Source organism: Ylistrum balloti, unplaced genomic scaffold (genome assembly GCF_031769215.1).
Source record: "Ylistrum balloti isolate Yb309-2 unplaced genomic scaffold, AGI_CSIRO_Ybal_v1 Utg371340, whole genome shotgun sequence".
Taxonomy (NCBI): domain Eukaryota; kingdom Metazoa; phylum Mollusca; class Bivalvia; order Pectinida; family Pectinidae; genus Ylistrum; species Ylistrum balloti.
In genome coordinates, this window is record NW_026782712.1 from 1,892 (window position 1) to 73,980 (window position 72,089).

General features: G+C 34.3%; 2 protein-coding genes and 1 long non-coding RNA gene across 4 annotated transcripts; all 3 read right to left on the bottom strand.

Annotated features, from left to right (window-relative positions):
• Positions 1–18,307: 18,307 nt before the first annotated feature.
• On the bottom strand, positions 18,308–22,760 carry LOC132562103 (uncharacterized). Its single transcript, XM_060226831.1, has 4 exons — positions 22,526–22,760; positions 21,213–21,368; positions 20,537–20,646; positions 18,308–18,349 (listed from the first exon to the last, which is right to left on the bottom strand). The coding sequence occupies exons 1-4, from the start codon at positions 22,758–22,760 to the stop codon at positions 18,308–18,310; spliced, it is 543 nt and encodes a 180-aa protein (XP_060082814.1).
• Positions 22,761–24,879: 2,119 nt separating this feature from the next.
• On the bottom strand, positions 24,880–32,919 carry LOC132562104 (E3 ubiquitin-protein ligase XIAP-like). The gene is made up of 11 exons (XM_060226832.1): positions 32,769–32,919; positions 30,498–30,546; positions 29,009–30,186; positions 28,581–28,747; positions 27,908–28,037; positions 27,374–27,534; positions 26,833–26,887; positions 26,276–26,416; positions 25,909–25,995; positions 25,310–25,342; positions 24,880–25,076 (listed from the first exon to the last, which is right to left on the bottom strand). Exons 1-11 carry the CDS (start codon positions 32,917–32,919, stop codon positions 24,880–24,882), a joined length of 2,349 nt encoding a protein of 782 aa, XP_060082815.1.
• Positions 32,920–61,665: 28,746 nt separating this feature from the next.
• On the bottom strand, positions 61,666–69,688 carry LOC132562105 (uncharacterized). Of its 2 annotated transcripts, none has more exons than XR_009554741.1 (4): positions 69,629–69,688; positions 66,401–66,556; positions 62,398–62,461; positions 61,666–61,852 (listed from the first exon to the last, which is right to left on the bottom strand). It is a non-coding gene; the product is annotated as an uncharacterized LOC132562105 (long non-coding RNA). The 2 variants fall into 2 exon arrangements; XR_009554740.1 differs by having other exon boundaries at positions 69,605–69,682.
• Positions 69,689–72,089: the final 2,401 nt, after the last annotated feature.

Consider the following 72,089-nt stretch of genomic DNA (forward strand, 5'->3'; position numbering starts at 1 on the left):
CACTTTTTTATCAATATCTGTATTTGAATTTATCTGAATTGAAGGTTATTGACCAACGACAGATTTTGCAATGTGAATATTTTTTTATGTTTTACTGAGACTTAAAACAGAAGACAATACTACCATATCGCCTGAATTCAAGCTGATTTAGCCGAGTTGCTTTTTCACTCTGAGGGAGGAGAATAAAATGAAAGCTGCTATGGTATGATATATATTATACGACAAGACATATGTACTCTTCTATCATTCGTATAACTAGAAATAACAGAATATATTATTTTAATTGAAGTTAGTTTTAATCTAACAGAAACAACGCTTTTGTGACGATTCTTGATATGAGGATGGAGGTTCTAGCCGATGATGATGGACGGGAACCAATAATGGTAACTACTCCTGGATCTGATGTCTGCATCAGAGCAAAACCTTAATATCTGTATAAGCCTCAAAACGTTCATGTAAAACCAAGACAGCTTCGGAAATGTCGGATTTTACGAACAGCGTTTTCCTGCTACACATGACATTTCCAATGATTTGTCTCAGAAATTGTATTCAGTTCAAGTCATTAGACAAAAAAAAAAAAAAAAAACGGGAGACCTTATGCAAAATTTACTGGCATTCTTCAAATATGGAGCCCACATGTACTTGTTGGGGTTTTCCTCAAACAAAGTCCACAAACCCTTTCAAAGAAACCACAAAAAGATGACGGAAGATCGAGGAATTTTTTCTCGAGGGTAAAGCGACAGCACAAACTTCATGCTTCTGAAAAAAATTCCCCAACTGAATTTGGTAACGTCAATATTTCGGTACTTATTGAACTTATGTGTTTGTGCTTAACAGACTTGGGCAGTCGTTGACTTTTTCCGCCGACGCCAAGAAGCAGCCATACTCATTTTACTCTGCCACCTACTGAGACAGCACAGTTTAATTCAACAGGTAATGCTCTATTGAATTTAGTGATGCTACTTTTGTCATTTCTCCATGTAAGGAATGACAATAGCCTCTTTCTAGTCATTGCTCGAGCAGGTTTTTACCTTTTCAGTGGAAGCGTGATCTGCCGAGAGTGTTTCTGTCTATGGAGCATTGCTAAATTTGAAGAGGGAAAGCAAACAGAATTTGATAGGCATCACGAAATTGGATGTATTTATCACCATTACCGACAGGAAGACTGCGAACTTCCACAACGGAAAACACGACACAAAATGGACGAAACACAGAGGAATGTCCCACTACTTCAGTACTATCAGACGACCAATACTCCATGGAAAATACAGACGGCATAGACAGACGTATTGAAACAGACATTCAAAGCGCTAATCAAGGAACAAAATATTTTTCCAGTAAAGTGACCGAATCGGTTGATACTAACACCCTTGATGAATTGATTGTAAGAACCGAGTGCAGTTCGGAGGGATACTGTGATACACTGTCACAACGTATGCAGCAAACGTCTCCTTCCATTCGCAAATTAGTAACAATTGAAAAACATAAGTTACAAATACCAGATCCACTTCTATCCGAAAAGACTTCGAAAGTGTTACGTCCCAGGGAGCCAAACGAACCATTAAGTGCTGATTTCAAAAATATGGGGAACCGGAATGACTACTTCAATACATTGAACTTTAAAATGCATCACCTCAAAGCTCTCGTAGCGAATAGATTTGTTCTTGACGGTATGTATTTGTTACTATGATTCGGCTGTTAATAAGTGCTTGTTAGATATAAAGCGATCCCATGACGGTAGTTAATTGGCGATAAACATTTATTGGTGAAATATTGAAGCAATCCAATGACTAATGACCAGCTCATTAACGAAGGCAATAGCATTCCCGGTAGGCTTGAAGTGATCTTTGATATTATCACACATATCTGTCTTACTGTGATCTTGACAGGATTCAGTAACATAAATTAGGTATCATAAAATCACACTTCAGTTACTGTAAACGATTCCGTGTATTCAAATTCGAAATAAACTTAAATTCCACTTTCTTGTCCTTGTTAAGAAGTGACCTATTATTGTTAGGACAAATATTAAGCGAAATATGCAATTGCTTACCTAGCAAAATCAACATGTATTTGTTTTTAAGTTACGTCCTTTTGACGTTACGGTAATATATGATTAACAAACATTCAGTTTAGTATTAAAACAAAATACACCCTCTGAATTATGTGTTTAATTTTTCCTTTCTTCAAAGCTGTGTCCTATAAACTGTTGGGAATTCGTGGGAGATCATATATCATTTACTGCTAGTGTTATTTATAAAACAGTAAAGGAACGTTACTGGCAGGTGATATAAAATTACAATCAATATAATTCTAGTAATTACTGCGAGTAACAGAATCTAACCAGTAGGTGATACATGCAAACGATTATAGAGCAAAGACTTAAATGTTATAGAAATATGTTTTGTTTAAAATAATATTATTAAGACATTTTTTTATATCTAGCTTTGCAATTGCTCTCCTTTTAATCCTTATATATAGAACCATTGGCCGGTAAGAAGTGTGTAGCATATCACAAAAATCATTGCTCTTATGAAAATGTGAACCAACTTAAATGGAACGATGTAGAATTACTTTGGTCAGAAATATTATTTGATACACTAACATTTCTTCTTGGTTGTTTATATAAACCGGGTATTAATGTGGAATACTATAATAAATTAGATAATGCTTTATGAGAGCTACTGATACATCAATGGATGTTAATATTTACAGCTGATATTTATATTGACATGTTAAATATATCATATCTTTATGAAATATAGTTTATCTTGTCTGATAAATGAACCTGCCAGAGTAACAGCTGACAGTGCCACTTCTTTAAATGTTAACTTCACTAATAAGAGAAACATAATTAGAAACATTGTTACAGTAAAACTTTGATGTGTCGAAGTTCAAGGGACCGTCGAGAAAACTTCGATACATCGGGACTTCGACTCATGAATGGTGACCGTCCAACCACAAAAAAATACACCTGTAAAAGATGTATATTGTGTCCGTTTGTGTTATATGCAGAGTCCTTTATCAATATCTCGTGTTGATCGCTTGCATAATCTATCAAATGTCTGTTCGAACGCAACTTTGTCACAGAATATCGGAGGAAGGAAAAGAATTCATATGAATTTTAACATGTTTATTATAAGGACAAGAGACATCAAATAACAACGAATAACAATGCAACATAACATTTTCATCGAGTCATTCATACACAAGGCAGCATGGTTGTATCGGAGATGAGAGTTCGGTTCACTTCCGGTATGTGTATCTTACTGACTTCGAAAAGGACGGAACAACATCCATACGTAAGACAAACAAACAATCAGGCCATAATCACACCACTTAACGGTTAATGACTTGAGAATACAGCTTGTGTAGACAATCAGACATGGTCAGTGATTATTGTCACTTTGTGTCTTAGCCTTGGCCTGGCCATTGTTCACGCTTCCGCCGAGGTGTGAAAACTGCCATGGGACATTCGGGTTTTCTCGTACAGGTGAATGTTTTGACTTCGATTCATTTGTTGTGATTTCTAATGGTTTCTTAACCATGGGACCGGAAAAAAAGTTCGAAACAGCGAGAACTTCGATTCATAAAAGCTCGAGTCATAAATGTGAAATTAGTAGTATTATATAGGGGAAAAAATTGTGACTTGGCAAAAAATTCGAAACATCGAGAAATTCGAAGCATCGAAGTTCGACTCATCGAAGTTTTACTGTATATCACAACAATTCTGTATTGACATCCCATCAGTCCTTGCCCTTATTTTTTCACATATTTAAACAAATTGGCTTTAAAACAATTATGAGATATATTTATACTGAAAGTATGAAAAATGTTGATGAGTTAAGCTTATCCATTATTTAGGACGTTGACGTATCTAATGCTTCTATAGTTGATTGCTTACAGGAATAGGTAAAAGTATCAAAGTACCAAAAGTACATCCAAATGATAAGCCTTGGGGATAACTCCGTTAGACTGAAAATGAGACTGCGAAACAGAATACAAAAAAAAAAAAAAAAAGAATATGATAAATAAAAATCCTTAAAGCAGATACATAACCTTTGTTCTTAAATAGGAAAGTATTAACCAGATCCCCGAAGAAAAAAAACTGATTGTGAAAAAAACATGAAAAGTATTTGGAAATCGTGAAATCTATTTCAAACGTGTCTAACAAAACCTCCTCTAAAACCTTACTAGAATTTGATAGCCAAGTCATTCACCATCCTATAATCAAGCAGAAAATCACACTCATAGTTGATCTTCAGAAACGGTTCTATACCAAACAGTTGGAAACAAGCAACAAATAAAACATTTTACAAAAGAAATGTTTTCGAATCAAATTATGGTGTTTAAAATTATAAACCAGTCTCAATGAATTCTCAAGTATTCTATCATAACTAAGCATAAGTATGGTTTTATGCTAAATGATTCTATGGCTAACAGTAATTGTTTATGTATATAGAAATTGTCAGCTACGTGGATCATGAAAAGGAACTAATGTTCATTGTTGTAATATTAATAAAGTATTAAATCGTGTATGGCAATACAAAAACCCAATATAATATTGACGAAATTTGCTTGTTCGATCTCAAAATCACATTTTAGCTGATTGTGAAGCAGGTGCTTGTTCTTTTGAATTTTCAAACTAATCTTATTTGGTATGTTTTATGTGTTATTTTTTATATGTGAGGGTGTGTGTGTCAGTGTCATTTTTAAATTATCTTGTTTTTCTACTCTAGCAGATAAAACATATAGGTTATTCAAACCTTTCGATTTTACCACCTTTCTCAATAATCTCGTGGATGGAGATATTGAAATATGAAACCCAGGATGGAATAAGACCATAAATCGAACTCAATGACATTCATGAAACCACCATCAGTGTTTTATATCATAATCATCTAATTTTCCCCGATAAGGATTTTGATACATTTCCATGTGCTTCAGTAACAAAATGTTTGTTTGCATCTTTTGTTTTAGACTTCGATATCAGGTGTTTTTGTTGCAACATCACATACAATCAATCATCAGTGGAGACTCCATCGCTAGTACATACTCGGAAATACCCTGCATTTAAACACTATCAATCTCAGAATCCAGATAGTGATAAGAAGGCGTTTCACTTGTCAAATAATAACAATTAGATAAACCAAAATATCAATTCGTACCGCTTTCATTGTCATCTTTTCTAGTTGTATTGGCTTTATCTAATGTTGTTTGATCAATGACTATTATAGTAAGGCTGTTCCAACTAACGCGGAAATATAGGCCGATAAACACTCGATGCTTCAAAATAGTAGCAGACGCGCAGACGATGGCTCCTTGCTCTAATCAGACGAATGTTGATCTATTGACGTACTATGGCAGACCGTTTTAACATTTAAATATTTCCTCTTAAGGGAATATTTTTACCGTTTCAGTAAAATAATTCAATTCAATTCATTCAAGTTACGTGAAACTAAGCATAATGCAAATGAATGTTTACTTCCCTCAAAGTAAAAATTATTTTACCTACGTGAAAAACAATTATGCGTTATAGCATTCAAAACACATGTTTCAAACAAACCACCAAATTGATTTATATCTTACTTATGTATGGCTAAGGTAACCATAATTGGTGGTTGACTTCGCCCATTGAATCCGCTATCACTTGAAATTAAGCTCTGATGAGAAATTTATGTAAAATTTTCATGAATATCTATATTTTTATATCCATTGATTGCAGATTATAAGAATGATTTTAGATAAATAGTACAATGTCTAAATCAAATAAATTTATTCAAGATATAGGTTGATGCAAAATTGGATTTGACATCATAGAGAAATCAATGCCGATGACCAAGATACAGGTACTTATTTATGTTTCTTTACTCGCCATGAAAATCGTGCAGCTATTATTTACATGCACGTTTTCTGTAACTTTACAAAACATTGCTTAAGTTAGCAAAACAAGAAAAAAATAATCGATGTATGATTTAGGAAAATTTCTACAAGTACCATTATTTAAACAGGTATTTTTATTATTTACAGCCAATGTAGACCAATTGCCTTGGTACAGCTAGAGCAGGCGGACTGTAAATTATGTAAATGTATTCCCACATTTACTGCATTTTGTACAGTTATATGCCTTTTTCACTAAAGCCTACATATTTATAAACGTAATTTATATTGTAACTGACGCTGGCATATATGTTTTTTTACTGTATTTGGTAATGTTCAAAAACAGTTGTATTTCAGTATGTGCATTTATGCGTGAGAGTAACTTTCTAATCAACTTAAATGAATAACTTAAGTAAATAATTTGACCAGTTGCAAAATTATATTATCAGACCTTATGAAGGATTCAGAGTACAAATTGTTCACCACACACTGCCATGATGTTTTTTTTTTATGTCGAAGGATAAGTTAAATACATGACCAGTGTCATGAAGTCTTTTGGCTGGCGACAGTAAGACAAAAATGGCTCACAAAAGACTTGCCACTTATTTCTTTCTTTGTCGTCGCCGATACAGCTTCTATGATAAGACAATGACCATGCATTCTCTTTGTATGAGAGGGATGTCCATTAATCAAAGACCTCTTAACTTTTCAGAATAAATACACAAAATGAAACATGTTGTAACTTTTTTATTATGCAGAAATTTTATAATCAGAGTGCTTATGTTTTCATTGACAATTGTTAATAGCCTTTAATGATATTAAGTCCGATGTATCAGTTATTTCATATCATTTCCTTCTTGTCAACATGACCTTTTTTTCTTTTTGCGGTTTGAAGCTAAACGTATTTGTTTTAGTTTGCCTGTTGATTCCCTTGTTCTTATCTGATAATGTGATATTACTTGTTTATATTGCCGGTGTCATCGGTGAATGATAAGAAGCTTACTCTTCTGGAACACCTCGTCTTATTCTTCTTGAATGTTTTCAGAAGTCTCCATGTAAGTCCTTCTTTTGTTCATCTTTTTCCTTGTTTTCTTGAACTTGAATTAGGATTATGTTGGTATATCTTTCCTTTTCAATAAACCTGATCACTCCTTACACAACACGTGTTGCGCCTTGCTTTTGTTGCGATGGTAACGGTATAAATCTCGCAATTGTCCATATCAGTTTCCATTGATTTATAATTATGTTTCTTTATTGCGAATATCTAGATGTGTAAATTGGTTATTCACAATACTACGTCAATATATATATATATATATATTTTAAAATTTTGAATCAAAACTGTCAACTATCGCTCACGAAGAATTACATATTTGTAGTTTGTATCTAGTGTCGATTCGAATTCCAATCACTTTAAATCTAGCAAAACAAATAATATGACTGGTACACTTTGAAATGACTCATATTCCGAAAACAAATGTCTGTTTATTTTATGATAACAGGGATAACATGTCGGGTACGTTAATCTCTCGAATCAGAAAGAAATTAACAGGGCCTCCTTTTTAATGTCAAGAAATCTATACCACTACGAATTTTCAATGAATAGCGGAGTCCGGTAGCTGTTCACTGTGAATTAGACAATTAAAATGGTAACTTGAATGTTTTTTTTTTTTTTTTTTTGTGAGAGTTTGAGTGAGGAGTGAAAACGGATACATTTTCATGCAGACTTCGCTAACCTTACCAAACCAACTTCTTTATCTCAGTGTTTTATCAGGGCCAGTCCTTCATACTCTGGTTTCCGTTTATTTCCTTTGTGACGGAATGAGATACTAAACTTTAATTAAGTATACAGATGCACAGTAGGATCCCTTTCTAGTTTTATCAAGCTTTGAGCATTCTTTGAAATAATATATTAAACCTAAAAAATTAAAAGTGGAAAATCTTTTTTTTTTACATCATTTGAAATTTATGAAAACGAAATTCCAGAATCCTGACTGGCGATGAAGTATTCAAAACACACTCGATATCTTAGCTTTTGGGACATTTTTGTTATAAATTGATTTATCTGTTTTCTTCGATAATGTTTTAGTCTTTATCTGTTATTTGATATTCTCGATTATTAGACCGTTGATGCTAATATTTTGTTGTCAAACGGATTAAACATGATCCATTAAGTCAGATGTATTGACATATGAAGTGTTCCAAAACTTTACATTTACCTCATTGCTGTTTTTATGGAAACGATTTTTCCACTTGACAGATTATCATCTTAATATAAATTTGTTTTTGCGTTTTGCAATGATAAATAAAATTGTTTGTTTCGTTTTTTTCCTTTCTGTATGTACATCAGTGAAAGGCGGATATGATTTATTTAATACGAGTTTATGATAAAGTAAACAAATCCTATGCTACATAATTTGATATCATTCAGTCGCAAAGGATTTACAACACGTCAGAATGAAAACCATCAACAAATTCTCATATCCAGTTTTGTGGACTACACGTAGTGAATTGCACATATTGTGGCGAAAATATGCCTTACCGTTATGATGCATGTGTCATATATGTAAATTCTCCGTACGTGTGCTGTTATTGTTGATGTCCGCCAGACGCTTCATTATCAATGTTATGTAAGCGTTTCTGTAATTAGCTTTTGTGATCACCTCTAGGGGTCGTTGTTTCCCTTTAAAGTATAAAAAAGCGGTCGGCAAACACTGGGAGGATCATTACTCTTCACTATTGGTAGGTATTGGCATAGAGAGACAGAAGTGGCAGAGCAATCCTTGCCTTGATCTATGTCATTACGACTAGTTACAGAGCTCGGGGTACACGCTCACGACACATGTCGCGAGTAGTACTGTTAGTAGTACCTGTGTTAGGTTTATCTTTCTCAGTATATTGTTGGTGGTCACGACACGGTAGTCGTGGACTGCGTAGTTGTTACAGTTCACAGTGACAGCGTGTTATTAACAGCAGGTAGCTGTGCTGTGTACAGTATTGGCGGTAAATGTCCTAACTTGATATAGGTCTCATCAGTCTCGTTTGTGCTTTTGTGTGCGTGTGTAAGGTAACTCCGCACTTAGTTTCTATATACTCTTTATGGTTGTCATTGTCATTGTTTCAGAGAGATACTCTGTTGTACTGTATATAGTTGATGTAGGCTTATATTTTGCGGTAGTATTTCTAGGGAGTAATACTTACTACTTTTTTGTATATATTGGCTATTGTAGTATAGCCGGATACTAGCTACCATAAAATCCATACATGTACCCAAGTTAAACTTGGTGACGGACACCACACCCCCGTTCGGCACGTTACAATATATCCGCCTAACGTATTGACATGCGTTTAGTCAGAGTTCAAAACGTAATACCAGAACAAAATTGAAGACAGAAAATGGTGTCACGTGTATTTGTAAATTTTGAGTGTTTATAATAGTGTTTATATTCAAGAACTCCAGGTTAGGTTCCATGCCGAAGGTAATATCTGATTAGAGTAGATGACAACAAGATTCGATCAAATCCAAAAGTCAACCGAGGGTAGCTAATCTTTACAGAGACAATGACACGCTTGCTGCTAATGTGTTTTTAAAAACAAACATATAGCCCTGTCTCATCGTTATTGTTACAGTTATTGGTCACCTAAACATTTCGCACGATCATGTGACATGTATCATGCTCTGTCCATCAAGATTTTAGAAAAAGAAAGTCATCTCTGTATTAACCTAGATTGATGTAATTAATGAATATTTATATACTAGTGGCAAGCTGAAAGTCAAAAAGCAAGATTCACTTGGTATACAAGGAGATGTATGTAGGAAGTGGGATTTGAAATATATTATATTGTTTATGGAATTATATAGGCTATATATTGACACTACTGCTTCACATAGGTAGAAAGACTTCAACTTCTCGGTTTATTTTTAAATTACATAAACTTATCTGTAAGTCAATTATACCGTGAGTCCTATCGTGACCTCTTAGTGGCAAGCAGAGATAAAGCATGTGACGAAAATTTATCTGAATGAATCACGTTACGATAGACAAAACACGCCTCTCTTATTAAAAGATTAACATTGTAGAAAAGTGTAGGATCTATAAGAAACGCCCCCGCTTGTGTGTAATGGTCTTGAATATACAACGTGTCGGCTTTGTGTAGTATGTAACGATTAATTCCTGTTTACATGTTTTTCACGGATACTTTAAATTGGTAAAAATGAGATTTTTTACTATCAAAATTGGAAAATTGAAATTGATTTTTTCGATTGCGAAGCAGGAATGAAAAAATCGATATATTTTGTCGACAGAGTGTAATGTTTCTGATATTTCAGCGAAAACAAAAACATTGATACACATTGCAAAAACGTCCATGTATTTAGAAACGTAATCTGTGTCTGAACATGGGTCGGGAATTGAAATGTGAAATTATTTAGCGCCAGCTGGTAATGAAATGACGTTTAACACTATCAGCATTTCATATAAAATGTCTTTCACACCTCTGAGAGTGGCAAGTGGTGTGTCTCAGGCCTCAAAATTACTCTATACGGGTACATACGTTTCACACACATCGTGCAGACATCGTGGACATATTTTCACATTTTGTAACATTGTGTTATCCCACAACTGTATGACTGTTGTTAACTTGTGTAAAGCAAAGGTATATTTTAGATAATATAGCTTGCTATTTATAAACACCTATCCGTTATGTGTCAATATTGCTACGTGATCTTAAAATATATGTGATATTTCCGTTGTTGTTACCGCACGCTATATATACCACATTACTGCTTAAAACAAACTATTTATAGACACTTGTCATAGTACCAATTTCCGTTCATCAAACGACAGACATTCCATTTCATATCTATGAACAGTTAGTCATGTAGTCAGGCAGTTCATATCCATTTATATTTTCAACGTATTACATGACTACATATGGAACTTCACCATATTTTAACATGTAAACAATGATTATTTTGTGATATTGATTTTCCTACTGTTTGATTCACAACCCAATGTCATTCACGTACAGTACTATTAACGTTTCTTGATATCACTTCAAACGGTTTTTGTAATCGTCTTTTGAATTTGATATAGATAGGTTTTTAATGTACCATATTGAACAGTTAGTATTTATAACCGGTTCTGGCAGTTGACCATGTGTTCACCACACGGGCTGGCTATTTGCAATATAACACGTGGTCAACTACCAGCAAATCGGGACACATATTGCTTTCTTTGCCCCATCATACGAAGGTATGATGGCATGTAATTTTCGTCTACTTTTCGTGTGGCCTTGATTATCTATCGCGACCAATTGTCATGTCACCATGACAAGTCGTGATAATATCATGTTAAAACGTCTTATTAAGTCGACTAGTCATGATAATATCGTCTTAAGAAGTCTTACGAAGTCGACCAGTCGTGATACTTTTCTCGATAGATTTGTCGCGATAAAGAGACATCCGGTATCAGTATTGAATCTCTGAATTAAAATAAAAACAGATTTGTTCATATAAGTGTTAATTGTATCGGGACCTTTAAGAAATGCTTGGATATTTAGAGGTTTAGAGTCATTTGGAGTAGAAAAGAAGTTACGGAGGAACTGTCTGTGACTAGAGAAGACAATAGTTGAAGAAGTGAGTGCAATCCTCAACAGGATGACCACAATTACAGGGCTACTAATTAGGAGGGATGTTAAGGTCATTTTTTTTCTACTTTTAGAAGATAATTATTAGCGCTCTTGCAGTTTCATTCCTAACGAAACCCTTAACAAATTTCACACATAAATTATCAAATAATCTTTGACAAGTTTGAGTTAAAGATTGTTTGGCTTGGCTAAGGTCGAGGTCCCTGTTACTATTTTTAGATTATCGATATTGGTGCTTTAGCGACTTCTTTTTAAAGTATTTTCTACAACTCTCACCACGACTATAACACATTATTACACCTTGTCGATAAAAATGTATTGTCAGTTTGTCATACTTATGTATCACAATTTTCAATTAGAATCCTTCACAAACTAATTGTATGTTTTTCCCAGATTAGCACCAAACAGCACTATCTATTCAAATTATAACAGTGTAATAGCTTTAGAGGACGTGTATAGGGACAAGTATTGCTTTATCAAATCCAAGTGTGCTTGCTATTTTATATATTTGTTCGTTTCATTTTGTAATGTATGCGTGTTTATTTTAGAGATAAAACAACAATGGAAAAAAAGAAGCTGAATGACTTAAGTGGCATTTCTGTAAGTCCCAATCCGCAAAATGAAGCGAAAAAAGTGACGGATTCAACAGGGATGCTCATAAGTTTTCATCAAAAAGGGAAGGTAAATATTGTTAGTTCAGATTTTTACTTGATTCTTTATTTTAATCGCTGCCAGAGGTCTGTTGTGTATTCATATTTACACAAAATAGTTTTTTTGTGTGTATTCAGAGTAAATTTCTCATGTTCATTTTATCAATCATTCGGCAGATGAGTATCAGACAAGGCAATGACAGAAAGTCCCAGCGGAAACACAGCGTCTTGAAAAATGTTGCTGTAACAACGTTGCATTTACAACGCCATATTTTGTAATTTCGCTATGAATACAAGCATTAACAAAACAAACTATGGAAATCAGTAGTTTATTTTTAGATAATGATTATCAATTAATCTCATTCCCTGTTCAGAATGGGACATATCATGTCCGTATCATGCAACCATCTTGCTATCAGGACATGCATTTTGATAATGATACAGATTTTTCTTATTGAACTTCAGAACAATATAAAGAAATGAATTATAAAGTTTTCATAGAAAAATTGTTGCAACGTTGTTACAACGTATATACCTAACATTAAGTAGATGATTAAAAAATGACGTGCTTACAATGTTGCTTATACACTGTGGAGGGTGTGACCAAAATAGGACGCTTACATGACCTCGAACCACTGTGTTCACTGGGGCTTAGCTCTTTATGTTTACAGAACTATTTCGTCAATGATTGCCTTTTCCCTTTCAGATGATTTCATTATATGTGGAGGCTGATGACAAACTTTCGTCTGATCTCTTTGCTACATGCCTCGGCGAAAACACTAGATATATGGAACATCGAATTTCTGGCCATGCTTTTAACGAATTTTATAAAACGTGTGGCCAGTTTAAAACTTTGTGTGCACATGAAATCGACGCATACATTATTGCTAAAGGTGAAGTTTGGGACAACATTTTGACGAAGAACATTTTACAGCAATGCCATACTGATGAAGAATGTATCTCCGGTATATGCTATATTGAGCAAGGTAAAAGAAACAGAAACATTTGTACATTTCCTTACTTTATATAAAATATGTATTAAGATTACATACAAATTGATCAGCATGATTCTAAACTTGTTTTGAAAGTTGCTGTTCAGTTGTGTTTATTTTGTGCAATCTTACCACACCAGTCTAAAATGTATATATATGATATAATACTTGGAGATATACATACCTACTTTTTAAAAGATAACTTACAAGTAAATGTGTTTTGCTTGTTTCCACTCCACCATTCAACTTTCAATTCGAAAGCAAAATCTGATATGCCACAATTTTGATCAATTTACACTTGAAGTACAACACATCTGAAACTTTTAGATAAAGGTGAGTTTCAGCTTTTTTACTAAAATACGTGCAAGGTATTCTGCTCTGTGAATATGTTGTTTTAACAATTTGATTCTTTGTTTTAATTGGTGTGATAATTTGAATGGTAATTAATGTAAAATCTTTAAATTTAAGTAAACATAAATCACCCGAAATGTTACCAATAATACAATATCAAAACTGTATCAAATGACGTATTTGTGTATTTTCAGAGTCTTGTGAGGAGAAGACCCCTGATGATTTAGCATTTTTAGGACATATATACAAGTGGATGCAACAACGTAGGACACGTTATCTTGAATTTACACCACAAGTAAGGTCTAATGACGATAGTGTTATTCAGATTTGTGTATAAAACTCTTACTCCATGGAAATTTCCCAAAGCAAACAAAAAAGGAGAGGACTGAACAAAACATTGAAAACTTTTTAAAAATGGCTCTTTGCTATACGTTGACACCAACAAATATATCTTTTCTATTCATGTTCATATCTAACTACATAACTTACAAGAATCACATTCTGATCATGTGTCTAAAGATGTCTAAAGAAACAATGAATTTGATTTTACCGATTTCGTCTGAAGCATTTGTAATATAAATCGAAGTAATTGTAATGTATATTGATAAAGTGTACATTTTTATCATTGCAGGGTACTGGATCCGACAACAGAAGCGGTAGGACATTTGTACATATCTTACATACAAAAGTCCTTACGTAACCTGCTTGCCACGTTTTAATTCACCCAAATAGTGGAACGGTTTAGAAAGCACACATGTACTTGACGCTGTTCTAAAATTCTAATAAGTTCTCCCTCTGTTTGTTATAGATTTGAATAGATATACCAACAGTAAATCAAATTCAAAGTTCATATAACAGAAAGGTGTGTAATCCTGGAAAGGAAGATTCATAACAAGGAAGTTGTAATCTGTACACATTTTTACTGCTGACTGGTAATAAAAGTGTCATTGATTTACCATTCCGAAGGTTATAGATGTAAAATAAACACAATCGATAAATGATGTGTTCACAGACAACACATTATCAATATATATTCAAATTTTCAAAGTGAAATGAAAGGTTTTGTTAACACCAATAAACCAACACAGGACGAGCCTTTGTGGCGAATCCGTTTACAATTTATGTCATGTGATAAAACGTTATGAATGGAACTCAATACATAACTAAATACATGCATTATTAGACTGTTCCCTCCGTTTCTTTGTAGTTAACAAGTTGACGATACATATCGATACATGTAAACATATGACTTTCTTATTGTGTATTTCATGCTTCACATAAGATACATATGGGATTCTACATCAAATTCAGGCAAGTTTAAGGAAATTAATTCAGAAGCTTTTCTTGTTGTCTGTTGCAACCTTAAGCAAAAAGCGTATTTGAGACATTTTATTATTTAATTCGAATATGTGTGTGTCTTTGAGCTGTTTTATGTAAAAATTTAAGAACAAAAAAAATCATCTGGACGAATTACGTTAATATAAAAAAAAACATATAGAGAAAGGGAGCATTTGAGAACATCGTAAGTTCAAAATAGTTTTAAAGCCAGTAAAACCGCATAATGATTGTCCCCATTTTATAGACGTATATGATACAGAAGAAGATGGTGGAGCAGCAGATATGGAAAGCCAACCACTATTTTTCCAGGATCCGTCGCAAAGCAGAACAGATCCCAAAAAGTCACCAGAATTTCTTCGCTTCCTCAACAAAATTCTTAGGTGTAAGTATATCATTTGGAATCGCATGCCGATAATAATTCTGCCAGTTAGCAAACATGCCAACGTACTTTTTATGTAAGCTTTTATGCTAGTATGAAAAAAAAACTTTCTTATTGCAAACTAAATGAATGCGCGTATATTCCAATCAAAGCTTATTACTAATTTCTTAGACAGGCTTCAAAATAGTGAGTGACACATAAATATATAAATTTGATAATTTCATGATCGATTATTTTCTATTAAATCACTACGCATAGCAATTTGTGTGATATGACGTGAGGTCAATGACAGCTGATTCGCGCCAATTTCATTCATTAGAAATCCATTCATGAGTGGGTCAGTCACATTTTGAACGGAAATATGTAAAAGTATAACATAACATATTTTCCCTTGATGAAGCCGTTACTTGTTCGTTGTTTAATGTTTGTGTGCATGTATTTTGTAGGATATTTGAAAATTTTCATAATGTTGCAATCCGTGTTTGTTTGCATCATTGAATGACAGCAATCACACACCAGATGAATTTTAACAAATATTCCATTCATACAAAAAAACAAGTTCTAAATGTTAGTTTCTTATTTTCAGTGAAAGTTGTCAATCCAAAATATATTTTTATGTATTGAATTAAATAAAGGGGTGTATAAGTACAAGACAACCACAAAAAAAAGATTCATTAATATAACCTTGTAAAAATTATCGTAGCATTTGTAAATGATGTCATAATTGGCGATGTTTCGGTAGCAAATCAAGCAAAGCGTACTGTTGCCCAATTTGATAGAAAGTTAAGATGGTAGATTTAATCAAGTTTTAAATATGCCACCTTTTTGTATTTTGAACAGCACATAACTGCCTTCCAGGCTTCCCACCAGGATATGTTCAAGATGCCACTTCACAACCAGGAGTCGATGGTTTGTATAAAGTCATAGATAACTTCAGGATCCATTGCTTTCTGTATTTGTACATCAATTTGTCCATTGACTAACAAACTCGAAATAAGGGGTTTCAAAAGATGCAGGAAGAGGAGAGCAAGAGGCACATAGGCCTTAACGGTCACCTGTGTTGATTTTTTATTTTAACATATAACAAGCACAAACTTAACAAAACTGCCTTATCCAATATCTAGCATAAGGATGAAAGGCTGCGTGGTATTCAGAGGATTTAAAAGAAATTTTAACAAATCCAACTCTGAAGACCCAGCATTGGCGTTTTTTTTTTTTAAATAACAACGAAATTCCAACCTGTTTTATAATTCCAACTTAAAAAGAATACAAATACTCAAATATTTGACCCTTATGACCTAGTAAGAAGGTCAAGGTCATTTATCTGAACACATTTGGTAGCCCTATATCGCACTGTGCTGCACGCCAAATATCAGAACTTTAGGTACATTAAAAACTTGAAACTTGATAATAACAGTTTTTTCTTAAAAAATCAAAACATCAGTTTTTGCCAGTAAAGCCTCAATAACATTAAGATAACATATCCTATACATAAGATCTTGAGGTGGACTTGGCTCCCGATTTACCGGATGAAAGTTCAAGCAGAGTGCAACCAGAACCTGATTTCTGTGGACAGGAGTTGTATGAAAACGAACAAAGCAAACCAAGAAAAGTATACATAAGTATTGGAACACTAAAACGTAAGTTAAATTATTACAATTAAATTCGTCTGATTATTCAGGACAATATATAGTATCTGCTACAAAATTTGAGTATCATTGAAGCGAGCAGTGATTTTAAGGAAGGATAATATGATATAATTGAATCCATCAGATGATATCGCAACTATTGACTTAAACATAATTATTAATAATTCTTGTTGTATATGATACATTGAAAACTACGTACAAAAACAAGGTGTAAGTTACACATGCGTGTACTTTCCTTATTACAGAGAACGAGATGAATTTTGGAAACGTCAGGTATCTGCTACAAGCACCAGCTGCCGACAACGTCCTACAGATGGGATATGAGGAGAATGCCGTTCTGCAAGCGATATCTAATTATACACGATTTTACGGTAAGCTAAGCATATATATATATTTCTGAGATAAAACACATAACGCTGATTGCCTTTCCTTTTATTTTGTCAAAATAAATACATAATATCACATAAAATGATAGCATTTTAATTTGTCTTTTCATTCTTTTTCAGCCAGTGTGGAATTTGATGTTAACGACTTATTAACTATTTTAGAAAAAGAATATCTTAAACCAATACAGATGTCCAATGCTAGTACCAAGTAAATCTTATATGACTGTATATGTTCAGGTACGATGGCCGATAATGGCTCATAAAAGTAAAAGTTGTTCTGTTTGACATTTTGCCAATTCATGCGGGACAGTTTACACTTTAACTTTTACAAATTAAACATCGAGGAGAAGAAAACTAAGGTAAACTTGGACTTAATCATGAAATCTAAACTACGATCACTCTTACATTCTTACACATTTCTGCAGATCCGTTCGCCCAAGGATATTTTAAGTAAAATTTGGTCGAAATATTTTCATTGCAACAATGAAAGATATATTTCAAAGATTACATCAATATACCTAAGTGGAACACTAATCCTGGGGACGGTGAGATTCGTCATTTCTACAAAATTAAATTCATAGAGAGCTTCTACCAAAGGTTTGGATGGTATTGATCTTATATATCCATATATTCAAGTGACAATCTGCCCTCATTTCGTTCGCAATCTATGCACAATTGGTCACTTATACGATTTTTTCCTCAAAAAATCAAAGTGTTACTGTTTCATATTCTTCACAAAATCGTTGTCTCAATATCAACCTCTCATGAATATCAGCTTTATGTAAATAAACTTATAAAGCGATTCATTGCCAAAATGAATAAATTGAAACATGGTGTCCGTTGTATTTGTATTCTTAACAGAATGTGTAGAACACCATGAGCGTTTAAGCTCTTAAAGGTAATTTAAAGAATATTAAATACTGAAGTAAATATATTAAATGCAATATACTTATTCTGTCCAATATCTTTATATTTGCTTACTGTTTCAAATGAGAATAATGTCTTTCCTCCATTTTTGAGTAAATCCTGAGAATTAGAATCCAATCTGTTGTTTCGAAAACATAAAGCCAAGGATCTGGAAATAGATGATAATCTATAATTGACATTTGATTAAAAGATTTTAAGTAATGACAATGCGAATTCCTATCAATAATGATATTATCCATCGTACTTATACTCATAAATATGGTAGTAATGATCTATTCAAACGGCAACCTATCGATTACCTTTAAATTTATTCCATTGGCTGAGGTTTTTGTCGAATGAATATCAAGCCAATATTAACAACTTAATTTGCATATCATTATATGTCATAATTTTGATTTCTTTAAGTCTGGTATTGACATATGATATAATAATGGTATTTAATAATCATTTGACATCTACCGTAACACTTGAAGTGTAATAAGGAAATGTAATAATGTCATGGCATTTGTTCTTTGATAAATTAAGTATACATGTGATATATCAACAAGAACATTGCAAAGACAAACAATAGAAATGGCAAAGCAACAAACTCATACTCATGTGATCGCATCTATGGTCCACTATGGTAACAACATTGTTAGAATTTGTGTTAAATCTGAAATCAACTTGATAGAATGTTTGAAGTGAGTGTTGCGATGGAAAAACTGTGCAAACTTTCGGTTTTTTTTTATTTTTTTTTATGTTTGTTTGTTTGTTTAGGGCTGTCGATTTACGTTTTCTATATATTATATACTTAACATGTATTGCCTTTTTCAGATAATTGTGAAATATTCAAAGGTGGAGCATGTGTCTCTTTTATAAACAAGAATAAAGACAATGCATGAATTTCATATACCTTTCTACTTGTATTTAATAGTAGCAAAAGAGATAGCGAAGACATCTTCAAAAAGTGCACTAAATATATATACAGTTAGAATAAAGAAACGCAACGTCTTTCATTGTAAAATATTTTGTGTTGAATATACAAAATAAGAGGGAAATTAATGCATCTTACTTAATCCCCAAAAAATATTTAAAGTCCATCATCCGTAACAAAAATTGTCCACATACGCTACGCCTAATTCACCATGACTGTACAAATGTTTGCGTTGTTTTCCATTCATACTTATGTCGCTTTTTGACTATCACAATCAATAATCGCCAATTCATTTGAAATCAATAGTTGTTTTCACAAATATGCCACGGCTATCCCAACTTGCTAGAGGATTAGCTCTTGCAATGCTCAATGGAGGTAGCAGTCAACAACAGGTCGCTACTCACTTCGGAGTTCACAAATTGACTTTAAGTCGATTTATTTAACGCTACAACGTCGAGAGAAGAAGTGATGAAAGGCCGAAATCAGGCCGTCCATGTGTAACGTCGCCAAGATCGGTTTATTAAGCCTGTTAACTTGCGTGACAGGATATTAATGACAGCTGAAGCGGCACGAACTACACTTGGTAATGTTAACCGTCAAATTCACCAAAAGCTGTGAGAAGTAGACTGCGAGAGGAAAATGTACGCCGACGTCGCCATCACGTTGGTTTGCCTCTGACATTGCAACGATGAGAACGTCGTATGCGATGGTTGACGGCACATGGGCGTAGATGTTTCTTTATATGACATTGGAGGTTCATGCTGTTCACAGATGAATCTCGATTAACGTTATTTCGATCAGATGGCCGTCAACGTGTGTACCGGCGTCGAGGGAGCATCTTGCAGAAGCTTGTGTTTTGAAGCACGACAGATTTAGAGTTGAATCGGTTTTGGTTTGGTGAAGAATTTCACATGCTTTAAAGACATCTTCAGTGATAATTAATGGGATCATCGTCTCTATTGATTGGCAACCATATAGCCTCGATTTGGCCCCGATCGAACTTTTGTGGTATGAATTAGACAGAAGAGTTCGGAATCGACCAAACATCCGAAAAAACCTCCTGCATTCGGCCTACGCACTTACTTTGGAATGGAATAACATGTCTCTACGGACAGTCAATGTCCGTATGAACTCAATGCCACGCAGAATTAAAGACGCTGCAGCTGTTCAAAGAGGGCACACTCGATATTAGGGATGGGTCTGACAACCGCTGTTATTTCAACGTTGTGTGCATAAGGGTACCCTAATTCATGACGGTCTCAAGAACACCTCGTTTGTTAATAATCCTAGGCATGTTGGTCTTTAATAATAATAATAGGCATATTGCTCATAAACTTTATTTTATGATACCGTATAGTTAAAGTTGCGGTCCTTTTTCCTCTGATTATATATTATTTTTCCCGGTTGAAATACACTTACCGGTACCATCTGAAGGGCACCAGATACCAGACATAGGTAGAACGATGTACCGAGGGAATGATGACCTTTTTCTTGCAAGAACAGCAGACATGACGAAACCATAAGAGATCCTGTTGAAGTAGAGTAACGTCAATTAGGTTATATGTTTGCATTTTGCTAACACATTTATATTTTCCAAAATAGACTACGTAGATATATGGATAACGGTGTCCAGTGTGGCTCCTTCAGTCGGCAGCAACAAATACAAAATACAAAATTAAAGAAAACAATGCGCGTGAACTCAAACAACTACATGCAGACATTGACACAACCAGAAAATATTTCCATTATGCATATGTCAAATACAAAATTGAATTCTTCGTCTAAAATGTACGATCACCCACATTCTCTTAATGTATACACTAGAGATATCAAACACAGGACATTCTAATCTAAAGCATATGAAAATCATAAACAGGTCGTGAGTAGAAAAGTGTACCACACGGATCAGAACGATATTCTTGAACAAGAAGGGTTTGAAACACGCAAAAAATCAAAGCATATATGAACCTGCACTTCAGAGAATTAACGCGAAGGGCAGATAATTGTTCCAGTATATAAGGTATTGAGTATCTGCATTCAGCACTACGAATAATTTCAGATCTTTCCTTAGCAGTTGTCATAGTATGATACCTACCACTGGCAAATCCAACAAAAAACACAGATCTTGTTGATAGATAATGGAATTTGACGCCATTGAAAAAGATGATGATTGTTGCCACACTGCCTCCAATTGCACCTAGTATAGACAACAATCCCAAAACGAGAACTGCAATCAAACCTTCGGTCACGGCTGTGAATAAATGAACAAGCAAAATAGGTTACCTAAATCGTCATGTTAAAAACAATGAACAAAAGACCAACATGTCAACTTAATTCCATTTCAAACACAAGTAATATGTGCAAAATGGTCGAAAGATTAACATAGGGACCCCTGAAAAATGTCCAAAGAAAACAAGATAATATGTTCTGGATAGGTAAGCGTTTTCTACTTCATTGATGACACTCTCCATGGAAATAAGATTTAAAAAATAAGGCCGAAAGATTAACACGGAGACACCAAAAATATACATGGAAAATAAGATAACTTGTTTTGCAAAATCGGGCGTCTTCTGCTTCGTCGACGACACTTGTCATGGAAATAAAATGTGATAAATAATGCCGAACGATTTGCACAGTAAGGTTTGGGAAAGATCAACGGCCAGAAATGATGAGCATTCAGATATTGTTTTAGCGTCATTGCTCTTAAATCTGATAAATAGCTTATTACTAGGTAAACAATATTTTTATGCTCAGATGTAATTAGTAAGATTAACATTTTAGGCAACAAGATCAGTGCATACCTGTCTGCACCTTAAAGAAGACATATACTTGTACAAAAACGTAAAAGAGCTAAATATCCATGAAAAAAGGAAGTCACTATAGAAGTTATAAATAGCGAGTTGTAGACATCGGATACACTTGTTTATGTCGCAAGCAATGAAAGCTAAGCCTGTAGCATTCCACCTTGCTAAAATATTCTATTCTATAACAAAAAAAAATTGTTCACTTTAACTTTGAATTCCTGACGTGTGACGTGTACCTTTTCTAATATGAAAACTTTATGAGAGTTTGTTCGTCCATGCATCGCCTTAGTGTACTAAGGCTATTCAAAATAAGGAAAACGATATGTGTAACTCTCATAATAAAAGGGTACAATTTGTCTTAATGTGTTGATATTTTTTATGTTACAGGTGTCTATATATTAAAGAATTAATAAAAATATGTGGTGAAGGTCTTTAATCAATGTGAAGTTTGCTTTCGTCAGTGTTCAAGAATATAATCTAAAATGAGATGCATGTATAGATTATCGTCCTTAAGTTCCTAATTTTACATTATTACTCTTTCGTATTGACAAATATAATAGTTTCTTATTCTTTCTGTCTATGAAGTTAACTTTCCTATACTTACATCCTTCCGAAAACCATGCTGCTGTATGACAGGAAGTAACATTGTTTTGTTCACCACAACAATCATAGAAGAGTCCACGATCGGAACACACTTCATCAATGAACCAAAACGGAGAGAAAAATCCGAAAACACAACAAATAGTGGTTACAAGCGTCAACGAGAAGAGAAACCGCCAGGTAGCATCCGCATGTGAACCTCCTTTTAGAAGTTTCTTTAGTTTATTGATAATTTCCATTTTGTAAGAATACACTCAAATCTGCAAGGTGATAACTATCCCTTTGTCCCTTTGCTGAATTATATATATATGCTGAAGGGTAACAAAAGATTACACGCGTGTCTCCATTGTCTCCATTATATGAAAATTGCTGTCTTCCAACGATGTCCTGTAATGTTTTAGTCTATGTTATCTGTTGTGAAAAGTGCGAATTATAGCAGGTTATGTCAATCACACACACTTTATCGCCTGTTACAAAATCAGTGTATAGATGTGTTTGAAATACATATTCATGACACGGATGTAAACTTTAAAAATTAGACACGATAAGAATAGAAAGACAAGACGATAAGAAATGTGTATATATTTCATTCAAATTAAGTACACGTTTTATCTTTTGAACCTGTTTTGTCCTGCTCGAGTGAACACAACGATGTTATTTATATGGCAGGTGCACAAATATACAAAATGTTTATTGGTGTTTTGATTTCGTACTCGTAGTCATGATATTCACATCTCGCCTTACAGCAAATCATTGTCATTTTATTCGGAGGTAGTGCAATTTAAACGATGCAAGCTGTATATTCTATAAGAAATGCTTATGGTGGATGACGTCAATACGACCGCATTGTGAGTGTCTTTAAATACACTATGCGCAGGTAAAAAGGAACCTTAAACGATATTTCTTCATATTTATCAACCTACAACTTTACTGTTTAAGCTACTTAATCGTCTTAATTAATCGGTTAACAATGATAGAATTTCAGCATATCAACAAAGACAATTGTGCACGCAGTTTTGTATAAGATACAAAAACAAAGATATATTTCAATTGATCTTTATTGCAAAAGAGGCGCAGCAAAAACACAAACTATGATTTACATATACCAAACGTTAGTTTATATTACTTCTGATTTATACCACAAGATATGTGCATGTTTTAACTAAAACAATTTTAGGGAAAACAGTTAAAGGTTTAACTTAAGAACAAGTATATCCAGTCTAGTATCATAAGTAGTGGGTAGAGTCTTCCTATTTTCGATGGCTAAACCCATCACTAGAAACTGTCCAAGTTAGGACAAATACATGGATATAATAGAAGCTTCAACATACATTAACGAATTACTGAGAATGACTGTCACACATCTAATATGCAAGAAACGCAGAACTATACATTTTGACATGCTATGCATTGTCTCTAGTGTCAATGATGAAATACATATCCCTTAACCAACCTTGTGCTGGTTCGTTGGTGATATAAAACAGAGTTATAAAAAACGCAATGACCAGGTATTTTTTAAGTCTAGAACTAAACAAACGTAAACGCAGTAGTTGACACAAATACATGTATGTAATTTTAGCTCTCGCTGCGATGTCTGCTTCTATGATGACTCACCTCCCAGTTAGATTTATACATTACATAGGAACACAGGTTATTAAAGTTTGTCAGTGTTCACGTCACGTGGTTTCCCACTAAAGTTCACCCTCATACTTATCAAGCGATCCTGTTAACAAGATTGCACTCCTACTGCAAAAAATTACTTTACCTATAATATAATGATAGCAACACTAGTAAAGCAATGAAAGTATATTTGTTATTCGCTCGTTATATACACCCTATATGTATTTGTTGCATGTGTTGATACACATGCATTGCTTACGTTCGATAAATAGTCTATACAGTCAACATGGTAAACATGTAACTATCAATAGCTTATGTCGGCAAATGGATATAGATGCTGTAGCTGTTTAAAATAATGTACATGTAGCGACACTATCGTGAAACAGATTGTACATCACTATCTGGTTGTTTGCAACTAAATGCTGGATATATAGCTAGTTACAGCAAAATCAACGTCACACTGCTACAGTGCAGTTACGTTGATAGTGTCACATACATCAATATAGTGTTAAAATTGTTATTACTTATTAAATTCCACCATACTCGGGGTCCGTCAGTTGGTGACTGCCGAGTGCGTTCATAGTGCCGTATACTTCGTAAACATGACGCTCATTCGTTATGTATAACTCAGTGTTCATGACTTATTTTCCATGTTTGTCTCTGACAGAGTATGCGTGCGTGCGTGCATGCATGTGATTCTTTCCGTTTAGTTTCTTATCGGTCTAAACAAAACAAAAACTATCCTAAAAATGTTTTCAGACGTTTCGTAACTTCCACTGAACAAATTGGACATGAAGTACGCTGCATCCCACATGGCTCACATGTGACTCTATGACCGCATGATACAAAAAGAATACATCTTTCACTTTGTCTGCACTCGACACATAGATTTCGTGTTTTCAGGTAATTGTTCTCGGAAGCCATTGCCTTTGGTGCTAAATAAATAAAAACCAAAAACTTCCAATAACACTCTACATGACAGGCGGGTAATTTTTGAAACATTATACAAGGATACACTTATAAATAAGATTTTATTTTAATTTCCTGTTAAGTTCATGAGCAATTTTCATCCTTTGTCAATAAAGATATCCATAAGATTTAAAGAAAAATGTAATTCAACATGAAAATTAGTTTTCCTCATGAAAGCGTTTGCAGTTAATGTACTTACACAACTTGAATTCGTCAGAACTTGAGTAGGAATCTGTAACAGAACAGTAAATGCTATTTCATTTCAACAATATTGTAATATGGTGTATCTTTAGTTAACAACGAGTGACCAATGACGATTGATTCAACAATCGATTAAGTTGGCACTTCCATACTTCTTCAAAGGATAAAATATTTGAATTCTTACTTGTACTTTATGTAGAGTAACATGAGCTCAGTAATTTGGAGTTTGCCAAGATATATATGATATTTATTCAATAACCCATTAGACCCCTAATGGCAGAATAAATCGCTCGCTATACTGGTAACAGTTTAATGCAATTCAAGCATGACATGTGAGGTGATCAGTATTATTATGGGATTTTCAAACTACCTGTTTGAATTTGAAAGATATTAACAAATTAATTTAATTTCATTACAGTTGAAAATATAAGAGACAGGAATGTTCATTATTTGGGATCGTAAAGCACACGTATTTAGTTCAAAGGTGAATAGATCATTTTTGTGAAAAATACTTATTAATGTAATATTTTTTGCAGATTACTGATTTTGAATAATGAACATTCAGCATTTTTGTTAGAAAAATGTTTAAGTTCGTACCATATTCATCCGTCTCGAGCGATGACTCTTTCTCTTCCAGCTCAAACAAACAATCCATCAATTCCGCTGCATTCAAGTCACGTGTACCTGAAATTGGATTTTGATTTACTTTATTTCAGTTACTCATTGAAAACAATCAGAAGTTTATAGACATGAATACTCATCTGATCAACTATATATAGGTTCTAAACTTACACCGAAACACATTTCATGAGACATTTGAAATGTTTTTGTTTTAAATAAACATCATGAACTATTTCAATATTTTCTGAGAGAGACTAATGTAGATACTTGCAGGGGGCATAGGAGTGCATATATTATCACGTCCTAAATCTGACTCATATTGAGAACATGTCTATTGATTTACCTGATTCTTCTATGCGGGCATTGATTGCTTTCTTTATCATTCTCCTTTTGTAGCCAAATATCTTAACGCTCTCCACTGCAGCCGACATCATTGGATTTTCCAAATCTCTTATCCGATACTTTTCTTCAAATGTGGGTTCAGCTTCATTAAAACAACAAATATCAAAAATAGATAATCGATCGATATGTTTTGTTTGCAATGTGGTAAGAACTTAGCAGTTTAAAAGAAAAGCAGTTTTGTGATATAACTACTAGAAATAAGAGGATGTAATTTCCGTTTGAAAGCAATTTGTATTTCATGAAAATGTCACAAAAGTGAAACCATACCGGTATATTCTTTCTTACGTCGAATAGTTCGACATCGTTAGATTGCATAACAACTTCTCAAAACATGAGTGTCTTGTCAGGTGTTAACAGTGCACACGAAACACCATGTTTCTTTTGGATCGACATTTATCCAACAATGCTAAGGTTATAATTTGATAATTATCCAGTAAAATGTTCCATATCGGACAATGAAGTTGATTCCCAAAGACATTCTTTAATGACCGAACTTACCTATTACAGGTGGTTGGGAAATTGCAGTTAAAGTTTCCCCTGCCTCGTCAGTATCCTAGTATAACCATATGACCAGAATTAGTTTTATCTATTCTTACATCTTAATCCATGTCATATTTTCACTTCGATAACATTGATGACACATGTTTATATATTGATAAGTTTCGTTCTAATCATAAAATACCTAAACACATGAAAATAACCCATCCTTAATAATAAGCCCATCCTGGAAAAAGCCTGTTTTTTCTTAATTGTGAAGAAAATAAGCTCGGGCATATCCATGAGATATCTCAATAATCAGATAAAGGACAACGTCCTCCTTGTACCTCTTAAATATGGAGTAATAATGAATCGCACAAAGAACCGATGTGCGCAGCGGTCATGATGGATATTATTAATTTGATCTTTTTGATGACAGTCTAGCTGAATATTGATATTTTTTTTAAATAGCAATTTTAAGAAAGCTAAAACTGTATGAAATAGTGACGTGTCATGCTAATTCGAGGTCCCAATGGTCGAAGTCGTGGCAGGACATATTTACCTCATGTCGGGCTGCTGACTGTATAAATGATGGACCTTTGACTTTGATGACAAATTTACAGAAGGGAAACCATCTCGCGTGTTCCGTCCATGGGTCATCGTTTGGTTCCCACTCCCGGAGACCACCGTCACAGTAATGGCACCGGACAGTGTCCGTCACACCTTGACGTCGTAAGGCATCAGAAAAATGAACCAATACAGTCAATATATCTTGTATTTTCAAATATATGTGAATTATTAATAATTAATATGACACTTTCATTCCATTCTGCAGCAAACCGTCATCATCGAACGTAGCAAACTGAGTTGAGGTTTTTTCATATACATGGGTAGTGCATTATTCGCTGTTATTTTTTTTTTTTTTTTTTTGAAGATTTATTTGATGATTTGGTTCGATATAAGGGAATAAGGAGGTAAATGAACTGGTGTTGTAACATGTTAATGCGAACAGTTAAGAAATGCACCCGATGAACTAAGTATTGACATCAGACATCTTTCATCGGTAAAACACGTTTACCTAGTGGTTGAATGCTACCTGTGTAAAACAATCCAGCCTCTGCCAACTGTTGTGGTGTCTGAGTAACGTAATCCTGGGGCCATGAAGGGCCATATGATTCGAGTCGCATGTTCATTTGACACATATGGGGATGCTTAGGGGTGTATATCTGCAATAAATAGAGGGAATATATAATAGATAGCATGAACTGAGCAACTAATCCAATGTCGATCTATACTGTGTTTATTATTAACTGCATGCCAGCAATATGCGAGATTAGTAGTCAATGTTCTGAACAATTTCAAACGGCTATCCTCCTATATTTATATACGGAATTATTAAGACACGCTTTCTAAACAGATTTAGAAAAGAGCATTGTCAAGCCTACATGTAAATAAACATGTTTTAATTCACATTCGCTGTCATTCTAATAACCGATTGACAACTGTTATCATTAAAAGTTAAAAGTTCTTCTTTCAGCAAATACAACGTTAAACAAACTTCGCGGTTAGTATGAGAATGACATTATGATCAAATCACTTCAGTCGACGTTCAAATTCAGATCATTATTGGTGTTTGTCTTTAGCTTGTAGAAGTACTTGTCATATCGCTAGGTACTGTAATATTATAAACATAACTCTATATTAAAAGGTAGTAACTTATTTAAATGTGCATATCTATCGAAGTCTTTCTCTATAATTTCCCCATTTACCTGTGCCCAACGTCGCTGGATATTCATGATGAAATCTCCGTCTTTCTTTTCTCTCAGGAAAGGGCAATCTGGACTATGACGTGCATGTTCCACCCAGGGGTCATCATCAGAGTCCCATTCCGCCAATCCGATGTCACAATGGAAACACCTTACTATATCTTCTTCGCCTTATTTTTGAAAAGTGTTATAATCAGTAAGATTAGGAAGAAAGGGATCGTATTTTTATTTTCAATTCAATTCAATCTTCATAGAAACTGATATTAAATATTCTGTTTTGTTATTAGAATACGCAGTGTCATCACACCTGATTCGTCATTCTTTTTTTTTAACTGAATTCACGCAAGCTTTTCCAAACAACGTAATATTATTTACCTTTGTAATTTTGAAAAGTTACCCATGTAAATATTTTTATATAGATAACTACTAACCGGTGAAGAAGAATCCAGCTGATGCCAAAATGTCTATGTCTTGTGATCTTCCTGGCCAATTCCTGAATGATTCTCTTCTGGATACTTCCAAGCATTGGTCTGGATTTCGTGGTGCATATTCTGATGTGTTGGTTACATCTGCTATGGCGCCTTGGCTATCCTCAGTTGGTATGTTAGGACTTATTGTACTTACATCCCTCGCTTCGTTATTGCTTTCAAGAAGTCCGTTTCCACTTCCTGCTGTCTCATCTGAAACATTTTCTCTTCGCAAAAAGGTACAAAGCGGTGAACGTCGTGAATGGAACGTCAACGGGTCGCTATTGGTGAAATCGTTGATATCTGCATGCAATCCACACGACAGACAGCAAACTGTATTGCTGTTACTATTACTGCACTGAAATCCTGCCCTAGCGAGTGTACTAGGTGATACAATCGAATCGTTCGGCCAATCTCGGTACGTGTTTATCACCGACAATGACGGGATGTCCTGATTGCTAGCAATATTACCCTGTAGGGGGTATATCGGGATTGGACGTAGCGGTAAGGTCGAAAAAGTATGCTTCATTTGATTCATTGGATACTTTGGTGTAGGAAAAACACCTTGATCCTCTAAATCTTGCAAAGTTCTTCTGATTAATTGACTCAATACGTCATTGTTTGTAATTCCAAGCGTTCTTTTGGGCAACATTTCGTTTTTAGATGACGTTTCTGGAACCAAACGAGCCGATCGTTCTCTGCTGCACAGCACGTGCTGTTTTGACATTCTCAGATGATGGTCAAATTCATCAATATCACCTTTGTTGGTATATTGCTGTCTTGTTCCAATAAATTTGACAACATTTAAATACTTGTAACCGGTTTGACGGCTTTTATGAACAGGAACTTGGCATGACCTTCCACTATTTGTTTCGGCATCGCTCAGAATTTCATAATCAGGAGGATGTTTGATGTATTCAAATTCTCCGTAACCTCCTTTTGAAGTCTCAGTAAAGCTGAGTGTTACTGCATATTCATCGTTACTACACGGTTGCTGCTCTTCAAATAATGGAGTTGCTTTCTTCGCTGAGTAACTGAATACAACATTTGGAGGCAAAGTTATTATTGTTGTGCTTCCGTTTTTATCTCTGGATGGGGAGCTCGGAATCTTTGTTATATTGTCTTGCCTGGCCTGTCGATACCTTCGTAAATACGAAAGAAAGGTTTTATTACGTTACACAATTTCCGTTTTATTCAGTCATGACAGCGACGTCATATATTTGCATATGAGTTTACGTCACCATTTGTGACTTAATGAAATTACCTCACACGCTAATAGTATCCAATTACGTGGTCATGGGGAAAGCGGACATAGGTTTTCTCCTTTACTTTGAGTAACAGAATTGTACATTTTGAACATTAACTTGATCTACCGTTTAATGAAAAGCACAAAATACAAAGAAATCAGAAATGAATAAGAATTTCACAAGTTTTCGTCATTTGTAATACATACTTTTCTTCTTCGTTTTGATAAATGTGATCGTTTCTGAAGACTGAAGAACCTATAGAAAACAGGAATCATCATAAAATTATATCGTTTTTAATGTGCATAGATTAGTGGGCGATGTATGTATGTATGTATGTATGTATGTATGTATGTATGTATGTATGTATGTATGTATGTATGTATGTATGTATGTATGTATGTATGGATGGATGTATGGATGGATTGGGTGGTGGTTCGATGAGTGTATGTATGTATGTATGTATGTATGTATGTATGTATGTATGTATGTATGTATGTATGTATGTATGGATGGATGGATGGATGATGATGTATGTATGTATGTATGTATGGATGTATGTATGTATGTATGTATGGATGGATGGATGGATGGATGGATGGATGGATGGATGGATGGATGGATGGATGGATGGATGGATGGATGGATGGATGGATGGATGGATGGATGGATGGATGGATGGATGGATGGGGTGGTGGTTCGATGAGTGTATGTATGTATGTATGGATGGATGGATGGATGGATGGATGGATGGGGTGGTGGTTCGATGAGTGTATGTATGTATGTATGGATGGGTGGATGGATGGGGTGGTGGTTCGATGAGTGTATGGATGTGTGGATGAGTGGATGGATGGATGGATGGATGGATGGATGGATGGATGGATGGGGTGGTGGTTCGATGAGTGTATGTATGTATGTATGGATGGATGGATGGATGGATTGGGTGGTGGTTCGATGAGTGTATGTATGTATGTATGGATGGATGGATGGATGGATGGATGGATGGATGGGGTGGTGGTTCGATGAGTGTATGGATGTGTGGATGAGTGGATGGATGGATGGATGGATGGATGGATGGATGGATGGGTGGGTGGGGTGATGGTTGGATGAATGTATGGATTGGTGGGTGAGTGGATGGGTTGGTGGATGGATGGATGGATGAGAAATACTAAAAACCTGTCAATTACGTAAGCATAAAGTGTTCTTATTGCTGTTGAGTGCCCGACTAATCACTTTTGCATCTTTACAGAAAAAAAAAATTTTCATTTGCTAATGTCAATAAGATTCGTCGATGGTCCATCCATAAGAATTTAGTTTGTTTTTTTTCAGTATTTTTTATTATTAAAATTATCTTAAAATGTTTTTTGTATAATTTCAATATTTTTTTTCTATTATTATTATTTTTTTGATGATCTCCCCTGTATAATATACTAGCAAAAATGTTTGTTTTATAGTTTTACAAGAAAAGAAGAAGTCGATAACATTTCGTTTTCTCTTCATCAGAATATCTATAATGTTGATTGGTACGCATCACAAATATGACCTCATCATAAAGATTTGAAGACATTTGTCGTTCCGGTATTTTAAGCCTAATTTTCAGAATCAGAAAATACATATGATGATGAACCTTGCGTAATGAATATTCACGAACAAGTTAGACTCTGTGTTTTATAGTATCACGAATAAGTAGCTGTTGTTCATATTAGATATATTTACTTCATTTTTAAAAAATACAGCTACTTAAATGGGCCATCAACATATGACAATTTTTGCATAGTCAAAATCTCTGCTGCAATAGTGAAATCTGTAGAAAAAAGCAGTCAGCACAATTAAAAATAGATAAGATTCAGTTTGAACTTGAATTAGTATGACTTGCTCAATATATATTTACACACACATTTTCGGTTATAAATAAATATTTTAATTTATGGGGTTACATATGGTGATCATGTAATTCAAACCAATTCTTGTGGTGTTGCTTTCAACCTTCGACGTTTTTACTTGATACAAGACTTGCCCCAAATATGTCAGAGTAGAAATTGTAATATATATTATATATATTACTTTTTTCTAATATATTGATGTTAGTGAGATACTACTGCAGATCCCTGGATTAAAATCTTGACTTCAGATGTTGATAGAAACGTACATGGTTTTTTTTTTTTTTGTATCATAATCTCTGAAATTAATATTACCAAAATATCAAAATTATCATTTTGCTGTTTAAATAGGATTTATTTGCATTCACACTCGACAGTGTTTTGAATGCAACATATTAAGGCTAACACATGGGTTAAATCATACGGGAATAAAACTCAAAACTTGTATATGTATTGTTTTATGGTAAATGGGAAAATGCAACATACACGGTACATAAATATTGCTGTTCAGTAATATGGTATTTACAAAAAATCAAATTTCTAAAACTACATCAGTTCTTTCTTTGGTGGCAACCATACAATTATCTTTTGTTAGCTCACCTGGCGTCAACTTTTTTCCTTTAAACAACTTCTTCTGAATAATCAACTGACTAAATGTTTTAGAATTTGGCTGGTATGTTCCTTTGCTGCAGCCCAACAAAGTGTGCGAAAAGAAATGACCATGACTTTTATTAAGGTCACAAGGGTCCATTGTTTTTTTCAAACTTTTAAACGACTTAACATGATCTAAAACGCCTAGAGGAATGATATTTGTCTGGTATGTTCACTGGATGAAGCTGTACAAAGTTTGCGAAAAAAAAATTAATATGAATAATATTTATGGTCACAGGGGTCAAATTTGTTAATTTGTTTGTGAAAACCTTTACCCAACCTCTTCTCATGAACTAATATGCCTAGAGGCATGCTATTTGACTGGTATATTCACTGGATGAAGCTGTACAAAGTTTGCGAAAAAAAAATTAATATGAATAATATTTATGGTCACAGGGGTCAAATTTGTTAATTTGTTTGTGAAAACCTTTACCCAACCTCTTCTCATGAACTAATATGCCTAGAGGCATGCTATTTGACTGGTATATTCCTTTGATAAAGCTTGACCAAGATGCGAAAACAATAACCTTGACTTATATTCAAGGTCACAGGGGTCAAATTTGTTCAAACTTTTAAACAACTTCTCATGTACTGATAGGCCCTGATATTTGGCGAGTAAATGTACGGAAGGAGTTAAGTAATGTTACTAAAAGATAAAAAATGCAATGATTTCAATACAATGCTATTCTTGTTCAAAGAATGATCAGTGAATATTCCAGCCTACACGCTCTGAGAGAACCATTCTGGTTTTGTTGTGATACCGAGAAACTCACAGATTTTGCAGAGCGAAACACTCATAGATATGCTTTATCCCATTCTAATCTGATAAGAAATGCTTGTTATTTATGATGATTGTGGGATTATGAAGAAGATTTTCTAAAGCGGAAGTAGGCGAAATTTATTAATCTTTATTTACACAAGAAATTAATGGTACTTACTAAGAGCTGACGACTTCATCCTTTCTGCTTTCCTGTTGTCCCGTTGTCCTTACTATAACCGTTTAATTTTAGAAAACATATCTTTTCTTTATTTCATATACAATAGATATGACATATGTATATAAATTTGCCTTTAAAACAGCAAAAAAATACCAACACGTCAACATAATTCAATAAAAGTAGGGCAAAAACATGAACAACACTAATTAACACGGGGACTCCTGAAAAAGGACCAGCAGAATAAAAGCAGGTGTTTCGCTTCGGCCGCGACACCAGTCACGTAAGTCTTGGTCAATCCGAGTAAGTAAAATCTCGCTATATAACAACGGAACCAGATGACGAACTAACGAGCATCAATCACTCCTAGCTTCATGTCGCACAAAGAAATAGAATATTTCTCGATGCAATTTTCATGACGACTGTAAAACTTCCCCATAATTTTCAGCAACCTGCATCTTTTAAAAAAAATCCCATGTTACGAGTTTTTCCGTCCTTGATTTCCAATTCAGTGCGATTAACATGGTAAACACTTCCTTCCTATTTAAAGACAGGACGTCATCAATGTATCTAAGTGAAATTAAACGACTTTGCAAAGTATTTGTGACTTATTTTGATAAGCTCTTCGATAAATGCAGTCTCGTATGCAATCAAAAACAATGTCAATAGTATCTTGGAAGATCTTACCATGAAACTCTACAAAGACGTCAACCAAAATCTCAACGATTTTTATTTTTTCGTTCTTCTGATATTTTTTCTATGATTTTTCACGAAATACGGTTCAGTATAGTTCACAAACATATAATTGTACCGCCATTCACCTTTCGTGAAAATGAAAGCCCTCTAAACAAGAAGCCGAGGCATTCCTTCAGTTAAGAATGGTTGAGGTAGTGTACAGCGTTGAAAAATCAAATATTCTTAAAGAAGACATGTTGTCAAACGACGGTGTTGGAGATTGGTTAAAGGCTCTTTAAATATCTTTAAATCCATTTACTATTAATTCCACTTCATGAATAACGGTATCACAATTAAACTGTACGCCAGATTTGATAGAGCTAAGATTGAATAAGGCGTTCGTTTATATAGCTTCTTGTGAAGTTTAGGAATAAGTAATAATAGGTAATTTAAATGACTATAATACAGAAGCATGATTAGTTAGTATTCCCACAGCAACAGCAACAACTGTATGATTCATGATATAAGTGGAAACATTTGGATGACATTATCCAATGCTAATTTAAGAAACGATTTTTATGATTCCTGATGTAATAGATAAACATTAGTTATACATCGTGTGATTCACAGAGTGAAAGATGATCACGGCCCAGTATCCCCTCTTCCAAATATACGATATGATCACGAGGATGGAACGCGACATTACTCTTAACTGAAGGGTTCGAGGCTACGAGAGTATCACATACATTTTCAGATACCCTCGTAAACCAAGGGCTTGTGTGAAAAAAATGCAATGAACGTGTTCGCTTCGTGTCTGATTATAGACACAATACATAGTGATCCAGTTTTTATATATTATACAAAAGACACACAAGTGAGTAACACATTTTAACACAAATTAGAAGTATCAGGCGTAATCATCACAATGGCCTTGTTTTTAACATCGCGTTCGCAAATTATTGCAAATAATGTCACTGTGTTTCTTTAACCCTTGAGTATTAATTAAACATGTTTCCGGGAATTCTCTAGGAATATGAGGAAATGGATCAATCCATTCTTTTGCGAAGGCTGCATATTTTCTTATATGGAACGCAAAACGTTTTTTTATTCGCGAAACGTTTCGAACAAATATTTATTTAAAAACAAAAACGCAGTCGCAAAAAAACAACAGGTATCATTCTGAAGCGTAAAACCCGATTACAATATATTTCATAATCCGATAATGAAAGCTAATTAAGATACAAAAATAAAAATTGAAATATCATTTGCTACCTAATCAAATAACACATGTCTCGCATAATTAACTAATGTCTCTGAAATCAGTATTCAACTGTACCATGAACTTTAAAACGCCGCGAATTGTGTCAAACGGATTTCCCACCTTTTAAACCTAAACTTAGTGTTCTGGAAAGTACCTTTACTTAATATATCAAATGTATTTGTAGGAGGTAGATTTGATAAGTTACTTCACTTATTAGACACAGCTTGGTCTGTGCATATCGCGTATTTTTTAACATCGAATTTGAGCATATTTAAAAAAAAAACTTTTATCATTTTATGTGATTTTAAAATTTAGTAATTTCAGACGGTAAAGCAATCGATTTAACAGTAAAATCGTTTAAAATCAATAAACCAAGCATGTTTCCTTTAACATTTATGGGAAATGTCTACAGCCTTAATGTTATCTTAAGTAGAATTTTCATTTAATTTTATGCCTTGTCATTGTTACGTTGTCCAAGAGCTGTGTAGCTTTTATCAACAGAATAGAAGTTCTATTGATCAAAATCCGCAAGGAAATACGAGTCATGTCCGTATGTATTACGTTAGTTTTGGTAAACCAAATGACAGCGACATAAATGACTGAACATTCATTTTAGACTGGATTACCATAGTCAAAGGAAATAACAACCTACCATGTATAGATATAAACTATTATGTTTAACCATAAGGTACGTACCTGATTCATCCACAATTTCCCAACATAAGTGTATGATGCAAGTGTCTTGCCTATGATATATTTACAGATTGCTATTTATATCCAGGGTTTTTCCACTTACGTACGTACGTATGTGTGTATGTATGTATGTGTGCATGTACGTATGTACGTATGTGTATATGTGTATGTATGTGCGTGTGCATGTATGTATGCACGCAGTATTACATGTATGCTGGTATGTATGCACATTTCACTATGTATAATGTATCTGATTATTTGCAGACAATATGTAACAATGTATCTGATTGTATCAAAGCGTGTTACTACTCAGTATTGCAAAATATCGGTGATTGCACTACTCTCGCATACTTCACATGACAGTTCTCTTTTTGCCATGGTGAAGATAAATCTTTCGCTTCAGTCCCCTTTACATACCTCGAAAGGGATATCCGATATTATCAATTATAATCAAACACTATACTCTCCTGTTTCAAAAACAATTTTAAAAAGTCGTGGTGAAGGAATCTGACAATACCCTATCAGGAAGTTCTACATTCCCTTCCTCGTGACTAGCTCATTTATTGTGTAAAATACTATCAGTGAATAATACAATGACATACATGCCACATGTTTCGGAACCGATAACTTGTTTATAGAGTCCGTTTTATATTTCCCTTGTGACATAAGATATGACCGTCGTAGTGAGCCACGGTATCAATATGTAATACTGGTCACTTGTAAGAGCAACAACCGCAAATAAAGATAAAATTATATAGACTAAACAGGATTCCACATTTTATACACATACACAATATTTTAGTCCTATAAACTATAACGGGAAAACACTGTCGCGGACCAGCGCAACAACCTGTAACTCTCTCCCTCCCTCTTCTACCTGCTGGCCATAGTATCTATAACATGTTAAATTACTCACACATTCATGAAATATTATAAGCATTCATCTAAGGTTGATGTAGTCTGTTTTCCTAAAGTTTGTCTCAAATGCACAAAACTTTCTCCGCAGAAAGTTCAATCGAAAAAAAAAATAAATAAATTGAATACATCGGATAAGTCGAATGTTTTGTTCGATCCCGATTTTCTCTCTTCTTTATCGGAGTACAATATACGTATTACTTCCTATATCGATTTCGAGTTATGTGTATGGGAGTGTGTGCGTATCCACACGTGTGCATCAGTTCATTGACGAGTGTTTCAGATTACGTGTTTTGTTTTATATTCGTACTTATAACTGTTTATTTAAATAAAAGTTATCGTTAGTGTGTGAAAATAAAAAAAAAAAGTTCCATCGAGTCCTACTTTCGATAGTCAGTCTGACTATAGTTGCAGGCCTATTACAAGAAAGGATGAAATTACAATAAGACATTAGGTTTTTTTATAATAGCTAAGACTAATGCACAATGCTATCATGGTTTATCATACAATTTCCTATATTAAAGAGGGAAGCAGAATAGTGTGAAACATCACAGTCTAATCTTATAATGGTTGTGTTAAAAGAATGTATTTTCTATTGATAATAACTAACATGACGAAAAACATTCCGAATAAAAAGGGAGGATTTAGGTTCGTATTCAACAGACAAAAGAACGCTCGTATTATGAAATATTATGAAACTACTACAACATCTATATATTTTATATTCTTTCTTTTTTCCAAATATTTTTAATATTATAAAAGTAAAAAGGAGTAACGCTATTCCTTTCAAATATAATCAGGTATGACAGGATTACAATCACATGTTTTAGCATATAACAGTTTTGTTTATTTGAGAGGCGTCATATATTCAAAAAGAAAGACTGTTGTAAGGAACATCAATATTTTTCATTGCGATGATGATCGCACGTAATTCATTTATATATGTGCAGTCACAAAACAAGCGACAGTTGTAGTAAGAGATGATATTTAGATTCTGGAATGTTCCTATCTACGTCCGTGTATGTATGAGTAACATAAACCTTAGTTACTTTTATATTTAGATTCTAATAAATTTACTGTACTAATTATTGAAAAGGTGATAATGAATTCACCAGGAAGGGTTTTAAAGATTAAAGCTGAAGTTAGTGTAGTATTACATAAGGTAGACTTCAATAATTATCACAGAATCAAAAATCGAAACAAATACTCACTACATAACAGCGTTGGAGTCCAACTATTTATAGATGTGTGGATTTTCCGTTTTGATAAGTATTAGTCATTTGATGACGAATGTATAGGCTCAAACACAATAAACGTTTTCATGAATTAAAAAGACGAACGAGCAAATCACCGTGCTTGTTTCAGTTAGATATTTTCGTTTCATTTGATTTTATTTCTATAACGCACCATACTTTGTTGCTGAAAAAGAATATAATATGCAATGATACTAATTAACTTTTATGTGCATAGTAAGTGAAAAGTAAAAGTAATCAATGCCAAGATTTGAGAAGATATAGAAAAGAAAAAACAAAAAATCGGGGCACAGTAAATTACTACCCAAAGTGAGCCACTGTGCCCCGATTCACCGTGCCCCGATTCACCGTGCCCCATGTGGTCATATTTTAATCATGTGACCACCATCCTGACAAGGCTTAGTATCACATGGATAACACAACTTCGTCAACATCTCCAAACATCCATGCAACTAATGAAATATGATATAGTGTATATCAACCGACTATCAAGTGAGTATCTCAAAGGGATTGAGAGTACAAAAAATTACTTTTGGGGGTGTAAAACATACTTTAAATTGCATTTTTTCTGTCTCCAAATAACTGATACTGCAAGACAATTTGGCAGGAACTCTTCAATACACATATACTGATGATGTCACCAGTCTATTAACACCAACAAGATTCTATAAATAATCAATGATTCACTGTGCACCGGTCTCCCCAACTATATTATATATATATTGATAATGTCATCTCTCTGAACAATTATTTTCAACATGTAAAGTTTCCATGTTACAACTGAATTTTTTTTTTAACTTATACTTTTAAGTCAGTTTTATCATCACAAACACGTAACAATACATTGTAAATCATAAATCTTCAAACTACAGCAAATTTGTTGACCTTATGTTCTTCATATACAAAGCAGATAACTCATTTTTCACCACACACATACCAACAGACAACCCAAGTGCACACTGGTATTGAATATACCACACATATGATACTAACCACACATTCAGCAAGATGCTTACATGTACATACACACTTGTATTAGCCAGATGTCGCACATACAATACAAACCACCACTAGTACTGATTAAAACAATGATGTATGTACTTGGTATGAGACCATGCATCCTCTGAACAGTATTGGGTTATTAATAAAACATATATATAGATCTATAGGAGAATAGTGAATGTACATGTATAATTTATATCTTACATACCCATTGTGTCAAAAATGTATCACCTTGCATTCATACTTCAGCCATAATCAGAAGACATACATACCTTTTACATGTATACTTACTTACAGAAATAGTTTACAAACATTTTTCATACAAAGCAAGGGAAACAAGTAAAGAATAATTTATAATGCAATAAGTTTTTCCCATTTTTTCCAATATTTATCAAACTTTTCCTTGGAGTTATCTCCCTTGCTTATTGCAATAAATCTTTGCACATTATAATCTTTGATTGTGTTTACTGAGGCGTTGATATTAAGGGAGTTATGAAAACAACGCATTTTATATATATAATGCTTAATAACAATTAGTATTTCATTATCAATTTCATTATTCAATTTTTGTGTTAAGAAACCAAATAAGTAGGATTCTTTATTGAAGATAAATTGGATAATAAGTGCATCTAATAGAACTTCCAAGCTACTAAGAAGATTTTGAATCTCATTGCATTCCCATAAAATATGAGTTATAGTTTCAATCTCAGAGTTGCAAAGAATACATAGCGGCAATATAGCTAATCGAGTTTTAAAAACAAAAGAATTAGTTGTAAGAATGTAGTGATTAATTCTAAACTGGAACCATTGGAACTTTGTATTTGTTGTTATCAGAAAGGGTCACTTAAAAATTTGGTGCCATGTAGAATCATCAAAATCAAAGACTTCATTCGTTTTTCTGACCTGAAGGAATAACCTTGCTCTTTATTAAAATGCTATAGAAATATTTTGAACTTTTGAGCTGTTTAAAGAAAGGTTCCAAGTTCAAGGGGATAAAAGGATATTCTAATTTTATTTTAGGAAACTCTGGCTCAGGGTTAAAATGCTTAACAGCCTTTAGAACACTACGATACTGAAGGAAATTAGTTTGTATATGGTATGTATGTGACAGTGTGTTATAAAATTTATGCTTTTTAATTTTACCTAAGTACTAGGGCATGTTTTGACGATGTAAAATTGAACAAAATGTGTAAACAATTAGTAAGTACACAAATGAAAACTAATTCCAGCACGGTTAACCCTGTTAACCAGAATCATATGTGCGACTTGGATGAAACCATGAATTTAAATAAACAAATGTGTAATCTAAATACAGAAGTATGTTACTGACAGTAGAAATATGTCAAGAATTTCAAAGTTCAAGTTTATGTATAAACACTGCAAATAAAACTATGTCCAACAATGTGTATTCACTTAATAGAATTTACTGAAAAAGAATTCAAGTCAATTTAAAAAAAAACAAAAAACCACAAACTCCAAAGAAATTGTCAATTTGATGAACACAAAGGAGTTATCTCCCTTATGAAAGAGAAAGGGGAAAAATAAACAATTAAACAGGTAACTTGTCACAGTCAAAGTCAGTTCAAGTAGAAGGCATAGTGTGTATATATATCCACTTTAGAGCTATCTCCCACCCTCTAAATCAATGACTTGGGGTTACCTAAATATAAACTGTACACAAAAGAAATGAAATGATCCTATAAAAACTATGCAAAAAAATTATAAAAAAAAAAACATGTTTATCTGCATCACAATCTACAGGGTATGTTGCCAAATAAACAAGAACATAAAACGTAGATAAGCTTTGAAAATAGCTGAAGGTAATACTCAGTAATATCCCTGAAAAAGATACAATGTACAAAATGTATGTACTATATGTAGCAGTAACCTGTATAAATATATAAAATAATAAAGAAAACAATGAAGTTATTTTATTTTTTTTTTTTTTTTTTGATTTAGTAACGTATCTAAAAGATATATCTATCTCTCACAATACCTCACACAACTACTCTTAATGTTGTCAACTCACAGAAAATGTCAAAATATATAGAAGACATTTCACTTCCGGTTCATCTGGGTTCATCGAGAAACGTGACAAGTCTGGAACGAAGTCAATTTAAATGATGTATCATGATTACCAAGTCTTTTGTCAAGATTCTGGAGCAGGTAAATGTCACAACCATGCTATCTTACCGGTAGACTTCAGTTGTCTTTTCCAAACCTTTATTCGAACGTGAAATCCAACACATGTCTCTGATGATAAACTACACACTGACATCAGCCGGAAATAACATTGTTTAATGTAGTTGTGAAGCCAAATGCAGGGAGCCTCATTCCGGAATCACGGATAATCCACGGGCGACACAGCAAAGTTCATCACAACAATCTACATGGGCGCCATTTGTAACAGGGTGAAAACACCACGCCAAAGCTTGTTTTCTTCTTAATAACATTTATTCAATGCATAAAAATCCCTAGAAAAGAAACAAAGACAAACACTTAGTATTGCACACACAACATCAGGGGACATAACTCTCGCACTGTATAATTACCTATTTTTTTCTTCTATTATCTAAATTATGGCAAATACAAATTGTTTACCAATTTTACAATATAATTAGATTATTTAAATTAACATTACTTATACAGTATTGTTATATGATTAAATAATACAAAACACAGAAAATACTTCTATGACTAAATTGTCTTACTTTCCTGAAACATACATATACTATCCATATTTCATATTCATGAACATCGAATATACATTTCAACGTAATAATTTTATATAGTAAACTCACCCTACATATGGTGTAGAGGTTTATAGAGGTTCTCTAATATACACACTTGAAACTATGCTATCTCCCGCTATCACTCTCCAATTATCTATAAAATTAATACAACTACTTAATACTTGTCATATACCGTTTAACATGACAATAGACAACACAAATTGAGAATTAAAAATATGATCAGGCAACTTTGTAGCACTGCAGATAAACTTGGGATAGCCAAACTTCCAAAGAGAAAAATGATACAAGTATTATACTATATACTTTCTATTCAAAAAATACATTTATTCTACAGGACTAATTTATTGTAATATATATTAAACAATAAATTTACTACAATATTCTGAAATATTAATAAACATTACAAACTTACCAATTATAATGTATCTCCGTTTCTTTCTAATCAAAAATTCATCTTTCCCCTTGGGAATCTAGATCTGTTCTCCAACAAAGAACTGAATACCGATGTTCAAATCAAGCTTACTTTCCCTCTCATGATGGAATCTAGCCAATCAAAATCGTCAATGTCGGTTCACTGGACAGGTCAGTGGCTGTCATAGGTCAACTTGTGCATGTACATGTATTTACCATATATGGGATTCATACAGGTAATAGTGAGTACAATTCACATCACAAGACATACTTACCTGGCATTCTATAACTAAAAATAAAACATTATAAATATCTGACCCATGTCAGACATATAGACATGTTACCTATTAAAAATACATATAAAGTTAACAACCTGACCCATGTCAGAAGATATAAAATATGCATTTCTGACATTGTCAAAGCATGCCCTAATACTTAGGTAAAATTAAAAAGCATAAATAACACACTGTCACATGTATGAGTGAATTCCTGAAAAGTATAGGATGTTCCAGAAATAATATCTTTTATTAGATCATTCACAACAACGACGCCCTTTCTAAACCAGTCTTTAATAGAAATTGATTTCTTGTCAACAGTTATTTGATTGTTGAACCATATAGGGGTTTTCAGGAAAACTTCATTTTTGTCTATTCTGAAGTCATTAGCAGAGTGTAGATTTTTATATGCTTTAAAAACATAAGACCAGAACATGTTTTTACATTTATTTTGACAGCGATGTATGTAATCAGTACCACAATTGGCCATAAGGTCTAAGTTTAGATATGTTTTTAAAATTACTTGTGTGCTGACCCATATGTATTGTCACAACAGTAATACAAAGTTCAGCCAGTTAACCCTTTAATACCAGTGATTCATGGGATTATGGTAATAATGTGGTAAATGTCTGTAACAAGAAAAAAACAAAATGGACATTAGAATTCGTGGAAAACCAAAATTAACCTTATCCCTATCGTATCTCGCAGTGTAATCTCTCACAAGTAAGGGCTTCCATACATTGAAAAATTGCGCAAACTGCGAAGTCTCTGATAGGCAAATACCGAATAAATCGCACTAAATCTCAACAGTTACACCTTAATTATTTCTACATACTGTCTGTACACTCATTTCACTCTGAATTCACCATCTATAGAGTTCATAATAACGTCATTATGATTCATCCTGTCCAACAACGTGCTCCGGTAAACAATAACGAAAATTAACAGTTCTTTTCAATGACAATGATCAAAATACAACTAAATAAGATCATAGAGCCTAACAGTCATTAATATTTTCCAAAATTACAGTGCTTACACCGTGGTCGCTGTAAGTTGTGAATTAGTTGTGATTTCCTATCACTCAACCGCACACAGGCAAAACGTAAATTAAATGAAACACACGAGTTCCACTAAGGGAGGTAATCTCCCAAACCTACGGAAGCCGCGCGGCGGCACAACTTCGAAGTTCATTGAAAAAGTCTTCTAACCCACCCCAGCTTCAGGGAATCTATAAAGGCTCTAACATTAACCATTTTTAAACCACCAACAATGTAATCCTGGATAACAACATATCTTCTTACTTTATCTGTTTTACTGTTCCAAAGAAATTCATATAGCAATGAGTTTAATTTAGAGAGAAACTTGTCATCGGGGTTTAGCAATGAGATAAATAGATGGTTAAATTGTGAAACTAAAAGTGATTTGATTACATTTATTTTACCAATTGGGGTTAATAATCGTCTTTTCCAGGAATTAATTAGTGATTTAAGTTTTATAAGTTTTTTGTCAAAGTTAAGTTTAGGTATCCGATGTAAGTTAGCATGAAATTCAATTCCAAGAAGAGTGAAGTGATCCCTACCCCATTATAAATTAAGTTCAGGAAGGAATTGGTCTTTGGTGATGTTTTTGCTGCCAACCCACACCATTTGAGTTTTCGAGATATTAATTTTCAATCCTGATATATTTGCAGCTGATTTGATATCCAATGAATTGTTCGAAATGTCTGTTTTTTGTGTAAGATTTCGACATCTGACACATAAAAACACAACATGGGTTTTTGGAGATTTAAGTTGCTGAAGACTACGAACAAGGGTTGCGGCTCGAACCTCGAATTATTTCCTTTAGGTATGTTCAATGCTCTAAGTGTCCTGATTGGATATGTTGTTAACATTGCTTTCATTTGGAATCTTGACATAACTCACGTGGGTTGACCAAGATTTACATGGCAGATGCTGTCGATGAAGACGCTAAGTCATCCGGAACACTTGGTTCTTCTTGTATTTTTTCGGGGTCTTTGTCTAAATTTATATTTTGTTCATGTTTACCCTAGTTTTATTGAATTGTATAAGTCATTAGAATGAATTCTTAAAAGGTACAGAACAGCCAGAAATTTCGCAACTTGGGAGCAATGTCACTTTATTTAAAACCAACCTGATATAATGAGTTTCGGATTAAGTTATCAAGACAATAGTGGCGTTATATCTCTATACTCACAGATATTTTACAGCAGCTTTGGAAAAAAAAAGATAAAATATTGGTCTTCACATTGTCTATGCTGTGAATATACACAAAGAAAGTCTTGGCAGTCGAAGTGATCTCCTAACACACGACTTCTTTTTCAGATATGTATTCCATCTTTTGGATGAAATTAAACGTTCATAAGTGCATAAACACAACGATGATAAATACATGTATCCACTAAAAGCTTGTGAGACAGAAAATGATATAAAACCGACACACCAACATCTACACAACATGTGCGTTGCTCATGTTTCCTTGCTCTCGAAATTGCTTAAATTACGTCATAAAGAATAACTTAAGAACACATCCCAACACCAAAAAAAAAAAAAAAACTCCCAAAACAAAGTTAACATTTAATGGTGTATCTGTATGTGGTATCACTATCGATGTCGTATACAAAAGATGTAATGTGATAACCCGGAACTGAATCCTTAACAACATCTCACTTTAAACTTGAACATTGTAATCGAAAACATCGGAATTGTAAGAGTACGTTATAGGGCTCTTTCTGGTTATCTTTTTCAAACAGAAACCTTGTTTATTGCAGATTAAAGAGCGTGACCACGATATGTACAAATGCTGTCATATGATAATGTACTACAAAATCATTGTAGGGAAGGAAATGTTCACATGAAGCCATAATATAAACGATTAGATATATACATATATAATCAATACGGCACTCGTTTCATACTGTAATGGTAATTATCTGCAATTTTGTACACAAAAATGAAAGTATAAACAATAATTTCCATGACAATTCATATTTCAGAACATGATAACACTGTATAGCAATAATCAAGTTAAAATACTGCACGACATACGGTGTCCAAAAGGCTTCCTAAAGACGAAAGATTTGACAATAAATTACAGTTAATACCGTGTACTAGGCGAATGGCTAGATAAGACTTGTTCATACCGATATAAACAGCACCTTATCTATGATTGTGTAAATCACACTTATAGACATAAACAAAAAATACATATTGAAAACAGGACAAACTATACTGAGTGGAAAAATGGAATGGGACCAATTTATTAATAAATTCAATTTCTACCATAAGACTTATTGCCATTTAATTCGAACATCAACCAGGTATCCATGCTGCCAATCTTATAACATATTATTTTATATGTTAACAATTCCATTGCTAAACTACCTTACCTAATATATCTATCAAAATCTTTTACTGACCTTTGTGCGACACAGCTGAAAATCACAGAATATTTACAACATTTCACAATTTACATATCGATATCTATTTGATATCATTTCTTAATATTGAGCAAATATCGTAACAATAACCCATTTCCAACAGAGTATAAGTCCTTGGATATTCTTTATATCTCAGATAAATGGGGTGGGGTTGGGGAGGGGGGAGGGAATTCTCGGATGTCTTATAAGAGACACAGACCTATCGTTAGGTCCATCTGAAGTGAACATATTTTCTATATACTGTATTTTTTAGCTTCATCAGCCTTGGATCCTCCTCATAACTTCCTGATATGAAAGAATGACATAGATACTCTGATTAAAGTTTGATTTGGATGGTTTGCATGATGTGAGTGTATCCATACATATTCCTCCAGGTAACGTCTGAGAGTTTCAGTGACATAATTAGGAAATGTATCCCTTGATGAGGTTATTTATGTGCTTGATGACGAAACATATGAATGTTCGGAAACCTGTAGTACATCATGATCTCCCAACGACATCAAGACTGATGTCCTCTTTGTACATCGACATATACTGTGTATGTGCGTATAAAATTGTATAATATCATCATATCAATAATTCAGCAGGACATCTATTTCAAACAATATCTAAGTTGCTATTCCTTCCATTTTCGAAACATGTTTTCAGGTACAACGGGAATAATCTTATTTCACAGCAATCAAATAAATTCTCATTTGAAATTGAAGAGCAGCTATTGTAGGGATATTCTTGCTGTCATGACCAACCATTTTACAGCACATATCTAAATATCAGATTTCATAATTCAATACCAAACTCGTTGTTGACCGCTGACCAGTGCAATTCCCGAACAGTTTGTCAGCTTGAGTACAAGAGGAGTTATTCCCCTTGATTAAAACCAAGCTAACATGATGGGTTTACATTAATTTTATGAAAACACTGGTAATCTTCAAATCAGAAAAACCGTACTGACGTTACTTATTTCGCTATATAAAAAGTACATTGGCACAAAAAAGATAACATATTGATATTTTGATATTGTACAATTCCATTGCATTCTTCAAAGTCCAGTACGATGATTCTACCCCAAGAATGTCTTGACAATCGAAGTGACCTCTGACAAACATGACGGACATGTCCTTTGCCCTTCGGAACACATTCCACATGTAAGCCTATGTCCACATGGGATGAACAGCATGCATCTTTCTCTTTCCTTACACGTGACACACAAAACCATCTTCTTCAAATATGCGTTCTCCATTCTTAAAGCCTTTGGGGCTGAAATTAGATGTATCGAAACATTCATAAGTGCATGAATACAATGATGATGAATCCATGTACATTCATTCTGATCTCCAAGAGTTATCTCCCTTCGCTTCACTCTGGTGTTATAGCGATATTATCAAGTTTTAACAATCTATATATATATATATAGTAATTTTGATAAAAAACTTTCCACGATGAAATGAAAATCTCCATGTCAGGATTATCAGCAGTTACATATCGTGTAATACAATATGAAGGACATAATAGCAAATCCGATTTAACACTGATGACGTCGATAGTAAAACCAGGACATCATTTACTACTTACTTAATTGAAAGTCATCCTCTTCTGATATTGTATCTGAAAGTAAAATAGATCATTCATATTTGATAGAAAGGCGGAGGAGTTTTGTTATGGTTTTTCCTTTCAATTTTTTCAAGAAATTTTCAACAGCCTTAATTATGTACAAGTCTTTCCTGAAAAGCAAACCATGTGTGTGATCTCATTATTAAATGATAGAAATAAATACTTTAATGTTTAATTCACTATGAATATCATGCGCAAGTGATTATGAATCATACCAATGTCCTCAGAAAAGACTACTCGTCCAAGGTCTTCTAGTTCAAATGTTATTTCCATAAGGTCTGCCGCACTGCAATCTCGCCTACCTATGGTCAGAAAAATATCTTTTGATGACTTTGAATAGATAGATAAATCGATCAATCCACAAAATCTGTGAAAATTGACTGTATATGTGTTAAATTGTTACTAATCACAGATACATCATCAGTCTCTTTTTTCATTATTTTGCATTGTCCTTTATATTAAGTAATTCCTATTATTTATTTTTTTCTTGTTAAACAGCAAACTCACTTAGTACTTTGGATAGAATTAGATATCACGTTTCCATGACTATACTGTCACCTTTATCAGAAAAAAATTACCCGAACTAAGCGAATTAGCACTGACGTTTAGAGCGTGCGAGATGGTTGTGAGTTCATCTTATGTATACTCATTCCATGTGATACATTATAACAGCTGTTTAATATACATTTCCAACCTTCAGAAAATTCACGAATTCACTCAATCGAAGGTTAAATATACCCTTTCAAGCAAGTTTTACTTTAAACTATCCAGACATGCTTCAGGACTTGTTTCCTGTCTTTTTTTCAGTTTTACAACCTACCTGTCCGTTCAATATGAATCATCATGGCCTCCTTGACTGTCTCTTTACTGTATCCCATAGACAACAAACTTTCTGCTGCTGCTGACAGCAATGGGTTTCTTGATTCCCTCTCTTTACACTTATCGACAAAAGTTGGTACGGAATCTAAAAAAAAAACATAGTGAAACATTTTAACTAATATGATCAGTGATTATTTATTAATATGAAGTAAGATTGTACGTACCTATTGTAGATACCATACAGTGTTTCGAGAAGTTTTTTTTATGTAAACCTCTTCAGATAAAATATTATTGCCCAATCTACAAGGTTACATTTAAACATTTCCCGTGATTTATGATGTTAGAAGGTGCGAGTCAAAATTTTATCAAACAAAATACAAATACTACATATTAATGCACGTTATGTTTCATTAAATATAGGTTTACACAACAAACATACCAATCCTTTGTGTTACAGCTGCTGGAACATCGACGTCATTTCCATCAGCTACATCCTGTAAAATCAATTTTTGGCAAATGATATACTTTGGACCTAAGCAATTATGTGTACATTTCCAATATATAAAAAAATCAACAAGATTAATGTATGAACTCTCAAATAATTCCTATCAATCATCTCAATATCAGAATTTCGTAAATTTGGACTAGGGGTGTTGTTTTTAAAGACAACTTGCTCGGACTGATAAGCTTCTAATTTGTTTGTTATTTTTATCATTATTTTTTCTTGTCAGACAATCTATACCATGTACAATTTTTACCTGAGAAACTGTGCAAACATGAAGTAAATGTATCATGTTCGTAATGATTCCCGGCCGTTGGAAGTCATTTTGCTTATTGTAATATAAGACGGTTATGTACCTGGTATACAGATTTTCGCTTGTTTTTTGTGAGTATTCATTTTAGAATAAGGATACCAAAGTTAGCCTTACCTCAGGTACCGCAGAAAGCTGAATGAAAGAAAGACCTTTGACCTTGACAACAAATTTACAGAAGGGAAACCATCTCGCGTGTTCTGTCCATGGGTCATCGTTTGGTTCCCACTCCCGGAGACCACCGTCACAGTAATGGCAGCGAACAGTGTCCGTCACACCTAATTAAATGAATATGTACATCATACTATCATTACTTTTAACTTACGAGAAGATAGATCAATTTCAATCACACACATTGATGTCCTTGAGTCGAAAAGATCAGTTCACTACGAATAACGTTTCTCATAATTTTGAGTTTGAATATATATATTTTTTAACAAGACTATAAGAAATTTGTTTACGCTTTGAACATCAATAGAATAAAAAAGTTCATTACATTGGAAAATTGTTTTCCTGGACACCTTTTAAAAATGTATTCAATAACTACACGTAAAAAAACATAAACCAGATTTTACCAGTGTAGAAAAACCCAGCCTCAGCTAATTGACATGGAGTTTGCACGACAAAGTCTCGTGGCCATGAATTCCTAAAGGTCTCCTCTCTTTTTCTCGTAGTGTCCATGTGGGGATGTTTTGGTGTGTATATCTGAAAAGGCATATAATACATAATAATATAGACATATATATTGGATATTATGTCCTTAAATAGGTAATTGTCCGTCCCTCTAAAATCTTTCGCAACTATCATTGTATTAATTTTCATGGTACAACTCACTAGTCAAGCTATAACAAACATATAAGATGGCACATTCTGTGTGGTTATTCTTATTCTGTAATTTTTAAGTCTACTCTTGTTTGGAAATAGTTTATTACCATGGCCCACTCTAACTGGATGTTGTTGATAAAATCTGCGTCTTTCCTGCTCCTCAGAAAGGGACAATTCGGGCTGTGACGGGCATGCTCAACCCAGGGGTCATCATTTGGGTCCCACTCGGCAAGCCCGATATCACAATGGAAACAACGAACAATATCTTCTTCATCTAAGAAACGGAAATTATGACAAATGAGACCGCTGGAATAGCATTGACGTACTGTGTATATAGCATAAGAGTACAATAAACAACTAAATAATGACATTTGTACCTCTGTTAACGTTTTCAGATACTGTATATGAAGAAGGTCGATATCTATAAAAAGTATATTGTGTAATCAACTTCTGCTCTGCTCTATAAATACCAATGAAAAATAACCAGAAAGGAACCGATGATCACAAAGACAAAATATGGTAATTTAAAAAAAAAAAAAAAAAAAAGAAATTAAGCTCCCTGAACTATAAAAATGCCGCGAAGGATTAGCTGTGAATCGTCACGTATCATGTTACTTTGGGTGTTCTAACATAAACCAGTATACCTGTGAAGAAGAACCCACAGTCCATTAAGGTATCAATGTTGTCATGTTCTCTTATCCAAGTTCTAAAGGAAAGTCTACGTGATTCCAATGTGGTGTATTGCGGATTGCGTGGCGAGTACGTCGGCCGATCATTTCCACCGGAAGCTGTTCCCAGGAGTTCCAACTCGGAAGTGACGTCAGAGTTTGTACTCTGTACATCCTCCCCAGATTCGGTCTGGTTTTCTGTATGGCCAGAGAGGATGGTTTCGGCCTGGCTTTCTGTATGTCCAGAGAGGACAGGTTCGGCCTGGCTTTCTGTATGTCCAGAGAGGACAGGTTCGGCCTGGCTTTCTGGACAGGATCGATGGTTAAACAGTTCGTCACAAACTCCTGGCTCAGATGACACTCTATCAACAGAGTTTGGTGTAAGATGATCGATTTCTGATATTCCATCGGCATTGTCATGTTCTTTATCATGTTCTGATGTAGAAACATCGTCTGTTCTGTTCTCATTCTCAGTTTTATTTTCATCGTCTTTTCGTTCTGATTCTAATTCTTCCTCTATTGTTGGTAAAACGCCATTGGTTGAAGATATGCAATCACTGCCGTTTGTAAATAAAGAGGATTCCGTTGGCAATATCAACAAGGAAAACAATGATGATAAGAACTGCGCATTGTGTTGATTCTCCTGTATTCTGTAAATTTCCGGGGTAACTGAAATATAAGGCCGATGCAACAGAAGTTCACAATCACGTCTCCCTAACCCCACTGGCCGGTAATTGCTTGGATTTCCGCAATATGCGATGGATGTAAGGCGGTCCAGGTTTGTCAGCGATCCTACGTTGATCCTCAGACTAAGATTTCGATTTTGTGACTTTTCTGATTTCGATTTCCCTTTCCTGCGTGACGCTAACTGACACAATACGTCGTCAAAATTTAAGGATCGTGCACATTTCCGGAAAATAATTTCGAACGATGTCTTGGGTTTTGAATCGTTTCTTTTGAAACCAGACCTTTGTTCACAATGTTCGTGTGAGTTTTCTATATCTATAGTAAATGAATATCTGTATTCATCCTTGATATGAGTAACCTCTGCAAGTCCATGTGAAGTGATTCCAACATCACAGCTTTGGATTCTCGCTGTTACATTGTTGTTACACTCCGACCTAAACTTAGTTATTTCCTCTGATTTCGAATTCCTCGAAACAGTCTGGTTGCCATTCGTGTAAGAGTCGCAATCTTCGTCGTTGCAATTTTCAAGTTTGTTAAATAAATCTTGTAGAGAATGAGCGACTATATCGTTGCCACTCCTGATAGTATTTTCTTTCAGTTTGCCTTTCATAGGTGTACCAGTTCGCTGACAGACATCATAATACAATCTGTGGCCTTCACTGGGAAAATACAAGTTGATATATCTGGTGGTTGGTCGTTTTGGTTCACTGATTCGTCTGAAATTTAATATATCAAACAGAACGTTAATCTCAAAATAAAATTCAAATGATTTACATTTCTACTGTGATGCAAATATTTCAAAATTACATGTCACTCAAGAAAATCGAAATGTTGAAAATTCATTCTCTGAAGACGATATACCTATAGTTTAGTAATTAACATCGACGGCATGGTCCAATATTGGAACTGGACACGAACAAACACGTAATCGTTTGAGGTGTATGACTACTATATATATATATATATATCTTTATGTAGATATATGATCAACGAAGTAATAGCGGCATTACAGACAAGTATAAATAAATAGTCAAATTTTCGAGGAGATCTGTCTTCTTCTATCAAGACACAAATTATTAAACCTGTTACATCATAAAACATGGAACACAGAACATATACAAGTACACGACAGACACAACCATAAGAGATTTAATAAACGCATCAATCAACACGCAAAACATAAAATAATGATAATTTTTATGACGCAATATTCTATATCGCTTCTGTATGGTATATATATACATTGTAGATAGATTTTATATATACTTATTGTGTAATATATATATATATAATATAAGTTAGATAGTCACTCACTGACCCTCTATAGAGCCATAAAGGGTCAGTAAAATCTTATAGGGGGCGAGGGCGGAGCCTTCTATGTTCCTTATTACGTTTTTTTTATCATTTGATACAGAGATTTAGTGACAGTTTCAAACGACTGGTAAAATATCGGGTTTTTTCCCATATGCGACATTGTTTTAAATAAAAATATACCTTTTCGTAATGATATTTCTTGACCAGACGGTTTCAACCTCAAGTTCAGACATTTTTCCTGAAAGAAGAAAAAATGGAAATGTTTTACTACTTCTCTGCCAGAATACTTCAATCTCTTGAATCCTATATACATATATATACTTATATATAAATACACTTACATTTTTGTATTTACACCTCTACAACATGATACCACATATTTCATATTTTCTCTTACAAGCTCTGTTTTAAAATTCCTCCATGTGTAATTAGTTATTTGTGACATAATGATGATATATATTAATATAATAAAGTAGATATATGATACTTGTCACGTTGAACTTACATATACGTAAATGTATGATTAAACAGGAAATTCCTTCACGTCAGTTTCCCCAAAGAATCTAACGTTGATGACTAGTATGTGATGTATACATGTATGTAAGTCATATTGAATAAAATATAAACAAGTTGATGAAATGACTAAATAAACAAAAATGATTATGTACAAAACAGTGAACGTTTTAATACAAAAACAAGCAAGAAGTTTGTTCAAAATTTACGTATCATACAACACCATATCGTGCTATATAAGGAAGTGTTGGTGTTTCTAGGTCAAACTATCGTTCGATGGATGATTTTAGTACTATCAATAACAATACAAAACAGCACCAATATCATAAAATATGACAGTGAAGATAAATTTTAAATAATTAGGATGGTACAATGGTACTCTCTCTTACCTGCTTCTTCGAGGCGACAGAAATACTTCTGTGTAAAGTCTATTTTAGTACCGGATTTCCCAGTAATATTTATAGCCAGGTTATTTTTGGAAACATGGTCTATTGCCAACAACAACAACAAAAAGTTGGAAACATGGTTTCAAATAACTGGTCTATTACCGGAAGTCTCGACTCGGTCTAAGGGGCATTGAAACTTGCACATAATGGGTAACCCCTCTTATCTGTTATGCTGCCGTAGATATCAAAAACAATTACAAATTTATTTCATTTTAGTTTGAGCTTTTCAAAATCAGGGGAAAAGAATGGTGGATGATTTTTGCGTCACTTTTGCTTTACTTTATTTATGCATAAGTTTTGCAGAAATCATTGTGGCAGATTATGAACCCCATCTTAGACTTGTTCGGTCGATTTAAATGATAAACTTTGAACTAAATAACAAATGTCATTTACTTTAATAAACGGCCATATTCAATTCACATCTTGTGTTCTAGTTGCTATTTCTATGGCTGTCTTACTAGCTTGCCATGGTCAGAGACGTATATATCACAGAGATATGAAACTAGCCCAAATCTCGTAACATCACGTATGTCCCTGTTGTTATCTGAGCGGAAGCTTTCACTCGCGAGATTTGGCTGTTGCGCCTGCGTTGTCACCCTTGACCGGCATGTTTTGACAGCAATACACACGTGGGCAAAGTCTGTGCTTCATAACGACAAAGGCGCCGATTGTCTGGACCATGTGTATTTGTCAGTAGCGTCAACTTGTCACTCGATCTAAGGTAAGACTTTAACTAAGTTATTTTACAAAGTATCGTCCACCAGAGAGTATCTAAGAAGAATTATCATGAATTTCGATGACATCATCAGATTTTTTGTCCTGGGATGACGACATTGATCTAGATATTTTATTAGAGGAATATACAGATAACGAGGCACAGGACGCTTATAGCGGTGACAGTGACTTTGAAGTTTCTCCTACCAAAAAGAAATTGACAAAATCCAATTCAAATATCAGAACAGAAACTAAGTTATATGCGTGTCCATTGTGTGATAAACAATATAAAAGCATAAGCGGTTTTAGGAGTCACACAAAGAAACAACATAACAAACCTGGATTGAAAGGTAAGTTATTAAAACAAATAGTTATCTATGATAGAAAAGAAGTCTCTTTGTCTTTATTGCATAATTCACTTAAAAGATACTAAGTAAAATGATTACTAGTAAAAGCACACAGCAAATTTCACACACAATTAATACTAGGATTTTTTAGCAATAGTATTTTTTGCTATATGAAATAATTTTTTTCAACACTATACTGTGGACAACTAAATTTATCGATAAACATAATTCACTTATTCCTTCTTTATACTCTTTTACAGCGGACACATAAATTCGTGGGTTGCATGTACCCACGAAATTAACAAAAATAAATTCCCCACGAAAATTAATGGTTCTACTTGCCTGTTTACAAACTTGATAAAAGGTGTGTAAACTAAACTAAATTTCAAAGTTGGGGGTGGGATTATTGCAGGACAATGAAATAGCATTTATTGCCATTTGCTAAAGAAACATGGATGGGTTTATTAGCAGATATGGGCTTATTGCTGGATATTACAGCATGCACCAAAAATAAAATAACTAACGGGTACCTCTGTATTATAAACACTGGAGTAATTTTTTATTACAAGAAGTATTTCAGTTGCAAGATCCTATCACATAACAATAGAGTTCTTTATTCAAAATCCCCTAATTAAAATCTTGAAAACATTGTCATTGGAGTTATTCTATTATTTCAGCAAGTAATCACAGACTGCCAAGTCAGACTGAGACTGCTGTACCCCCATCATCTGTTGTACCTGAGACTGCTGTACCCCCATCATCTGTTGTACCTGAGACTGCTGTACCCCCATCATCTGTTGTACCCGAGACTGCTGTACCTACATCACCTGTTGTACCCGAGACTGCTGTACCCCCATCACCTGTAGTACCTGAGACTGCTGTATCCCCATCACCTGTAGTACCTGAGACTGCTGTACCCCCATCACCTGTTCAACCAACTTCAACCTGTAAGGAACCTTTGTGGAGACTTTTTACAGACAGGGAAATTTTCAAAGCTAACTTTAATACCGCATTTGAGAAAAGTATTGCAGATATTCAACAAGATCGGATAAATATCTTTTTTGGTTGTGACATTGTTGAAATTGCTAAATTTGCGGAGGGTAATTCAGTTATTGAGTTGTTTTTTTTCGACTTGTTTTTATCTTTGTTTTCTTCTGACATAAACTTGTGTCTCTCAGAAGATCGTGAATCTTTTTTAACAAATTACATCAAGCTCATGTTTGTAAGGAAACTGAAGAGCAGATCAAGGAACTTTTTTTCTAGACAAGGTTGTTTAGGGACTGATGCTAATGTTAATTCCTTTGTGCAGCAACTATTTTTAGACCTTGTAGAAAAACAACTCAGCTTACAGGTTTCTCACTATAAAGACATTTCAACTGCTCAGCATTCCAAGTTTTCAGACTGATCAATCTATTTTGTTTTATATATCAGGTTATATTATTAGAGCACTACGCAAGTGTTAATTTAAACTAAAAACTGATGTTAGAGACAATAAATTAGCTTGTGTCAAAAAATTAGAAAGCAAGACAGACCAGTGTACTTTTTTGGACAAATTTAAAAATTGGACCAGGAGGAAAGATTGTGGTGGACTTCTTTATCCAAGTGATAACTTTTATTTGTTGGTGCGCGAACTAGAAAATGTTGTGCGTCTCAATGTTGATTTGAACAATTTGTCGTCTACCTCACTGAACTGTTTCCGTCTTAAAGAGAAAAGTATGGAGTCATTTATGGTAAAATACTACATGCGGGACATCTTCTCTACACAAGACAATGACACTGATGTACATGTGTGCCTAATGGAGGACATTGTGTCTCTCTTCCTTCCAGTGCGGGGGTTTGCAGTGGCCAGAGTGGAAAGAAACAAACTGGCACAGACACAGAAGTCGACTAAAGTCAAAATCAAACCATCTGTCAGCTTACGGAAGTCCTTGATGCCAAGGACATAGCTATTTAGGCATGTTTATTTTTGTTTATTATTATCATTATTGTAAATGGCTATTCTTTTTTTGCCAGTTTCAGGATCATGGGTGCTAATTACAGCAAATATGGTATCTACTTCACCTAGGTAGTTCAGGAAATGTTATAAAAGTACATATGTACCATGGTTTCTCCAATAGCAGTCATGTAATATGCACTACATATATCCATAGCTAAATGATTCAATGAATGACACTTGGCTAACACTCTTGGATACATTTTCTTACCAAAAAATCGAAGAAACAAAATGTTCAGTTTCAGTGAATATTTGGAAAAATATGGTACATTTACACATGCATGTAATATTCCTGTTCTTGGCATCACATAGAAGGGTAAAACATATGATCAACATGCAGTTGTTATAGTCATATTGTCACTTTGTGTAAACCTGTTATGTTACTTTTTAACATTGTCAGTCTTGTTTATTCAGCAACAAAATCAAACTGAAATTTGGTGATATAATCTATAGATCTTATCTTGTTTGCAACACTCTTCAAACTACTGGCAATTGCGCACATGCTAAGCAATGCCACCATTGACGATAATTGGTCCCTGATGATAACTGGTTGCAACCCAGTACCCATCAAACTGAAATGATGATAAGAAAGACAAATAAAATCTTTGAGGTTTAGATATAATTCATTTCAAAATCTGTTATTTACAATAATGTTTGACATAATATCACATTCATCACATTGTACCTAGAAAACAAATTCTCCTTAAATTTATGCAATGTCATAGGTTGCTATGTTAATATTTCATTGCAATGTTACATTTAAATATTTGTTGTATTTATTTGTGGTTCAATAGCAAGCATGCAATTTGTGTAATATACTATGAATGAAAGCTTGTTGCTATTTAATTTTTTAGTGGAAGATGCATCAAATATAGTTCGTTGGAGTTTAACATAATATATAAAATAAATATTTAAACACAAAATATTTTGCTGTTTTATGCCTATCAACAGCCAAGACTGGGATATTTGAGGATGTGCCAGGAAATTGTAAATGGTTGGCTCGTTATACATATACTACTATTACAATCCTGGTCTGCCTGATAAAATTAATGTTTAAGTAAATATTGATGACTATCACTGATATTCCCATAATTGTGTATACACTCTCAATAATAAACTAATATTTGTCCGATTCCTGAGCAGTATATGTGAAAGTGTGTTCCTATTTACATATAACTATATACTGGCCAGCTATAGGCACATCACAATGTGATATATACGTCTCTGCCATGGTGGAGGTCCGGTATAAAGTATTATTATGTTTCTCGTTCTTCTTTTCTGAAATATGTGGAGTTAAAATATTTTAATCGGCAAGAGATTGATAGTCTATTTGATATTTTGTAGGTACGTATCTGAAGATGTACGTGTAATATCTTTAAGTGGGTCATAAATCTAATATGGCTGCCATGACGTCATATTTCAAAACTTTAAAATAGTCATATCTCGAAGAGCTTTGACTGTACAGTGTTTATACAATTATCTTATAACGTAAATAATTTCCATATCTAACTTTTCCTCCATTACATGTTCAAAAAAATTGTCGAAACAAAAAATTCAGTGTTTGGTCAAGGGTCACATTTTTAATTGTTTTTTATATGGTTTCTTTGGGAAATTTCTTTGATAGATCAATGCAGATTGTCTTTCGGATGTATTTAATGTTATCACTTTTTCTCTAGCATTACCGTTAACGTTATACGCCATTTTGAAAATTAACTGTTATCTTTTAAACTCCCCACAAATTGGGAAAAATCTTGTTTTAGAACTATATCTTTTTTTTCAATACGAACAGTATCAATATGGAATAGTCTACCTGAAGAAGTAGTATCGGCACCCAATATAAACTCTTTTAAAAACAAACTGGACAACCACTGGAAGAATCAAGAACTTTATTATAACTATAGGGCAACAATCAAACTTTAACTATAGCTATATTTATGTACATGTGTATTTTCTATACCTGTATATTATGTATTTACATATATGAGTCTGATGAAGAGGACTTGTCTTAGTCCTGAACCGGAAATAAACTTAACTTAACTTATATCTATTTCATTTTCAACTTCATTAGATAAACAAAATGGCCGTCATGACGTCATATCCGATTTTGCCTCCAATTGTAATATCTCATTATCGACTAGATATATTTAATTCATTTTTGAATGTGTTATGCAAGATAACAAATAAGCAACATTTCTTCGGAAACTTTTTTGTAAAATACCAACGTTCGGTTTTCGGTAGGTGTCAACATTCAAATTTGAAATTTTCTTTAAAAAAAATATTTAAAAACCTCTTCTCAAATTCTACATGGCCAAGAAGCAAGATATTTCAAATCTGAAATGTTCAAGGCACTGTCTATCAAGTTTGTTATTATAAATTACCTTGACTCAGTTTTAAGGTCACATAATTCAATTATGTAAAAATCTTTGAATAAGATTATTTCAATATCCAAGAGACACATGGTGGAATTTTGCCTCTAACATAATTAACAGTGATCAATTGCAATTGAATATATTAATTAACTTTTGTCTGAAAATTCACCTTCCAGTCATCCAGTGGGGTCAAAGTTGAAAATTGCTGTTTTGAAAACCTTCTTCTCAATTTCCACACGGTCTAGAGCCTTGATATTTCATATTTAGGACGCTCTGGTGATTTGCTATCAAGCTTGCTAATGTAAATGATCTTGACATAATTTCAAGGTCACAGGGGTCAATTATGTAAAATTTTCCATCTGATGATGGTTGTTAAAAATGCATAACACCGTGAAAGTGCTATCCTTCTCATCCCCATTTAATTTACACATACTCACTGTACATTACATAATCTAATACATTCAAACTGTAATTAATTTGGACTCTTCAATACCCAGTGTTGAATTCCTATCATGGTAATCAAGCCAATGCTATGTACTGAAGCCATGCTGTTATCATCATCATCATTATAAACAGAACAAGAGGCCCATGGGCAGGCATCGCTCACCTGGTAAATCTAGCTATTCAAGAATTCAGCAAAGAGGTTCAAATATGAAAATGATTTCTGAAGTAATTTTCCTATTGGGGGCTTGCCTAGTGGTCAAACAGAAAGCAGATTCGCAAATTCATTAAAAATTGCTGAAGACAATATTCTGGTACACAACAAAGATATTTAAGATATTACATTTCTCTCATCGGGTCACCACACCACTCCTGCCCGTAATTGCCAGGATCCAACATTTATACATAACTGATTCCCCTTCAACTAAGAAAACTGCAGACTAAATTTGGGCAAAATCTAAACATTCAAACAAGAGAAGTATAATATACAAATATTTGCTCTTTTTCCCCTATTGGTTCCCACTCCTCTCACCTAAAGGGACAAATCTTCACTGTTTATAAAAAAAATGAATCCCTTCTACTAAAGAATGCCTCAGACCAAATACAATTATTCCTACAGTACGATTCCAAAACTTTACTCTATTTCCCCTACTGTGGCCTGCCCCATGGGGCCAAGATACACCTTATATAAAAAAAATAAATCTTTCATCCAAGAATGCTTCAAACTAAATCTAGGCAATATCCATTCACTCCTTTGGGAGGATTGGAATTTAAAAGAATTTACATTTCCTGTATTGGTCCCACCCTTCCTGTCATTGCTCCCCCCCCCCCCCCCCCCCCCCCCCCCCCCCCCCAACCCCTAAGAAATTTGAATATTCATTCTCTCCTTCTCCTACAGTATAGAATTTTAAAGAAAATTTTCCTGTCAGTCAGGCCCCAAGGAGTCGCTAACCAATATCAATATGAACTTGAATCCCCTTCTCTAATGGATGCTACTGAAGTAATTTGGTCAAAATCTGTTCAGACACTCGTGACTAGTAGCAATTTTTATTAAAATGTTGATGGATAATGGATGCTGTGCCTTGGCTTAAGCTCACCAGTCCTTCTGAACAGGCGAGTTAAATATTGTTGGACATATATACCAATTTAGTGGTATTTGTTACTTAATGCCAGTCATTTTCATAGTTTCTTGGTTTTACACATTCTAACTTGAGAATGTTGTATACATATGTATATGTTGATGTTTTCATTTCATAATATTTACAGTTCTTATTTGTTTAATTTTCATATTGATGGACGTTGAGCCTCCACTTGATCCTTAGGTTCCAGCCATTGGTGAAACAGAGGCAACAAGTAAAGACCCCTGAAAATTGACCAAATGCTTCACCCACCATATTATCAGAAATCATACAGTTAAACAAAAAAATAACTAACACAATGCATTTTGTACAAATTTGTCACAGCCATATCTATAGATGATACTAACCCTAACTAGGGTACCAGGTATATGACATTTATCCAAATAGTGATCATGTTAAAAACTGAGAAAAAAACCAACAGACCATGGGGAAAAGACGCCTGAAGATTCTTTACAGTGCAAAATGCACAAATAAATCAGAGGAAATTATTAAACACAAATCACAACAAATCCATAGCAAACTGTAGTTATTAAATCCTTTATTCAGCTATTAATCCAATGGATGATGATCACTTGTGAGTTAACACTGTTCATCTTGTTTCATTTTGTTGATCTCTAATCAATGTAGATACCGACTAGAATTCTAAGGTGTCAAATATGGTAGGAGTAGCAACATCCTTTCACAGTTTTGACGATATGTTCTGCTCTGAAATAGAAAAGACACATATAACAACAGGAAATTTTTGATCAACGGAAAACATGGGCAGGAGGGAGGGACTTTTAGTAAAAATAAAAGGTGGATGTCACTGATTTATCATTTGTGGTTTGTTGCCAATAAATGACTCTGCATTTTCATGAAATGGGGAGATAACTCTAAAATACAAGGGAACTGGCCAAACCTTGGTTGCCAGCTTCATGATAACTTTGCGAAATGCAAATCACTATTAATTCAATACAAATTTTAAAATGATTTTTTAAGTCAATAATCCAACGGATGAGGATAACAAGTAAGTTTACACTGTCCATTTTGTTGATCACCCGTCAATGTAGAACTTAAATTCCAAGGTGTAAATATGGTAGGTACAGCAACATCCACATTACCACAGTCATAACATCCTTTTACTGCTGTGATGATATGGTCTGTCCTAAAATAGAAAAGACCTGACAGCAGAAAAAAAGTTAATCAAAGGAAAACATGGGCAGCATGAATGGAATTTTAGTAGAAAATAAATGTGAATGTTACAGATTTACCACTTGTGGATTTGTTGCCAATAACTGTCCCCGCCTTGATGAAGTGGTATCAGGGGAGATAACTCTGAAATACAAGGGAAACAAGCTTATTAGCAAGAAACAGACATCCCCTTCCATGCCATAATTAGCATTTTTGAAGCAAATTATCATCTTTATATCAAAAATCTATTTTTTGCAATGGTGACCTTTGTAGTTGACCTCCTACTTAGCAAGCACTGTAACAGGTTTCAATCTAATCAGTCATCCTTTACTCAAGTTATCATCTGGAAATCATCCATCCACCCATCCAAACAGACAGACAAAGACAAAAAGTATAGTCTCTGCCAGTTTCTGGGATTAAAAACCTAACCTTAGTTGTCTGGCTCTCGATAACTTGATTTATAGTTTGGGAACATAAATCTTTATTATCAGATAGCATGTAGTTAAAAAAAATAATAGCAAACACATGAAATAAAGTAGAAGTTTGTCACCGCCTTATCTTTAGAAGATATCAATCCTAAAAAGGGTATATGTCATTTCTTCAAGTACTGAACATAACAAATTCATCTCAAATTGCTGTTTTTTAATAATTTATTCAGTCAATAATCCAATGGATGATGATCACTAATAATTTAACACTGTCCATTTCCTTGATCACTCTCAGTATAGATAAACAACTTAAATTCCAAGGTGTAAATATGGTGGGTGGGAGCAACTTTTGCCAAAGGGCAGTCAGACTATCGCTATAAACTATAAAGTAGATGGAATGTAGCTACACAGATAAAGCAGAGACCAACTAATAAGGGTTGAGACAAGGAAATACTCTCACATTTGATGTCCTAGATGTTTCAAGCCCTTCCTCCTTAGTGTTCAGCAAAAAGCCTGAACCTAATGGGGAAAGGCGGACACCATTCGCAGCAAGTAATTCTTTGGAACTAAACGAAATATTTGAGTACTTAATATGTCCCCCATCCAAAGACAAAACATATGGACAAATAAATACTTAACTGTACAAGACTTTCCTTTATGGCCTAGTGGTTATCACTATAGCACCATTTACAACAAGGAAGTTACCGAGACCAATCCAATAAAACGTTAGGGAGAGCATTATAAACAAATGACATGGTATCTTAAAAAGTGCTTCACAGATCGTTTAATGGAATCTTGCTGAGGTCATTTGCCCAACAATGATTTACCACAATATATATATTATCCTCAAACTTTCTCAAGTGAATAGCCGTAGCCTTCAATCTTATGGCAGACTAACCACCTTGACCTTGCCACCAAAGGGAAGCCCCAATGTTTTCCAATCCTACGTTTATCCGTCTCGTCTACGTTTTATGAAGGTGTGTTTGATAATAGATGACCCCACAATCCAAATAATGATTTTTCCTTAAACAATCTTGATTTATGTCCAACAGGTACAACCTTTACAATCTTTTCCCTGAAGAAACATACCCAACTACTGTAGCTGTTAAACCCTCATGTAAGACTTTTGAGCATCACTATTCCGTCAACCTATTTGTTTACTGTTAGTATCAGTAACATCCTCAAAATCATGAATTCTACTATAAAAGCTTAACCCAGCAATGAAGCATGTAGTGTAAGCTAAGTCTTTTGCTGACAGGAAAACAATGAATTTGATTACATGAGGTAATGGAAAGGGAGATAGACAAGGTAACTTATACTGTAATCCTAAATCTTAAGTCATTTAAGCCCTCTGGTAAGATTTAGTTGTATTTAATGATATTCAGGCACTAACTAGCCTTGCTACTTCACATTAGAGATCAACAAAATAAATATGGGGGGTCCTGGTTCTGGTTGTTTCTATACCTCTTGTTCCAATGCCGAAATTTTTCCCATGGAAATCCAGAGATGGTATCTGCTATCTTATTCTGTGCACCAGGAATATGCTGAGATTTAAACTAAATGTTATATTGCATTGTAATGAGAACAAGCTCTCAAGGAGCTCATAATCGTGTCAGATTTAAATATTTTCTGATTCAGTATCATGTAAAATGAACTATTATCCATCCAAAAAATTATTTTCCTATTCTCTGAGTTTCTTCCCCATATATGTGAAGCCAATAGAATAGAAAGGAGCTAAGAAATGTTGTCATGCAATATTGCAGTACTCTCCCAGAAAGAAGGCCATTTAAAAAAATGTCCGACTTCCATTGCAAAAAGTGCCACAACTCAACTCAATAAGACCTGCTGTCACATGCCATTTCAATATATGTATTCATGTATTTTAAGTTTGACTGTGTAATTAGGTTTAAGTATTGTTTATAGAGGTTTTTTCTCAACTGTTGTGTCCGCAGGCATGCATGTGCAACTGGTAAGCAAGAACACAGACAGGTAGACAACTAAGAGTGAGTGATAAGACCTGACTCGGTTCTATGCTCAAATTACAAATTGGGGTTATTATTTCTGTTCAGTTTATCCCAATATTATTTCATTACTTTGTCTATATGGTGTCTGTTATTTATGCTGATGGAGTAAATTCATAGTGTATTAAGAGTCGCTGAATGTTACTTGTATTGTTAGGCGTGACCTAGAATGGCTTAGGCATATGCAGTATGTTGTTTGGAGCTGGTAAGTGAGGGTGCATAAATACTTTGTATACAAGGATGTTTTCATGTATTTAGTGTGATATCAAGATGTATTCCGGGTGGTGTTGTTGGATCGCGATACATGCGGACAATGTACCTACAATGACCAGGTGAACTGTAACATTTCACACCAAGGAGTTATGGAACATGACTGTTTACATTCTGTTATGGTGAACTTTTGAATGCGTGAGAGTTGGAAGATTGACTGTGTTTTTGTAAATAAATTCCAGAAAATAACATTGTACAATATGTGAATAAATCTTCCATATATTGTAGACTGTCGTCTCAAGTACTACTCAACAGTAACGCTCATGTTTCATTACACCTACACTCTCTGTAATAGCTGAAAGGACTGATTGGACTTCCAAGAGGAGTCTGGGAAAGTAGTAACACTGTTGAACTCGTGCAGAAGCTTAAACACATATGAAATAGTGAGACAACTCTGCTTTAGTCATTGCATTATAAAGCCCTCTATTTAATGCTCTAGAGGAAGGTATAGCCCAGCCATAAAACATCAGCAAGCCCATTAATGACTACTTACACTTTCTTTCTGGACACTAGAGCTCTCAAACTAGAGTTTAAAGCTGGCAGCTTTTTCTGAAGGAACACTGGATTTTTCTCCCTGCAATATCTATTTCTAGTCCTCGGAGAAGGATATGTTCTGGGTGGGCAGTATTCATGTATAAATATCATTAATCTTGGTTTTTGGCTTGTTAAGATTGTACAACATTTGTGGGAATGCTCATTATTTTTGTGAAAAAGGACACTTCAATGTACTTCCCATTTAAGATTTTTTTTGTCTAATTATGTCCGAAATATGCAAACCTAACCCCCATAATAGGTGAACTATTAAAAGTTAATATGTAAGTTAAATTTAACTATCCAAAACTGTATTCTAATAGACATAAGTCAGACGTGTTGTCCAGAAGCCAGAACATACTTTCTGTTAATAATCTATCACACATGTCCAGTATACATTCGCTCCCGGGTTAATTACATAAGCTTACCAATACCGTCTAGCAGGACAGGTCAGCAAAACCTTAGCTTGTCGTAAACCACCTAATCTACCACTATGTGTGTGCATTAGACCATGTAAATAACTCATGTGTTATCCACTTCTTGTTAGCAAATATGTAATATTAGATTATCAATGTCTACGACTTTTAGTATAAATACGACTAGGTTTCTAGCCAGTCATCGAATCGGTTCCTGAAGGCATGCGAGTGTACCACCTCTCCATGTCTACACACAATAAATTTACATCAACCTGAACAGCGTTTGGATTTCTTCATCTCCACTCAACACTGCACCACTCTTCATTCTCAACAAAGAAGTTCACCCACTACACTTTATCGGACACCACATCACTTTATTGGTCCCGTGACTTCACTTTATAGGGTCTGGCTGAATACCTGATGGGAAATGATGAGCAGTTCCTGCTCCTGATGTTATGGTAGTAGAGTTAGCTCCTCCTCACTATTACGCTATTACACTTTGGAAATGGCTGCCTCTGTTCATCCGTTGGACCTAGAGCTGAAGGCCTCTTCACTTTGGACTTTGGCTTGTTTCTTAAACATAGGGAATTAGTATTAGAAATATTCAGCTTTTCTTTTATTTCAAATATGTACAGTGTGTTGTGCTATTTCCTCACCAGTCCAAGCCCAATCCACTTACATTGTTTTGATATCTACCAGGCCCAATTCACTAACATTGTTTCGATATCTCCCAGGCCCAATCCACTAATATTGTTTCTATATCTTCCAGGCCTAAAGTAATCCACTTACATTGTTTTAACATCAACCAGGCCCAATCCGCTTACATTTTTTAAATATCTACCAGGCCCAATCCACTCACATTGTTTTGATATCTACCAGGCCCAATCCACTTACACTGTTTTAATATCTACCAGGCCCAATCCACATACATTGTTTAATATCTACCAGGCCCAATCCACATACATTGTTTAATATCTACCAGGCCCAATCCACATACATTGTTTAATATCTACCAGGCCCAATCCACATACATTGTTTAATATCTACCAGGCCCAATCCACTTACACTGTTTTAATATCTACCAGGCCCAATCCACATACATTGTTTAATATCTACCAGGCCCAATCCACTTACACTGTTTTAATATCTACCAGGCCCAATCCACTTACACTGTTTTAATATCTACCAGGCCCAATCCACATACATTGTTTTGATACCTACCAGGCCCAATCCACATACATTGTTTTGATACCTACCAGGCCCAATCCACATACATTGTTTTGATACCTACCAGGCCTAATCCACATACATTGTTTTGATATTTACCCAGCCAAATCCACTTACTCTGTTCTGATATCTACCAGGCCAATCCATGTACATTTTTTTAACATCTAAGTTTGATTCAGAGCTTAGCGTTCGTGAAGTCTAATTACACAGAACAATAATCGAAGATATTTACTAACTACAAGAGTCACTTCTCTATTCCTAAAGATGCCACATCAACAGTAAGCTCCATTAAGCTACTAAAACTTAAGTAGATTAACATTTCACTAAATAATAGTAATATGAGCAATAGAATCTAATATTCTATCTCAAGCTGAAAAAAAACCCATTGTCGTTTAATATTATAGGGCATTAAACAGGTAGGTTTGAGTAATTGATTAGTTAATCAAATGCAGCTGCAGTGTCATTCTGATATAGAAACACAAAGTTTGTTAAAAAATTTCCAACGAAATAAACAACATATATAATTGCACAGAAAATTTCTGATATCTGACTTTGTGTTAAAATGACTATCTATAACTGATTTGTTCTACACTGACTATATTGTATAGTCAGTGCAAAAGTCATAGGTGAGCATGAATTTACCTTTGTTCTAGTTTTAGCCACTCTATCAGCAGTTGATAAACACTGGAGGTGATTAAATTTGATTATAAACAGAAAAAAGCGAGACAACAACAACATTTTTTGTGTAAAAATAGACAGTGATGCATTGGTTATCAGGCCATGTCAAATATATGATGCTCTTTTTTTGTTGCAAATGTTTAAAAGTACTTTAATGTGTTTCTATTTCAAATGACCTTGCACTTGAGTAATTAACTGATTACAGCTGTAACAATTCCTCAAATGCAGGACTACACGGTATGAATAGTTTCACAACACAATGAAAATAAATGTGACCAATTTTTCTAAACAAAACGTTATAGTACGCACAAATGAGGGAAATGAAATCATGTGGGGTCAACATGATGCATTGTCTGGACATTCGTTTTGGACCCTTATGTACTTCAGGCCGACTGTACCTGCATAACTTCAGCTATTGTAACATGTCAAGCTTCCAGAAAGAATAGAAACTGTGATTAAAACCATTCATCTTAAAATGCAATGATTAAATATTTTATTGCAAATTTGTATATTATTTTTCACATTTTTACATTTCCAAACACCATCCCAGATATAATGATATAACCAATCAATCCATCCACAAATGCCAGTGTTTTGTTGTCTGTCAAGTGGATGAAAACCCATCATGACTAATAAGCCAGACCTCCTTCTTGCAATGTTTTTGGCTATGAAAGTCCAAACATGCATGTCTTGTACTGGAAATGTGACAAATTTTCAATTTTAAAATTAAAATAAAATCAAAAATTAAAAATTAAAGTCACTTTGGCTACACATTTATTTAACTAGCAACTTGTAGACTGAGAGATGGAAAAAATTAACCTTATTTTCATAATTTCAGTTATAAAAAAGAAGTTTACCAAGAAAGATGGCTCATTTGAGAACAAAAATGATCTAACAATAAACATTTGAATCTAGCTAGTCCTTTAGAAATTAAAAGGTCCATAATTTAAATAAACATAGGTATCCAACATTTTCGCACCATTATTTTCTTTTGATTATTTTGTCATCAAAATGGCATTCCCATTCAAATGAAGATTATATGTAATATACGAGTACTTCTGGATCACTCTTAACTGATCACATGATGCAGGTATATCTTTGATTTAGTAATGTCATCAGAGCAGAGCTTCAGATGATTTTGCATTAACATGGGTCATTGGGCCCGTCTAGTCCAAAAAGTACGGGTCATTTTCAAAACCATGGGCCAGCAATTCTGAATGATAAATAAAGACATAATTTTAATCAATATCGCCTGTAGGGACAGTTACATTATCTAAAAAAAATATGAGAGCTTTTAAACATTTGCTGTTTGAGTTTGGTCGACAGACTATTAAATTAAATTCATTGGGTTTTCCAATAACTCAAATGCCTTCTTTCCATGCCGATTAAACATTGTAAAAATACCGAGCGACGACAGGTACGTGTAACGTCACAACGGGCATTGGCTCACGCCAAACTTACTTTCAATCGAAATAATTGTGACAGACTTTAAATCTGATACTGTGATTTAGGTAAAATATCATTTTTGTTTTGATTACAGACTGCTTTCATTCAACACTCATTGTAATTAACCGTTTAACACTTCAATTTTTACACCAAACCCGCTGACCCATTTCTCTTTTGTTGTGACCGGGTCGACTCGTCACGAGCCAAACAAATTCGATATCATGCAAATGTCATTATATTTTACAATTACGTGACGGACAGTGACACTACCTTTTCCATATTCGAAATATTTACTTGCCGATTCTTTTTTTTTCATAATGAATTTGTCCATGACAATTCACAATTCCGTCTGACATATTCCCCGCAAAATGTGTTGTTCGGTTGTATGATCTTACAGATTCGCGAAAAACTTGCGGAACGCAAACTACTTTCGTTTTAGCATATATTTGCGAAGTTGTGCGTCATTTTAAAAATTTACGCGGGATTGACGCCGGCACACCGTCAATCCGAAGCTCTGGTCAGAATATCAAAATAGCAGAAATCCACTTCAATCCCACACTGCCTTAGAAATTAGTTACTCCTCAAATTAGTTTGGAAATATTTCAGAAAACAGACCAAAACATCAATCAAATGCGAAAAGACATCTCACCAAAATGTCACTGTAACAATTTAGAAACCATAGACCACATCTTTCTCTGGTGCAACAAACACATAACTGCACAACAAACATTTTTAAAAGGGTTGGGGAAATTAAATGTATCCCCAAACGACATACATACACTACTACAACCTAGCCCAGTAGAACATAAAATCCACAAACTGATACCAGGCTGTCAACCAAAATATAGGAGGAGTATAGGAATATTTTTTCAACAAATATAGGTCTCTTTTGCTAGTTTTGAGGCAAAATATCATTCAAAGGCACTTATTCTAACAATTCTTATCTTCACGTACTGTTTCTATATCAATCAATGATTAAAAACTACCTTAAAGTAACCATTCACTTCAACAGCATCACAATCCAGGCAGAGAGCTGCTGCATAGCTCTTCATCATCATCTGAATGGGCACCTAAAAGGCCAATATCCTGTTCTACTGCTTTGCAAGGTGCCCGTAATGGCAATAAAGAGATGCACTGAATCATTTTCTGGTGGCTGGTGATGCTGTTGAAGACTTCAGAATTCTCTAACCTGTAAAATAAAGAAGCCAAAAGCAGTATCAAAGAAATATTTACAATATCTACATTTAGCAGCGACAAATTTCCTGAAAAATATAGGAACATTTTTCAAAAAACAGAAAAATAAAGGAAATATAGGTGGTCTTTCAAAACAGATTTTTTTAACCAAAATGTAGGAATATAAGAATAGGTTGATAGCCTGTGATACTGAAATACCTAACACAAACAGACTACATAGACCACATTTAAAACAAACATCACAAGGGAGTTAACTCCTATGGAAATACACAATGAATGAAAACAACAAACACACAACATCTACAAACTACACTACTAGTAAGTCCTATGTCTGTTCAGTACACATAATTGGGAACCTGAAGGTGCAACGGTCATGGACTGCTGAACAGTCAGATTCTGGCATTGCACGCTGGCTTGTACCATATGGTACCTGGATAGGTAAGGCAATGGGGATAGACAGCTGTCGATAATTCTTTATACAGAGCAGTTTAGTCAACACTGGATGAAGGATAGTAAGACTAAATACATCGCAATAAATACATACACAACCTAACAACAAAACACACTCGCCAAATACAGAAGAAAACTACACAAAACAACACAATAAACATCAGATAGGATCCAAATCACTCACAGGGAGGCTGTACCAGGGTGGAATACTACTGGCCCTCCCACTCATTGGTACATACCGACATTTCTTGAGGTGTGTGGTGGCCTACTCTGTGCCCCCACCCAACTCATACACAAGACAAATAAGACAGCAAAGACATTCAAACTTACAGACACAGACATAGATCCAATACACAATGCATAAAAACTCCTGTGATACATATCAAGTTGGAGTGTTCAAGACTCTCCCCCACCCCCATCCATATCACTGCAACCCTAAACATACAAAGAGGAAAGAACTAAAATGTTATCAACTACTACCGCCATAAACCCCACACAATCTAATGAATGGAATAAAATATGACAGGAAATCATTCTAGGTCTACCCCAGTAATCCCCAAAACATATGGTTGCATATTTTCGAGTATAATTAGGTCACATTTTAAGGTATGGGTGCCCTAAAAAGGGCTGTTTTATAATATTTTCGAAGCCCCTCTTCAAATGGACACAGTCCCTCGGAAATTTGAGCCACTACAATAGCACTAGATTGCTAACAAGGTCCTGCTGTAAACAATCGGTTAATCATGGTCTGATTATGTAAAAACTTCTGTATCCTAAGTCCTGGCACCTTGGACACATCCCCTCATAAACCTCGGCGACTGCATCCCGGAAAGACATCACCAAATCCTTAATGTTGTCCACTATCTCAGTGGGCTGGCGTCCTGGGACGATGTCATTAGTAACAAGATGTATTACCACCACATCTGCTCTCATAGATAAGGCCTCATCACCGCAAGATGTGGTGAGCATCTCAAAGGTTAAGTCACTATATCCTCTAACAATAACGGTCCACCCATGGTGGAATCCATGTCTCTGCATGTAGAAACCTAGCTGTTTAACGCAAGAACCTCCAAAAAAGAGTAGTCTTCATGGTAAGATCAACCTGATTAAT

Bases quoted from the DNA above. Each gene is read 5' to 3' on its own strand.
- LOC132562103 (XM_060226831.1), bottom strand. From the start codon at position 22,760: ATGGAAATTATCAATAAACTAAAGAAACTTCTAAAAGGAGGTTCACAT. The intron at 21,369-22,525 runs GTAAGTATAGGA...ATTTATTCACAG, and splicing joins AGCATGGTTTTCGGAAGGAT to CCGTGACCGAAGGTTTGATT. The intron at 20,647-21,212 runs GTAGGTATCATA...CTACTTCAACAG, and splicing joins TTTTGTTGGATTTGCCAGTG to GATCTCTTATGGTTTCGTCA.
- LOC132562104 (XM_060226832.1), bottom strand. From the start codon at position 32,919: ATGGACCCTTGTGACCTTAATAAAAGTCATGGTCATTTCTTTTCGCAC. The intron at 30,547-32,768 runs GTGAGCTAACAA...TGTTTTCTATAG, and splicing joins AGGAAAAAAGTTGACGCCAG to GTTCTTCAGTCTTCAGAAAC. The intron at 27,535-27,907 runs GTAGCATTCAAC...TACGACGTCAAG, and splicing joins GGCTGGATTGTTTTACACAG to GTGTGACGGACACTGTCCGG.